Genomic DNA, 72,089 nt, shown 5'->3' on the forward strand with positions numbered 1-72,089 from the left:
AGTGTTGATTACATTCTTTGATAGAAAAAGATTGGGTCACCATGAGTATGTTCCTTCACAGCAAACAGTGAACCACTCTTTACATCGAAGTCTTGAAACGTTTGCGAGAAGCGATTCGATGTCGCCCCCCTGATTTGTGGCATTCTCAGGACTGGTTCTCACTGCATGACAATGAAAGACCCCATACTGCTTTATCTGTTAATGAGTATCTGGCTAGACATTCTGTTATTGCTATCCCACATCCGCCATATTCACTCGACCTCTCATCTTGTGACTTTTTATTGTTTCGGAGAGTGAGAAGGAGACTGAAAGGAAAGCTTTGTCAAGATATCGCAGACATCCAACGGGCTGTGACGAATGAACTTACAAGCATTGCAGTTAAAGATTTCCCTGCTTGCTTCTAAGACCTCCGGAAACGTTGACAATTGTGTACAGATAGCCAAGAGAGTACTTTCATAGGAGCTAAAATCATTACTTTGTAAGTGCAGTTTTCTATTTTTTACGACCTTTGTCCTGCAACTTTTCTGACAAAGGTTGTACACGGTGTACTTCCATGTTATACTATAACAACGAAGTATTACGGTTAAAATGCCTAACGTAATTCCAGATATGGCCAGGTTTGAGTGAAGACCTACCATTTGCGTATTGAAGTCTGTATGTCTGCATGTATGTACGTTCAAATAATATTTTATCAACGATAAATCACGTAAAAAATATACACATACACACGGGGTCCTGCACAACTTTCAATTTGGTTCAATATTCGTGAAATGCCTGACAATTAACATTTTTGCAAACGGTACAAGCTATGGTAAAACTCACTACACCAATGAATTTCCGAGAAAATTGCACATGAATTTGTGTATCACTTGCACCTATTCCCATCTGAAAAAACAAAAGTTGAATCCAATATGGCGGATCGAAGATAGCGGCCGGGGTGGATAATATGTGTCAGAGAAGCAGTAAGTTATCCAATTTGTTTTTCATATGCCCACATTCATGTGCAGTTACATCCAAAGAAATTAAAAGCAATTTTGTGTCCGTGCGTTATAGTGGTGTATGATTGAATTCTGCATATGAAGGTCCATAAATATGTACAGTCATGTCCAAAATGATTGTCGCATATCTATAAATATGTTGTTGTAGGAATATACCTTGATAACTAATTCGCCCGGTATTTCTTACAATGTCAGTATGTATATAATCGGCAAACATATATGTGTGGTAAATTTCATGACAAAAGAGCAGTAAATAAGAACAATATAATGAAAATAACTTTCGTGTTCATTGAGCAACATTTTCTTTTACTCATTAGTGTTTATAATTCTTTTCCTATGAAACTTACCACAAATTAACATTTCCCGATTATACACATAGTAACAGTATTAAAAGCACCCTACAAAATCATTATCTAATTATATTTCCACAAGACAGTTATAGATATGCGGCAATCATTTTGAACATGAGTGTATACTTTACCGGTGTGGACGCTAAAATTAGTACAATATACATTGGGCCGCGAAGAACTTCGCATTTGAATCAATTTTATACGAATCGTGAAGGAACACTTCGCAAATATACCTTGTAAGCATAATATTGTTCAGTGATTAGATATTTGTCAATCGATGGATCACAAAGAGCTAAAGAAAATGAGGTACTTCAGCGTAAGTTTCCATACCATCAAAAACTTAAAAAGGGAAAATAGGCAGTTTTCATACAAGTACATTTATCACTTCATGTGACAAGAACAAGAATAGAGATCTGAAATAATGCTAAGTTCTGTTGAAATGCAAGATATGAAATTTGCAAGATATGAGATTTTAGTGCCGACAACAACTTGATAGGCAAATGTTTCTTCAGGCGATGCTATATAGAACTTAATTTCAGTACTAAAGTTACAAATTTCATTTTTCAATTTTCAAATTTCAATAAAATTTTACATTGTTTGAGATTTCCAGAATTAAACACTTCTGCGTAAGTATTGTATTTTGACCTGATCGAATAATATATGAACAAGACTTTGGCTCTATTTTTCACATTTATGTTTATAATCTTGGTGGAATATCAGTTCCTTTTGAAACGCATTTACAATGATCTATGCAGTATCGAAAGCGGCAGATAGATTATTAGTTTTCTCGTGTATTAAGTAGTGATAGTGATGAATATTCAATCCTTAGTTTTTCCTGTCAAATGCCACTCTTCTTCGTCTATAGAAAGTACCTAATAAGTTTTTATTGGTTTTCAGTGACAGCTACTCAGCGACCCAATATGCAATTTTAATGTACGTGCACACTTATTATTCTCTATCAACTGGTAAAACTGATATTTTTGAAGTAATGGGCCTTATGCAGAATCGTTCTGATGCATGATTAGTGCCATACTAAAGAGTTCAACTAACATATGTTTCCTGCAGTAGTCAGGCCTTTAATATGATGCTAACCATACGTCAAAACGACTCTATATAAGGCGGATTATGTTTATTTATACCAAATACCTACATTCAGACTGTTGGTTTACAGGAATTACCCTACTATACTAGTGACCCGCCAAACTTAATAATGTTTCCACAGATCATAAATCATTATGAGTTATAATTAAGAGATGAACCGGAAGCTGCCCACCATGTGACTGAGATACCCAACAAGCAAATAAATAGAAAATTTTCTTATCTTTTGTATTTAGTGCAAAGTGATGTTTGAATACAACTTTTCATAGCCTTTAAACAATATATGATCTTAAGTCATGTACTTTCGAGCTTGTATCCATAATGACAGCGTTAACGGATTTAATTATTCAGCAAATAAACTGAATTTTGTCTATCTTCTTCCGTAATCTGATATTTACTGCATTCCTCTTAATCTTATATCAATCAACAACTTCAAATTTTTGGTTGACAGGGCACTAGAATAGTTGGAAAATATCTCAAAGAAATTAAATTAATTTAATCGATAATAATCAGTTGTAAGAAATTATTTTCAAAGTTGTTTCTACCTCGAATTTATTTCTGATACTTCCTCCACTCTTGTAAACATTTCGATAGGCTATTATTTCCTAGCTATAAAATAAAGCCACTTCTTTTTCTTTCTATCGCTACTATTATAGATTCGTTATTATCAAGGTCGCATTTAACTTTTTCGCCGCCCAAAAAGTATTGCTACCTTCGGCTAACTAGAATTGCGCACGAGTCGAGATTTAAGCCTGTCTCGACTCGTCTCGAGAAAATGTTGTCTTGACTCGAGTCTCGACTCGAAAATATGTTTCTGTCTCGACTTGACTCGAATTCGAGACAAGACGTCTCGAAATTCGAGTCGAGACAAAATATACGAGTTAAATTATATACGCACATCAGCCAGAACACTATTACCTACCTAATTGTCAGTATGTCCACCTTTTGCACGGATAACAAAGGCGACACGTCTTGGCATGGACGCAATGATCCTTGATAGGTCGCTGGAGAGAGTTGGCACTACATGTATACACACAGGCCACCTAATTCCTGTAAATTCCGGAGGTGGGGCGATGCATTCTGACGTCACGTACAATCACATCAAATATGTGTTCGATTGGGTTCAGATCCGGCGAGTTGGGAGGCCCGCACATCATTTGGAATTCGCCCCTGTGTTCTTCGAACTACTCCATGACACTCCTGGTCTTGTGACATGGTACATTATCTTGCCGAAAAATGCCACTACCGTTGGAAAACATGGTCGTCATGAAGGGGTGTACATAGTCTGCAAGCAGTGTGTGATACGCCTCGGCCGTCATGGTGCCTTGCTCGAGCTCCACTGGACACATGGATGCTCACGTGAATGTTCCCTGAGCGTGATTAAACCTCCACCAGCTTGTCTGCGTCCCGCACTACAGGTGTCAAGGAGCTGTTTCCTTGCAACACGATAAAGTTGCACCCTCCCATTTCATTCAAAGAATTTATGAAATTCACTCTATCACAATAGTTTTATACAAACTAGATATAGGCTACGGATAATAGTTTTATACAAACTAGATAATCAATTATTATTATTGTCATTATATTTGAAGTACAATCAAATATCACGACGTTAATTATTAGTTTTAATTAACTGAATTGAGCTGAAAATTAAATCTTGTTCTCGAAAGATTAACTATTAAGTTTATGCATTCTGTACATTTCTAAAGTAATAAATTTTGGGATTGGTTTCAAAGCTGTTTCTGAGTGAATACTTTCTTCAAAATAATATTAAAAATTATAGAAAGATTTTCGAGACATCCGAGTCGAGTCGAGATTTTTACGAGAAGTCTCGACTCGACTCGAGATTTTTACGAGCAGTCTCGACTCGACTTGTGTCTCGACTCGAATTTTCGAGTCGAGAAATACGTTTGTCTCGACTCGTCTCTAAAATTACAAAGTGTGTCTCGACTCGTGCGTATCCCTACGCCGAACTAAATGTTGCGCATCCTGCCTCGAATGTCTTTATATTCAGTTAGGTGTAGTCAAAAATGACATAAAAGTTGATCAAAGACAGTACACTATAATTTTAAGTTGTCAGCCAATAAGAAATAGGCTAAACTCCTTCTAGCATCAGTAGTGTCGTAAAGAAAAAAACTTGATCACCCTGTAGTATACATATTGGCTTCAGTATAGATCTTCCTTAAATTTCTCCCTCGTGTACAACCCGTTTCTTCTGCATACAATACCTCTATCTCGATTTTTCAAATCCGTCCCTGGAGTATAAATAAGTCCTGCTATTAATAATAGTTACATTGTATAATACATGTTGAGCACTAAAATGTTTTAAATGCGCTTATATAATCAACACCTTCCTGTGCTTAAATGATTTAATTAGAAACGCTGTAACTTCCTTCAGCTGCAGTAGTGGTGAAGGTGATAAACACGAGCGTCTGGGAGTTATTGTTGTTGGTAGAAGAAAATCCAAAAATACGAGTAAAAATCGCCTGAATGTGTACTTGTTATAATTTTAAAAGTTTATATGAGGCGTTCAGAAGCCAAACAGGCTAATTCCATTTTTTTTGTTGTTGTTTTTTAGTTCTACACGTTTTTGCCTTGGAAAAGATACATTCTTTCCAGAGGCAAAACCGATTAACTCCATAGTTTAACAATATGCTACTAGAACGCGTAAACGTTCTGAGTTCTGACCACTTTCATTTAAATATATTGTATCTGTTACTAAAATGCTCTCTACTGAAAATCTCGTTAGATGGAGTTAATCGGTTTGGCTTCTTAACGGGTTATATAATACGTGGAACACGCTATATATTTTGAGATGCCACGAAACTAGAGGAATGAAAGCTGGAAACACTACATTTTTAAAAACTACCATTCTTCAGGAGTAAATGCCTGGTGTCAGTTGAGTTGCTGCTGTCACAGAGTGCACGTGGTACAGACGAGTTTTTAGCGAAACATCAGTTGTCCAGAGAACATTTGCGCGCGAACATGTCTACGATTTCAAAGTTGGTTTAAGTGAACAAGAAAGTCTTGAACGGTTGCAAAGCGCATTTGGTGATAAAAGTGCATCACGGGCAACTGTGTTTCGGTGATATAGTGAATTTAAAAGAGGACGGATATCGCTTGGTGACAAGGCACGTGCTGGTAGGTAACTGTTCGTCAGTAACTGTTGACAACATTGAGCAGAGCGACGTATGATCGAAGAAGATCCAAGATGCATCTATCAAATACTGAAGCAACCCTTGGTGTTTGATCCACAACAGTCAATTCAATTTTATATTATCATCTCCATATATATATATATATATATATATATATATATATATATATATATATATATATATATATATATATAGGGGCGGATCCAGGATATGATCAAGGGAGGGGCTGAACCATATTTTGCCGTTTTATCCAGTGTAAAGCAGGATTGAAGCCCATTTTATCCAATGTATATCTGAGCGTCAAGGGGGGGCTATAGCCCCCTTGGATCCGCCACTATATATATATATATGTTAGTCGTTGGATGCTCCATACGTTGAACGATTTCCAAAAGACAGAGCGAGTAAGAATCGCGTTAGACCCGTTAGAAATGTTAAATAATGGTGGTCATCGTATTCTGTCTAAAATTGTAACAATCTTTGAAACATATATTCCATTTTTCGATGTTTCTACCCGCCAGAAGAGCCGTGTGTCGAGTCACGAAGATTATCCAATCCCAACAATGGCGAAAAAGCAAACGTCTGCAAAGAAAGTTATGTACTCTGCTTTCTTTCGGAGTATAGGCTTAGTAAAGCCAATTAAGCTTGAAGAGCAACGTACAGTTACAGCCACCTGGTACACCACAAAATGTTTACCTGCAGTGCTTGAGTCAGTCAGGATTCGCCTTACTCGCCAGATTTGACCATATGTGATTTCTGGTTGTTCTTTAATCTAATATATATATATATATATATATATTACGTGGTCGACGTTTCACGACGGAGGAAGAGATCGATGAGGCAATTCATACCTTTTTTTTTTTTTTTTTTTTTTTAGAGCATTCGCGAAGGTGACTGGTTTCAAGCCTTTCATTTGTGAAACCTTCGGTTACAAAAGTTCATTGATGTATGTGGGGATTACTTTGAACATAAATAAACCCATTTCCATCACACGCCTTTTAGTTCTCTTGTATCTCAAAATATATAGTGTGACCCTCGTATTTAAGGTTTTATGGTATGAATGGTCAAGTAAAATTATTTGTAATTTATTTTCTGCAAATTGTTTCTTTTTACTATTCATGTGAGAACCAAATTCAGATACGGAGCGCCGAAGAGAGAAATCTAATTTGTTAAACTGGGGGGGTTCCCAGAGTCAAACAATTATAATAATAGTATCGGTTCTAAAAGGGACATGAAACTTAAAACCAATAAAGATTTCAACTGACTTTAACTTTTATTTATGAAGTTTATTACAAATATTTGAAATTGTAGTAGCTAGATACAGTATGATGTGTCCAGACTTATTTCTTACAAGCAAAGGGATTCACTCTCCATTGCTTCAAAAATTAAAAAAACCTAGGAGGTTTTGGCTTTAATTGTTTCAATTTATTAACGTTACATAGTATAAATTATTTCTTATTGTTATTGTTGGAATACACTATATAGTGGAACTATGTTACAAAATTATAAAGATTTTATATTGACAACAAATTAAAAAAAAATAACTAATGTGTTAGGTGCACAAATTTGGTCCTCTATGGAGAATGAAACCGAGTTCATATACAACAAAGGACTACCAGACGTTTCTAGTACGTACATGGCTTGTTTACAAATTTTTTCGAAAAACTGTGAAGACCATTCTCATTCTTAACGGTTCGAATACTCATGTGATCTTAAATGTGGAAAAGAATGTTAGAAGGGAAGTGAGATAATTGTTTTGTTATTTATTGTATTCTATTTATATTTTAAAATTACTTTTCCATAGTCATTTAATAGAAATAATTTTATTGAGTTTTCGATGTGCTATTATACAAAACAATAAGAAAACACAACAGACAGTAAGTACAGTGTTATTCTTTAATTTTTTATTGTAAATGAAATGATCTATCTATTGATTGGTTCTAAAGGTAACGGCTCCATTAGCAGGCACTTGCTGGAATGTGTAAGATGCTCCTCCAACTCTAACTTGTACATCCTGTGCTGAATTATCATTGTTATTGAACACAACGATACCAGTGGTACCATCAGGATTTTCAAAAGCAACAGAAGTCAAAGACCCATTGTCTCCAAAGCTTGTTGGACTTCCAATACGAACAGCCCCAGAGGACGCAGCTTTGTTCATATGGCCTATAACATGATACTCAATATTTGTTTCAAAGTGACTGTCATCTGAATATAAAGTGATGACTCCACGACACCCTTTGCAACCTCCTCCGTCATAGGTTGGTCCCCAATTCTCGTTCAACACTATGTTCCACAGAATTCCATTCAAAGCTCCATGTTGAACTTGACGAATGAAATAAGTACCAAGCATATACTTGAATACACCTGGCCAATTGGTATCCCACATTGTACCACTGAACTCAGTGACGTAATAGTTGGCACTGAAAGGAAGATAATACAAATGTAAGAGAAACAAATATCCATTATGAGTAATTATTGTTTTGATTCATATGTACCTAACGGATGGAAGGATGCAGAGGAAACTATTAGATATAATAAGATTCTGTAATTAGGTTGAATTAAGAACTTGTAACTTAAATAAAGTGCTTGATCAATTTATGGAAATTGTTATACGACTTACTTTTCTATTTTCTTTGCCTGAGTTACAGCATGGTACTTTGATTGTCTCGTCGCCAAAAATATATCAAAATTAATATATTTTAAATAACAACATTTAGGTTGTACCAGGATAAAATGAAATAAAAAGAGGCACATTAAACCAACCATGAACTAAATTAAAAGCCAAACCTCAACTATTTTTAGATGAAATTTATTTATATAGAAACCCCTTGACTTATATAAGTAATATGTTTTGTAAATCTGTATAGAACTTGAATTTCACGTAAATCGAATTTGTAATGTAATTTCGTAAGAAACGGTGTTATTATTATTATTATTATTATTATTATTATTATTATTATTAGTAGTAGTAGTAGTAGTAGTAGTAGTAGTAGTAGTAGTAGTAGTAATAGTAGTAGTAGTAGTAGTAATAGTAGTAGTGGTAGTAGTAGTAGTAGTATTTGCATACATAAATATTTATGTATACTATACTGAGAAAATGGCGGAAAACGAATTTCTTTGTAAAATTAAAAACTGATGCTTTACAGGAACCATGCCATTTATTGAGCTGAAACTGACGTTGAGATATATGCTCATTATTCTCTTCATTATGACACCAGCAAGACTACAATACATAGTTCGCTTAATAAGATATACCATAAAATGATCACCAAACCTTAAATTTTAATTTCTGTTTAAAATATTGTCTAAATATAAGACATCAGTCGGTCGATATATAACATTGAACGGAACAAGATAACATACGTCATGTATACTTTTCGAAAAAATCGAAAAAAAAACTAACTTTTGTGGCGTTAAACTATGTCGTTAGTTACCAATAATAATTGAGTTGTTAGTTCGTTAGAATCTTATTTATGTACTGTATACGTAACAAAATACGCTGTTAATGTAACAGATTGTATCAATTGTTGGTTATCTTTTCCTAACTGTGACATACACACACATACTCCTTTACGCACAATATACATAAATACATTTTTAAAAAGATTGTCTCATCTCTAAATGTAAATATTAATAGCCGCTGTAAAAATAAATCAATAAATTCCTTTTCAAACAATACTCTTAAATTAATGCCGTTGGATGATTGCATAAAAATTCTAACTTCATTATACTTCTTTAGCTATTTTTACTTTAAAACCCAAAATATTATTAATAATAGTAATAACTTACTCAGGGTGAGCTTGAAGAACAGTCAGAGCAGCATCTGGATAATTCGGCTCATAGCCATGATAAGCAAACCCATCAATATATTGCCTGGCTTCGTTATCATTCAGCACGTTTATTGGGTAGTCAGTGTGATCCCAGTTAAAATCCCAAACAACTATTTTAGTATCAAGTCCAGCCTCCCGTAACTTAGGTCCTAAAATTCTAATAAGGGTGATTTCCTGATCCTCGTAAAGTAACATACTGGGGTAATCTACTTCCAACAAAGGTTCATTCTGTAATGTTATGGCATCAATATTAATTCCCTGATCCCGATATGCTTGTAGAAACTTCACAAAGTATGTAGGATATAAATCATTATATTTTGGATCAAACTGACCACGTTCAATGTAGTTGTTATACTTCATCCATGCTGGCGAAGACCATGGGCTTGCTATGATTTTTAAGTCTGGGTTGATTTCTTTGGCACGGTGTATTGTTGGAATCACAAATTCAAGATCAGCATCAATACTAAACTGATTTAGAGTTACGTCGTATGCATCACAGTACGTGTAGGAATATCCTCTAGCCATGAAATCAGAAGTTCCCATTGGAAGACGAATATAACTAATACCGATGCCTGATGTTGTATTAAAGAGTCTTTGTAATAGTTCTTCTCTGTGTTCACTGTAGTGAATCAAAAACGCCGCAGAGTTCGTCAAAGCAGCACCAAACCCGTACATTGTCTGGTGTCGCTCTGAAGGATTAACTTCTAAGACAGCCGCTCGAACATCTTTCCGATACTCTGGACTAAGGCATCCTTGTCTTTGTCCGGCATTAGGATCGCTATATTGGTCATTAGGATTTGTTACCCAGTACTCCAATTGCCTGTAGAGAAAGATCAAAGGTTCTCATTAGGTACAAATACATTACTAATATTTTCCGGATTTGATGATTTTGTAAATTTTCTATAGTGCCAGTAATCTAAAAATAAGATTATGCTGTAAAATAAATAAATAAATAAAATCATATGCGGAGTTTAATGGGTGCTAGTAGTAACTGTTTCTTATCCTGTCCTGAATTAAATGTGTCAAGAAGTGTGGTATACATAACTCCTTACAACTCCTTGAACATAACAAGAATGATACCACCTTTCTACAAATTGCTGAAAAAGAATCATATCTAATGTTCTGATACACTGGAAGATTTGTACACAACGTACAAAACGGTTAAAAGTGCAAAATGAAAATGGTTTATTTCTACGAAGAATGCATGGATTTAGTTAGTTCGTTAACATCTGCACATGTATATGGAAAGTATTATACTTCAATAGAAAATCTTTTGAAACATTATCCAAGGGAAAACAAAAAATCTCATAAAGATCCTAATATATATATATATATATATATATATATATATATATATATATATATATATATATATATATATATATAATGCATTTATTGAAATTTTGTATGTCGAAGGAAACATCCGTGAGAGATAAATAACATGGATGAGCTATATACTAAGCACATTAAGATTTAGACTTTGAACGTTTAATGGCCGTACTGTTGAACTTTATCATACTAGATAATACTACTGGTCAATAACAGATACTTGAAGGCATGTTGATAGTTAATTTTAGCACATTTAATATAGTAACGTTTCCCAGTAATAATCTAATTTCAGAAAATGTGTGGAATAAACTCCGTTTGTAAAATACTATATGAGATTTAGATTTTTATCATTCAAGTAATTATCTAAGATTCACATATCACACTCATTTGTAAACACTTTTGACAAATGAATGTCACCACAAGAACCTCACGATTATTCCTAGGAATGAAGGAATTACTTGCCGATACACTAGTCCTTCAGGGTTTTAAATCAATAATAGTAAAATAGTGTGTAGACTAAACTCAGAACTTAAAACATGATATCACTTCACATACAGTAAATTGATTAGATCTTCAATGTTTTCAATTTTTAATTCAAAATGGGTGGGATATATTTTGGAAATAGGTTTAGAATTTAGGATTTAGATTTCTGGGTTTCGGCATTTATAGCCATGTTAGCCCGTCACGTTTTGAGGGATGACATCCATCGACGAGCACAGTGTCCGGACAAAGGGAAGGAAGAAAGGAAGGAAGCGGCCTGTACCTGTTTGTTAGATACCATCCCAGCATTTGCCTGGTGTGAATGAGGAAAACCCAGAAAACATCATTCAGGATGGCTGGCCTGAAAAGACTTTTTGCAGTTTTACGACCTAGTGATCTCACCGGGAATCGAACCCGGGGACCGCTCACAGCGAAGGCGAGAGCGTCAGCGACTACGCTACGCGGGGCCACTTTGGAAATAGGTGTGTGGTACTTAAAGACAAAAGTAACTTATACCTTCGTACCCTTCAGTGTGTAAGAGACACTGAGCATTCATTAGAGAGTCTACGTTAGTAGTAGGGACCCCCGTATGCCCGATTTGACCTTGAACTCATTTTTGTGACGTCATAGGTCAAAGGTCAATGACCTTGGCCCGGGGTCAATGACCTAGGGGTACCTAGGACCACCCCCTCTAAATTTTGGCAGGGGTACCTTGGCCCACCCCCTAAATTTTGGCAGGGGTACATAGGACCACCCCCTTAAATTTCGGAAATTGCCAAATCTAAAAATTTGGTATGGTAGCCTAGGACCATAGTATGTACCTCTATTAGTATTGGGTGTCTATGTCGTTCCCTTTCATGGGTAAAAAATTGCCAAAAATTCAAATTTCGGAGGTTTTTGACCTAATTTATCCCCTTGGATGAGGTGTTATTACCCTATATGGTTATATGGGCGTATACAGGGGTCCATTACCTTTCATAAGACATGGGAATATTAATGCACCCCTTGAAAAATTTGGGAGGGGTACCTTGGCCCACCCCTTAAATTTTGGAAATTGCCCAATTTAAACATTGGGTATTATAGTATAGGACGCTAATATGGATCACTATAAATTTGGGTGGTCCACCTCGTTCCCTTTTAGGGGTACAAAATTGCCAAAATATAAACGTAAGCAATACGTTGTACCACGTGTTTTGTTTCGACCTAAGTTATCCCTTTGATGAGGTGTTATTACCCTATATGGTTATATGGTCATGTATAGGGGTCCATTACCTTTCATAAGACATGGGTATATTAATGCACCCCTTTAAAAATTTGGGAGGGGTACCTTGACCCACCCCTTCATTTTTAGAAATTGCCCAATTTAAACATTTGGTATTATAGTATAGGACGCTAATATGGATCACTATAAATTTGGGTGGTCCACCTCGTTCCCTTTTAGGGGTACAAAATTGCCAAATTTTAGTACAACCACGTGTTTGGTTTTTAACCTAATTTATCTCCTTGGATGAGGTCCTATTACCTTATATGGTTATATGGTCATGTATAGGTGTTCATTCCCTATCATAAGACATAGGTACATTGGTGCACCCCTTTAAATTTTTAGGAGGGGTACCCTGGCCCACCCCTTCAATTTCAGAAATTCTCCAATTTAACCATTTGGTATTATAGTACAGGACCTCATTATGTATCATGATAAATTTGGATGGTCCATCTCGTTCCCTTTCATGGATACGAAATTGCCAAATTTAGGTACAACCACGTGTTTGTTTTTTGATTTAATTTATTCCCTTGGATGAGGTCCTATTACCTTATATGGTTATATGGTCATGTATAGGGGTCCATTTCCTATTATAAGACATAGGTACATTTTTGCACGCCTTTAAATTTTTGGGAGAGGTACCTTCGCCCACCCCTTTAATTTTGGAAATTGTTCAATTTAAACATTTGGTATTACAGTATAGGACCCTAATATGGATCACTATAAATTTGGGTGGTCCACATCGTTCCCTTTTTAGGGGTACAAAATTGCCAAATTTTAGTACAACCACGTGTTTGGTCTTTTGGCCCAATGTATCCTCTTGGATGAGGTCCTATTACCTTATATGGTTATATTGTAATGTATAGGTGTTCATTTCCTATCATAAGACATAGGTACATTGGTGCATCCCTTTCAATTTTAGGAGAGGTACGTACCTTGGCCCGCCCCTTAAATTTTTAAGCATTCGGTATTATAGTACAGGACCTTAATATGTATCATGATAAATTTGGATGGTCCACATCGTTCCCTTTTAGGGGTACGAAATTGCCAAAATATAAACGTAAGCAATACGTTGTACCACGTGTTTGACATTTCGACCCAATTTATCTCTTGGATGAGGTCCTATTACCTTATATGTTTATATGGTTATGTATAGGAGTCTATTCCCTATCATAAGACATAGGTACATTTGTGCACTCCTTTAAAAATTTGGGAGGGGTACTTTGGCCCACCCCTTAAATTTTGGAAATTGCCCAATTTAAACATTTGGTATTATAGTACCGGACCTTAACATGTATTATTATGATAAATTTGGGTGTTCCACCTCGTTCCCTTTTAGGGGTACGAAATTGCCAAATTTTAGTACAACCACGTGTTTGGTCTTTTGGCCCAATTTATCCTCTTGGATGAGGTTCTATTACCTTATATGGTTATATGGTTATGTATAGGGGTCTATTCCCTATCATAAGACATAGGTACATTTGTGCACTCCTTTAAAATTTTTGGGAGGGGTACTTTGGCCCACCCCTTAAATTTTGGAAATTGCTCATTTTATATATTTGGTATTATAGTACCGGACCTTAACATGTATTATTATGATAAATTTGGGTGTTCCACCTCGTTCCCTTTTAGGGGTACGAAATTGCCAAATTTTAGTACAACCACGTGTTTGGTCTTTTGGCCCAATTTGTCCTCTTGGATGAGGTCCTATTACCTTATATGGTTATATGGTCATGTATAGGGGTCCATTACCTATCATAAGACATAGGTACATTTGTGCACTCTTTAAATTTTTTTGATAGGGGTACTTTGGCCCACCCCTTAAATTTTGGAAATTGCTCATTTTATATATTTGGTATTATAGTACCGGACCCTAACATGTATTATGATAAATTTGGGTAGTTCACCTTGTTCCCTTTCATGCGTAAAAAAATTGCCAAATTTTACTACAACCACGTGTTTGGTATTTTGGTTCACCCCTTGGATGAGGTCCTATTACCTTATATGATTATATGATTATGTATATTGGTCCATTCCCTATTATAAGACATGGGTATATTGATGCACCCTTTAAAAAATTTGGGAGGGGTATCTTGACTATCCACTCAGTTTTAGAAATTGATTAATATAAGCATTTGGTATCTTCGTACAGGTCTTCAATATGTACCACTATAAATTTGGATGGTCCACATCGTTCCCTTTCATGGGTAAAGAACTACCAAAAATCAAATTTCGGATGTTATTGACCCCTATTTAATACGTTATATGGTTTATTACCTCTATATGTTTATGTTCTCTTTTAAATTTGGGAATTATCAAATAACAAAATTCGGTAAACGTTTTCTAGGACCCATTGGTATTCCTCTTATGGCCAAATATTCAAAATTTAAAGGTTATTGACCGGCTTTATTATTGAATAAGTACAGGATTTATTACTTTTTCATAAGACACAGGTGTATTTGTGTACCAATCTTAAATTTTGGGAGGGGTACATTTCTTATTGTCATATCAATAATTGGTAATTGTTCTTTGGGTAAATCATTGTGATCACGTGATCAGTTATTGACCTATGATGGGATTAGGAGTCCAGGACATTGGTACATTGAAACTTTGTAGGATAATTTGAGAATGCGTCATTGGTATTGATTATTACAGCCAAATATAAACGTAAGCAAGACGTTGTACCACGTGATTGACCTTGATGAGGTAGTGTACAGGGATACATAGCTAACCTTATTGAAACTTATGACTCATAGTCTTAAGGGAATACATGCTACAACACTGGCAAAGTTATTGTTGATGCAATTTGATTGGCTGATCACTATCTTTCGTGCAATCTGATTGGTTGATCACTATCTTTCGTGCAATCTGATTGGTTGATCACTATCTTTCGTGCAATCTGATTGGTTGATGAGTTTTAAATCTTTGCTGTATTCAGTTTTAAGTTTTGTTTTACATTTAAAAATCTTGTTTTCGTTCAACATTTTGCACTCAATGATAAATATGATCAAAACCGTTTATTTGTTAATCGAATAGTTAAAAACCGGATAAAGTTTGACGGTTAACCGTGAAACGTAAAAATTTTTTTAGTTTGAAAATTTTTTGTTTGAAATTTTTTGTTTGAATTTTTTGTTTGAGAATTTTGTTTGAAATTTTTTTTGACAACTTTTGTTTCAAAATTTTTTGTTTAAAATTTTTTTGTTTGAAATTTTTTTCGTTTCAAAATTTTGTTTGAGATTTTTTCGTTTGAAATTTTTGTTTGAATTTTTTTTCGTTTGAAATTTTTTGTTTGCAAATTTTTGTTCGAAAATTTTGTTTAAAATTTTTTGTTTGAAATTTTTCGTTTCCAAATTTTTTGTTTGAAATTTTTTGTTTCAAAATTTTGTTTGAAATTTTTTTCGCTTCAAAATTTTGTTTGAATTTTTTTTTGGTTTGAAATTTTTTGTTTGAATTTTTTTTTTCGTTTCAAAATTTTGTTTCAAAGATTTTTGTTTGAAATTTTTCTTTCAAAGTTTGAGTTGACATTTTTAAAAGTTTGTGCACTTATTAGTAAAGAACTGGAACTGTTTAGAACAAAGACCTTTGACAACATTATGGTGCAATAGTACACGTCAGAACTTGATAATGCAACGTCATCAGTTTTGCATCATCGTTCGAGTTAGTATTCATGATAACGTCATCATGGCTACTTGTCTGAAGTTTCTAAACACACGTCATGTGATAAAATCATTTACCAAGATTACTGATTTACAACAGAATGTACCTTATAGAATCTTAGCTAGCCAAATGATCCCTACAAAGTTTGGATTAAGAATCGTAGTGAAGCTTGAAAATGATAAGAATATAATTTTACCAGCAAGATATTTACCCATGGAAGCATCAAAACAAGAAGAACTGCTGCGTTTCTTAAATACTGGATCTGTATCTTTATGTTACAAAGGATTCTTGGGTCGAAGTCATCAACTTGAATTTAGTACACAGCCAGATTCGTCAGCCATTGTGATGAAATCATGAATCAGCACATTTCTTTCCAATGACGTCAGCTGTAGTTGTATGAATTTGGTTGGTCGGCATGACGTCAGCAACTGTGATGAAACCATGAATTCAAATGTCAGCACATTCCTTTCCAATGACGTCAGCAATAACTATAAATCAACCAATACACTGTCATCCCACGAAATCATTTGAGCAGGAGGAAAGATGTGTACTTCTAACGATAAAGAGTTCGTCTTCGCAAGCTATTATCCAATAAATATATTTCAAACAAAACATGTGATGATTGGTATCAGTGCTAGAACATTTGAACCTGTGATTCGATTGGGCAAAGCAGAACAATTTGGTGTACAACTGACCTGTGAAGAATGGCACGAATCGACCAAATGAACGATGAGCTAAATGTGACCATAGTCAAATCATTAGGCTCAAATCATGAAGTGGTGCTGCGTACAGTCCTCGAAGAGAAGATGGTGTTGTTACGTAAAAAGAGTACATTCCATGTCCCTCGCAACATGGTGTATCTAACACAAACGGAATGGAATAAATTCATCAGCGTATTTCAGTGTGTGAAACATGCAGTGGAAGTGTGCAACAAAACAAGTATATTCCTGAAAAAGTACTATTTTGAAAAATGTGTTATGCATATTGTACAACATGTATCTAGATATTGTGATGGTTGTCAATATCGTTCGTGGGTGCATACCTGTATTGATAAACAGTTTATTTGTGATCAAATGGACATTGAGTTTCCACCAATTGATATTGCATTAGACCTTAAAAGACTTCAATTGGAATTAAAATTATATGCTAAAGACAAACTAGTGCAAGAAGTTCAAAATACATTGTATCGACAATATCCAGAACCACTATCTGGTATGGATGTATGTGGAGTGTAATAAAATGATCCATTTCAATGAATTGTGTTTTTTCATTTCAAGTACAACCCTATGTTCTGACGTGCACCATAATGTTGTCAAAGGTTTTTGTTCTAAACAGTTCCAGTTCTTTACTAATAAGTGCACAAACTTTTAAAAATGTCAACTCAAACTTTGAAAGAAAAATTTCAAACAAAAATCTTTGAAACAAAATTTTTGAAACGAAAAAAATTCAAACAAAAAATTTCAAACGAAAAAATTTTGAAACAAAAAATTTCAAACAAAATTTTGAAACAAAAAATTTCAAACAAAAAATTTGGAAACGAAAAATTTCAAACAAAAAATTTTAAACAAAATTTTCGAACAAAAATTTGCAAACAAAAAATTTCAAACGAAAAAAAATTCAAACAAAAATTTCAAACGAAAAAATCTCAAACAAAATTTTGAAACGAAAAAAATTTCAAACAAAAAAATTTTAAACAAAAAATTTTGAAACAAAAGTTGTCAAAAAAAATTTCAAACAAAATTCTCAAACAAAAAATTCAAACAAAAAATTTCAAACAAAAAATTTTCAAACTAAAAAAATTTTTACGTTTCACGGTTAACCGTCAAACTTTATCCGGTTTTTAACTATTCGATTAACAAATAAACGGTTTTGATCATATTTATCATTGAGTGCAAAATGTTGAACGAAAACAAGATTTTTAAATGTAAAACAAAACTTAAAACTGAATACAGCAAAGATTTAAAACTCATCAACCAATCAGATTGCACGAAAGATAGTGATCAACCAATCAGATTGCACGAAAGATAGTGATCAACCAATCAGATTGCACGAAAGATAGTGATCAGCCAATCAAATTGCATCAACAATAACTTTGCCAGTGTTGTAGCATGTATTCCCTTAAGACTATGAGTCATAAGTTTCAATAAGGTTAGCTATGTATCCCTGTACACTACCTCATCAAGGTCAATCACGTGGTACAACGTCTTGCTTACGTTTATATTTGGCTGTAATAATCAATACCAATGACGCATTCTCAAATTATCCTACAAAGTTTCAATGTACCAATGTCCTGGACTCCTAATCCCATCATAGGTCAATAACTGATCACGTGATCACAATGATTTACCCAAAGAACAATTACCAATTATTGATATGACAATAAGAAATGTACCCCTCCCAAAATTTAAGATTGGTACACAAATACACCTGTGTCTTATGAAAAAGTAATAAATCCTGTACTTATTCAATAATAAAGCCGGTCAATAACCTTTAAATTTTGAATATTTGGCCATAAGAGGAATACCAATGGGTCCTAGAAAACGTTTACCGAATTTTGTTATTTGATAATTCCCAAATTTAAAAGAGAACATAAACATATAGAGGTAATAAACCATATAACGTATTAAATAGGGGTCAATAACATCCGAAATTTGATTTTTGGTAGTTCTTTACCCATGAAAGGGAACGATGTGGACCATCCAAATTTATAGTGGTACATATTGAAGACCTGTACGAAGATACCAAATGCTTATATTAATCAATTTCTAAAACTGAGTGGATAGTCAAGATACCCCTCCCAAATTTTTTAAAGGGTGCATCAATATACCCATGTCTTATAATAGGGAATGGACCAATATACATAACCATATAATCATATAAGGTAATAGGACCTCATCCAAGGGGTGAACCAAAATACCAAACACGTGGTTGTAGTAAAATTTGGCAATTTTTTTACGCATGAAAGGGAACAAGGTGAACTACCCAAATTTATCATAATACATGTTAGGGTCCGGTACTATAATACCAAATATATAAAATGAGCAATTTCCAAAATTTAAGGGGTGGGCCAAAGTACCCCTATCAAAAAAATTTAAAGAGTGCACAAATGTACCTATGTCTTATGATAGGTAATGGACCCCTATACATGACCATATAACCATATAAGGTAATAGGACCTCATCCAAGAGGACAAATTGGGCCAAAAGACCAAACACGTGGTTGTACTAAAATTTGGCAATTTCGTACCCCTAAAAGGGAACGAGGTGGAACACCCAAATTTATCATAATAATACATGTTAAGGTCCGGTACTATAATACCAAATATATAAAATGAGCAATTTCCAAAATTTAAGGGGTGGGCCAAAGTACCCCTCCCAAAAATTTTAAAGGAGTGCACAAATGTACCTATGTCTTATGATAGGGAATAGACCCCTATACATAACCATATAACCATATAAGGTAATAGAACCTCATCCAAGAGGATAAATTGGGCCAAAAGACCAAACACGTGGTTGTACTAAAATTTGGCAATTTCGTACCCCTAAAAGGGAACGAGGTGGAACACCCAAATTTATCATAATAATACATGTTAAGGTCCGGTACTATAATACCAAATGTTTAAATTGGGCAATTTCCAAAATTTAAGGGGTGGGCCAAAGTACCCCTCCCAAATTTTTAAAGGAGTGCACAAATGTACCTATGTCTTATGATAGGGAATAGACTCCTATACATAACCATATAAACATATAAGGTAATAGGACCTCATCCAAGAGATAAATTGGGTCGAAATGTCAAACACGTGGTACAACGTATTGCTTACGTTTATATTTTGGCAATTTCGTACCCCTAAAAGGGAACGATGTGGACCATCCAAATTTATCATGATACATATTAAGGTCCTGTACTATAATACCGAATGCTTAAAAATTTAAGGGGCGGGCCAAGGTACGTACCTCTCCTAAAATTGAAAGGGATGCACCAATGTACCTATGTCTTATGATAGGAAATGAACACCTATACATTACAATATAACCATATAAGGTAATAGGACCTCATCCAAGAGGATACATTGGGCCAAAAGACCAAACACGTGGTTGTACTAAAATTTGGCAATTTTGTACCCCTAAAAAGGGAACGATGTGGACCACCCAAATTTATAGTGATCCATATTAGGGTCCTATACTGTAATACCAAATGTTTAAATTGAACAATTTCCAAAATTAAAGGGGTGGGCGAAGGTACCTCTCCCAAAAATTTAAAGGCGTGCAAAAATGTACCTATGTCTTATAATAGGAAATGGACCCCTATACATGACCATATAACCATATAAGGTAATAGGACCTCATCCAAGGGAATAAATTAAATCAAAAAACAAACACGTGGTTGTACCTAAATTTGGCAATTTCGTATCCATGAAAGGGAACGAGATGGACCATCCAAATTTATCATGATACATAATGAGGTCCTGTACTATAATACCAAATGGTTAAATTGGAGAATTTCTGAAATTGAAGGGGTGGGCCAGGGTACCCCTCCTAAAAATTTAAAGGGGTGCACCAATGTACCTATGTCTTATGATAGGGAATGAACACCTATACATGACCATATAACCATATAAGGTAATAGGACCTCATCCAAGGAGATAAATTAGGTTAAAAACCAAACACGTGGTTGTACTAAAATTTGGCAATTTTGTACCCCTAAAAGGGAACGAGGTGGACCACCCAAATTTATAGTGATCCATATTAGGGTCCTATACTGTAATACCAAATGTTTAAATTGAACAATTTCCAAAATTAAAGGGGTGGGCGAAGGTACCTCTCCCAAAAATTTAAAGGCGTGCAAAAATGTACCTATGTCTTATAATAGGAAATGGACCCCTATACATGACCATATAACCATATAAGGTAATAGGACCTCATCCAAGGGAATAAATTAAATCAAAAAACAAACACGTGGTTGTACCTAAATTTGGCAATTTCGTATCCATGAAAGGGAACGAGATGGACCATCCAAATTTATCATGATACATAATGAGGTCCTGTACTATAATACCAAATGGTTAAATTGGAGAATTTCTGAAATTGAAGGGGTGGGCCAGGGTACCCCTCCTAAAAATTTAAAGGGGTGCACCAATGTACCTATGTCTTATGATAGGGAATGAACACCTATACATGACCATATAACCATATAAGGTAATAGGACCTCATCCAAGGAGATAAATTAGGTTAAAAACCAAACACGTGGTTGTACTAAAATTTGGCAATTTTGTACCCCTAAAAGGGAACGAGGTGGACCACCCAAATTTATAGTGATCCATATTAGCGTCCTATACTATAATACCAAATGTTTAAATTGGGCAATTTCTAAAAATGAAGGGGTGGGTCAAGGTACCCCTCCCAAATTTTTAAAGGGGTGCATTAATATACCCATGTCTTATGAAAGGTAATGGACCCCTATACATGACCATATAACCATATAGGGTAATAACACCTCATCAAAGGGATAACTTAGGTCGAAACAAAACACGTGGTACAACGTATTGCTTACGTTTATATTTTGGCAATTTTGTACCCCTAAAAGGGAACGAGGTGGACCACCCAAATTTATAGTGATCCATATTAGCGTCCTATACTATAATACCCAATGTTTAAATTGGGCAATTTCCAAAATTTAAGGGGTGGGCCAAGGTACCCCTCCCAAATTTTTCAAGGGGTGCATTAATATTCCCATGTCTTATGAAAGGTAATGGACCCCTGTATACGCCCATATAACCATATAGGGTAATAACACCTCATCCAAGGGGATAAATTAGGTCAAAAACCTCCGAAATTTGAATTTTTGGCAATTTTTTACCCATGAAAGGGAACGACATAGACACCCAATACTAATAGAGGTACATACTATGGTCCTAGGCTACCATACCAAATTTTTAGATTTGGCAATTTCCGAAATTTAAGGGGGTGGTCCTATGTACCCCTGCCAAAATTTAGGGGGTGGGCCAAGGTACCCCTGCCAAAATTTAGAGGGGGTGGTCCTAGGTACCCCTAGGTCATTGACCTTTGACCTATGACGTCACAAAAATGAGTTCAAGGTCAAATCGGGCATACGGGGGTCCCTACTACTACGTTTCTAATGCTAATAAGCGCGGTTAATCTTATATAACATCAACAATTTTCTATCCCCATAAAAATAAATAAATAATGAGTTGTCAATAAAGCCATATAGATAGATACATATGTGTTTGATTTAATTCCAAATGTTGACAAGACTTTTCGAAGAGAGTTTACGTTGGCATTTTAAAAACAAGACTCCTACATGTATAAATTGTAGAATTTGAGAGGTAGGAGGGGAGTTTTATACTTAACTCCAATTGTGGTATCACATAAAGAGTTGCAACTTAATGTTAATACGAAAAGAGCTCATATAATATTACATAAACTGTAAACTGTGTGTATTCCCATAAGAACGATTTCTGATACTTTGTAGTAATTTTTCAGAAAGAAAGAACTGTTGTCTTCTTACTGATGAATTATTGGCAGCATCGAACTGAATTAAGAATTCTCAATTCATTTCTTTCTTCATTTCGGGAAAATTATGCCATACTTTCTCTGTGTCATTATGGATGTCAAACGGTTCAGCACGTAGTAGAATGTGCTCTTATGTTTTGTTCTAATAAGTTATATCTTCTAGAGTGAGTTCTTTAGTCAGTTCGTAAAATGGATGTTTATAAATATCTGTGAGTATTTTATTGACAATAGAATTATCTTAATCTTTTGTTCACGAATATTTCAGTGGATCTTGTTGCGGAATTTGTTGAGTGGCAAATCATACTAATCTTGCCATTTACTCGGTTTACAGTCATATTTTGAACATAAATCTTTTGAAATTCCCTATTTGTCCTTTAGTAAATAGAGTGTCAGTATAAAAAGCAAGCACTGAAACATAATTTGATCCGAAAGGATAATCATTCTGTAAAAGGAAAGAAAACTGAATGAAATTGAAATATACGGTCCAATAATTGTCGAGCCAGAGTTCATTAGAAGGATAGTAAGCAGAGAATAGTAATTTGCGTAGTGTTTAAAATAAAAGTACGTAATCATTTTGTTGTAAGACTAAGGTCCAGAGGGAGAGAGTAGGAAATATGTGAGTCATTTATTTGTTTGTTTAACTATATAAGATTTTGTACGTTGGCATCATTAGTTTGAAATATGAATTATCCAAGGCTAATACGTGTGATATTCTTGTTGTTCTAAAGATATTCCTATTCATACCAATCGAGTTTCGTGCTTTATAATTTTATATCAGGACGTTGAATGTGTTACGCTTAGTAACAGTGGACTCATTGTACTCTCGTATATGTATTTATTTGTTGCGTATTGAACTTTGGTACTTTTGCTTTACGCAGTTTGGACATAGCCAACTACGTTCCTACTAAGTAATATTTTAAGACGTTCTTCTCTTTTTGCCCAGTGTCTTAAATCAGGCATGTGCAAGTAGGAACAGGGAGTGGGCCAACCACAGAGGACTTACTGGCGTCGAGGGCAATACGAGACAATGTACAAAATTTTCACAAGAAGGGCCATATTCAATTTATAAAATCGTTCGTAGTACACTAATATCACAGGAGCATAAAAACTGTTATAACGGTAACCAAAATATTTACTTACCTAAGGAAAGCAAAAAATCTATTTATTTACCATTTTTTAGTGGCACACTTGACCAGTCTCCAATATTTGGTGGCACACTCCGCATCAAAAAAATTGCGACACCTAACGCCGTGCAGCTAGACCACCCAATACACACCTTCTTATCCCATAATCGTGTCTGGTAAAGAGACCCCCTCTCTCTCCTCCTTTCTTCTCTCCATAACTAAAATTAGCTAACAACATGAACGCAATTCTAATTTCAAACTACACATGCATTAGTATCGATGAAATGAAATAACAAAATCGAGACGAAACAAGATTCATAAGTTGATTTAGGGAGAAACTAAAACACACACAATGAAAAATTGAAACAAATAAATGTATATTACACAGAGGTTCAGAAATGAGCCACTAAGAGAGAGAGAAGGTGAGAGAAAAAGAAAAGGAAGAATAGATGAAAATATGGAATTTTAAACTTAGTAAGAAAACAACCTAACATTATAAAGTTCCGTTACCAGAAATCCAACTGTAATATAGTAATAACGTTACTCTTATATTTTTTCAGAATTATTCGAATATACAGAGGATGCTTGAAACATTCATTAAGACACTTTCAAAAAGGAGAGCATACTCAATTTCCAGTAGAACTGTAGATATCACAGACACATCTAAGATAATGTCAACAGTTTAACACATGCTTTGTTTCCGCGTGGTTCCGTTGTAAATTCGGTAGGGTTCATTCGACGTACCGATGTGAACTACATTCCAATAAACCCAGTAGGTAGCGTAGGTCATTTCTTCCATTCCAGACTACTAATGCAAAGTGAACAAAAAAAGAAAAAACGAAAAGAAAAAGAAAGAAAGAAAGAAAGAAAGATAAAATTGAATGAGTGCTATTTTACTCGTAAATTTTTATCAAAAATATCCTATATTAAAAGTCCAAACCGTATCATTATGAAAAGTTAGAAATGTTCAAATGGAAAATTGGATGTTCCTTATAGATGTAACAAACCTTGAATGTTTCAAATTTCAAAATGAATAAAACACATTAAATTATAGGATGGAAACAAATTTGTGTCGAAATAGTATAAATAAAATTTTGTTTTCAAATAACCAAAGAGGTTGCCATTCTCTAGTCTTTTCCGAAGATTTATCTGTTCCGAACATCCAGCATCACTTTCATCTCTTGCGGATATAACATTGTAATTTGCACAGATAGAATGAACACGCTAGATCTCAAACGGATCACAGTGTCAGTCGGATGATGTTGGTTACCTTATGGATCACCACTTAAGTCAGGATTCAAAGCCGTAGTGACCCGGTAATTCGACTGAGACTCGGTAACCCATATGATAAAAAAGATATTTTGCTTTAAACAGTATTTCTTTCAGAGATGACCAGGACTGGAGATGTTTACCCCAGAGCACAAAAACTCGACGCTGAAGTTGGCAGTTAATTACATTTTCCAGACCAGGTATATCGGTCTCTTGCTCCGTTTTAACTTTGGACAGGCACACGCACATGAAGTGCGTGTGTACGTGCGAAAGAGGAGAGAGAAGTGAAAGATACAAAAACAGGATAGGGAAACGTCAAGAAAGAGAGAGAGAGACGAGTATAAATATGAAACATACTTATCATTACAGTGTATGATGAAGAACACACACACTGTTTATTCGAATTCTCGCCAGTGATGCTTTGTAAGTTCCCCAACAGAAGATAAATCTCTGTTTGCAGCCATTATTTTATGCGAAAAATTTATATTATCTGACGGGGAATCGAACCTAAATTTTCTGCTTGGAAGTCTGGTACTTTACCACTACACCACCGATTGCTATACCCAAACTTTCTCCAACAAATGCTGTAATATTTCTTTCTGAAACCGATAACACGAAAAGAGTTTACTGCAGATCAACGAAATGTTTCGAATGTCCTGGTAAATCCCTTGCCCTTTCCCAACCAAAATTCGTAAATCGTCTCTATCATGATAAAGGTGTTTGCTTCCACATTCTTAAGCATTGTACGTCTAATATGAGAAATTTATTCTTCACTATCACTTTGTAAATAATGCAAGGAGGTTGTGAACAGGATTCGAACCTACGCTGGACAGCCGTAGTAGCCGTAACTCCCTTACGTTACCGCTACACTACCATGCCACCTTAAGTTGACATCGAAATTTTACTTATTTTAGCGTTGATCTTTGGGTCGATCAAGCTTCTTCCTGTAAGGTTATTTGCACCTAAGTGCACAACGAAATTCATTTATTCGATGACCTAGAGAGAAATTACTGCCCACTGGTAAAGCAAACAACATACAATCCAGGAAAAATTACAGAAATAAAAAGATATTATGCAGTAATTTCACTGTGCAGATTCAAAAGGACGCGAATAATAATAATAATAATAATAATAATAATAATAATAATAATAATAATAATAATAATAATTATTATTATTATTATTATTATTATTATTATTAGTAGTAGTAGTAGTAGTAGTAGTAGTAGTAGTATTACTAGCATCAATTGGCCGCTTAGCTGGACTAAATTGAGAAAAAATAATAATATGCTCCGTTATTCAGTCACTTTTTCTATCACTAAAGCGCACTTTGATATCGGTCATTTTCGATAAATTTTATATTTACCACGTTGCGGAGCACGGCATCTTTAGTGTCATTGTTCATCTCAGCCACCCGGAAAACTATGAATTCGACAATGATGTTGGTTATTTTGATCATTTTTATATGTCTTCCCCTCCTCAATGTTGCGGGGGGAATTTGGATTTAAACAGCATGAGATGTGTCACTGTTCATCTCAGCGAATCCAAAAATTATAGATTCGATACTAATATCGGTCATTTTTCATTCTCTTTTAAATGTTCCTCTTCTTCCCCGTTCCTATAGCTACACCATAAAAAGCATATGAGGAAATCCATCTCGGGTTCGAACTTCATCTAGGTTGAAAATTTTATCGAGATTGGTACGGTGGATCAATTCTCTCTCTCTTTCTCTCTTTCTCTCGCTATATATATATATATATATATATATATATATATATATATATATATATATATATATATATATATATATATATATATATATATATATATATATATATATATATATATCCTTCCCATTCTCTAGTTCTAGCGTCAAAGTGAAATAATAAAAACCATACCAGGCCCGAACCTTATCTATGTTAAAAATTTGATACGCGTGGCTCTTCCCCCTCTCCTCCTCTTCCCTAAGTTTTACCGTCAAAGTGATAAAATCTACTCCAGGCTCGAACTTCACCCATGTTGAAAATTTCATGCAGATCTGTCCGGTGGCTCAAGACTTCTTAACAAATTAACATAGTCACTTTTATTTTTATTTGCATTGATTTTTATATATCTCCCCGTTCTCCCCCTTCCCTACATTCCTTCATCAAGGTGAGATGGTTAAAACCATTCCATTCACAAACGTAATCTATGTTGCAAATTTCACCCAGATTGGTCGTTTGATTCAAAACTTATTCAGTTTTCTTTATTTTTTATATTTTTTCATTCTCGCCCTCCCCTAAGTAACACCATCCAAACGAATAGATAAAAATACTCCCAGGTCCGAACATTATAAATGTTGAATATTTGATTGAGATCGGGCGGGTGGTTCAAGAGACTATAAGTCACAGTCACTTTAATTTTATAATATAGATTATTATTATTATTATTATTATTATTATTATTATTATTATTATTATTATTATTATTATTATTATTCGCGTCCTTTTGAATCTGCACAGTGAAATTACTGCATAATATCTTTTTATTTCTGTAATTTTTCCTGGATTGTATGTTGTTTGCTTTACTAGTGGGCACTAATTTCTTTCTAGGTCATCGAATAAACGAATTTCGTTGTGCACTTAGGTGCAAATAACCTTACAGGAAGAAGCTTGATCTATCCAAAGATCAACGCTAAAGTAAGTAATATTTCGATGTCAACTTAAGGTGGCATGGTAGTGTAGCTGTAACGTAAGGGAGTTACGACTAGTACGGCTGTCCAGCGTAGGTTCGAGTCCTGTTCACAACCTCCTTGCATTTTTTTACAAAGTGATAGTGAAGAATAAATTTCTCATATTAGCCGTGCAATGCTTAAGAATGTAGAAGCAAACACCTTTATCATGATAGAGACGATTTACGAATGTTGGTTGGGAAAGGGCAAGGGATTTACCAGGACATTCGAAACACTTCATTGATCTGCAGTAAACACTTTTCGTGTTATCGGTCTCAGAAAGAAAATATTACAGCATTTGTTGGAGAAAGTTTGGGTAAAGCAATCGGTGGTGTAGTGGTAAAGTACCAGACTTCCATGCGGAAGATCAAGATTCGATTCCCCGTTAGGTAATACATTTTTTTCGCATAAAATAATGGCTGCAAACAGAGATTTATCTTCTGTTGGAGAACTTACAAAGCATCACTGGCGAGAATTCGAATAAACAGTGTGTGTGTTCTTCATTATACACTGTATCATATTTATTCGTCTCTCTCTCTCTTTCTTGACGTTTCCCTATTCTGTTTTTGTATCTTTCACTTCTCTCTCCTCTTTCGCACGTACACACGCACTTCATGTGCGTGTGCCTGTCCAAAGTTAAAACGGAGCAAGAGACCGATATACCTGGTCTGGAAAATGTAATTAACTGCCAACTTCAGCGTCGAGTTTTTGTGCTCTGGGGTAAACATCTCCAGTCCTGGTCATCTCTGAAAGAAATACTGTTTAAAGCAAAATATCTTTTTTATCATATGGGTTACCGAGTCTCAGTCGAATTACCGGGTCACTACGGCTTTGAATCCTGACTTAAGTGGTGATCCATAAGGTAACCAACATCATCCGACTGACACTATGATCCGTTTGAGATCTAGCGTGTTCATTCTATCTGTGCAAATTACAATGTTATTCCGCAAGAGATGAAAGTGATGCTGGATGTCCGGAACAGATAAATCTTCGGAAAAGACTAGAGAATGGCAACCTCTTTGGTTATTTGAAAGCAAAATTTTAATTATACTAGTTCGATACAAATTTGTTTCCATCCTATAATTCAATGTGATTTATTCACGTTGAAATTTGAAACATTCAAGGTTTGTTACATCTATAAGGAACATCCAATTTTCCATTTGAACATTTCTAACTTTTCATAATGATACGGTTTGGACTTTTAATATAGGATATTTTTGATAAAAATTTACGAGTAAAATAGCACTTATTCAATTTTATCTTTCTTTCTTTCTTTCTTCCTTTTTCTTTTCGTTTTTTTCTTTTTTTGTTCACTTTGCATTAGTAGTCTGGAATGGAAGAAATGACCTACGCTACCTACTGGGTTTATTAGAATGTAGTGTGCGTCGGTACGTCGAATGAACCCTACCGAATTTACAACGGAACCACGCGGAAACAAAGCATGTGTTAAACTGTTGACATTATCTTAGATGTGTCTGTGAGATCTACAGTTCTACTGGAAATTGAGTATGCTCTTCTTTTTGAATGTGACTTAATGGATGTTTCCAGCATCCTCTATATATTCGAATAGTTCTGAAAAAATATAAGAGAAACGTTACTTCTATATTACTGTTGGATTTCTGGTAACGGAACTTTATAATGTTAGGTTGTTTTCTTACTAAGTTTAAAATTCCACATTTTTATCTGTTCTCCCTTTTTTTCTTCTTCTCTCACCTTCTCTCTCTCTTTCTCTCTCTCTCTCTCTCTTTATGTCTCTCTCTCTCTCTTTCTGCCTCATTTCTGAACCTCTGTGTAATATACATTTATTTGTTTCAATTTTTCATTGTGTGTGTTTTAGTTTCTCCCTAAATCAACTTATGAATCTTGTTTCGTCTCGGTTTTGTTATTTCATTTCATCGATTCTAATGGATGTGTAGTTTGAAATGAGAATTGTGTTCATGTTGTTAGCTAATTTTAGTTATGGAGAGAAGAAAGAAGGAGAGAGAGGGGGTCTCTTTACCAGACACGATTATGGGATAAGAAGGTGTGTATTGGGTGGCCTAGCTGCACGGCGTTAGGTGTCGCAATTTTTTTGATGCGGAGTGTACATTCTATATGGTAGTCCGGAAGTGGGCGTACCCCCCTTTAGTTTCAACAGTATAGTGTTAGTTATGGTAGAATGTCTATGCACAGTTATCTTGAAGTCTTAAGAGCATTAAGAGTCATAAACATCGGTATGATCACCATCCATGTCGTAACACAGCTGAATTGTGGGCCATGTTCTCGCAGATGTTTTGCGAAGATATTCCGGAGTCACGAGCAGAAAACAACAGAAAACAAATAAACATGGATAGGAATGTTGCCAAACAATGTTACCAAACAACTCCAAGCAATGTTACCAAAGAAATATGGGTAAATCCTAAAATCGTCAGAAAACATCAATTAGGGGTACACCCACTTCCGGACCACGCTGTACATTGGATGTTCCAACGCGAAGGATATTTTCAAGTCGGACATCATTTATCTAAGAAAAAAATTTCAGCACAGTTTAAGAGATTACGTATGAACTTTATTTTCAATAACGAGTTTGGCGGGCCGGGTTAAAGGGCTCAGCGGGTCGAAATCGGTTCGAAGACCGGATGTTGCACATGACTATCTTAAATAGTGTTCAAATTGAGTGATTAAGTCACTCATTTTGTTGTTGGGCAAATCATTTTGATTATGCTTCAGGTGTGAGAAGGTTTCGTGAGTATTCAGGAGTAATAATATGTTCGTTTAATTGGTATGCTGTAAAAAGCTTATAGACTAGTGTAATAATAATAATAATAATAATAATAATAATAATAATAATAATAATAATAATAATAATAATAATAAAGAGGCAGCTTACCCACTGGGACAAGCACATAAAGCAGAGTGTACCAACGTCAGAAGCCAAAGAACCCTCATTGTTTGCTGATCCAACAGTTTAACAACAATTATACCTTTTTATAATAAGACTATTAAAGATAAAATATCGAATTAAGTGGTATTGCCGGAAATGATATTATGAACACCACTTAAGTATAGTGAGGAAAGTATGACATTCGGTTAAGGTAAATCTTTTTATCAGGCGATATATATAGATTGTGTTTTTTACATTTGTTTCTAACAAGGGATTTATGTTTTGATCGTAAGAGTTTTTACAAGTGACTGACTCAACAACTTATTGTGTACAATCGACAGTGAAACGTGATATTTGGAACGTATTGGATCTATCTGGATAAAACTAACAACAAAAATAACAATTTATTCTTTTGTGCCTTTTTGCCTTTGTCTTTTAAATGGGTACAAAAACATCATGATGGTTTAGAGCGTATGCTATCGGCTCAAAATTAATCACATAGTTTATCCTAGTTACAATTGTGAAAAGTTTAGGTAAGATTACTAAATTACCTGTTTTTTCTGGGTACTGCCAGTTTTCGAGCCGTTTTTTGCCCCCCTGAATTATCCCTTAAAAAAACTAAATATTCTAATACCCATTTTACTGATGTAGTAAACTGCTTGTTTTTCTTCAGGTCCAAGAAGCAAGAACAATACATAATTGTTACACTTTGTTGTGTATAGTTCGTGTTTCTATTCCTCCTTATAAATAGCCACTTCTTCGGTTACAGAAATTGATATCAATATAAGACTACTAGACGGCTTTTCTGTCCTTGTCCTGACTTTTTGATATTTGGCCTAGAAGGGAAAAAATGTTGCTGGTAGGAAAAGTGGTGGGATTACAATTATTGTAATAAGTTCATATCTGGAATCCCTTAAGGTTAGAGACATGAAATGTGTTGTTTGAATCCTCATTTAAAATAATTAAATATGTGCTTAATCATTTTTTGATATTTGTCTTACAAGATAGGAAAAGAGGTCAGAAGGAAGACGAGATGGACTTGCAATTGGTATAATAATATGGCTGTATCTCGTAATCCCTTACGGTTTCAAACATGAAATTCAGTGTTTGGACTTCTCATCTAAAATAGAGTTTGACCTTGAATGGAAGAAAAAAAGATGGAGTGCTTCCCTAAGATGTTCGTACGAGACGTTCTTATTTTATGTGATACTTTGAGTTCAGACCAACTCTATATGAAAGGTGTAGAAGGAAAAACCTAAAATATTGTCCATACTAACACATGAGGGCATTTGCTAATTGTAGTTAAAATCATATATCGTTATAGACATGATGTGATGTGATTATAGTAACAAATGTCTATAAATAACATAATACACCTTTCTTCTCCGAACAATTGGTGTGGTATGGCGCAATTCTAATATCTATGCAACCACTCTTCTTATGGCTCCATCCCAATATTTAACATTCTTCATGGTGTCCTCCCAAAGATCTGTACCTTAATAGAGACCAATGAATTCTCATATTCTCTTGTGCTTTCACGTGGCTACCTCTAATCGACATCAATTTCATTACATCATAACAATGAACAACTGATAATAATTGTAAAACATAAATCATTATTATCATAAGGTTACCAAACATTTTTTCACTGAATCCGAGGTAACTATATCCAAGGGTGTAGCCACTTTTGGTGAACCGCGTGAATACGTTAAAATAGTTAAAACAATTCAAATTAATAATCTAATTTGTACTCTCATTTGCCTAACTGGATGCACATAGTTGTGAATTTATCATAATACTACTGCATTAAAGTATCTGAATTTGATCTTAAGTTTTTTCTGTTTTAAATTTATACGGAAACTAAAAATAAAAAAGGACTTCCATAAACAATGTTTGTATACTTTATATAACCTATGATTCTACCTTCATGCAATGTCAAAACCTTGCTTCAAAAACATGACATACTGGAAATATAATAGTAGTAATATGTACATATTTATGTGTGTAATAGGTATGTATGTATGTCTGTTGTGTATGTATAGAGAGTTCTTAATGTTTTTATAGTCTGAAATAAGGCTATAGTCATGGGCTTCCCCTAGAATAACGTGCTGGCTACACTCCTGGCTACATAAAACTAAATGAATAAGGTACATAATAGTACATTAATGATTTGTAAATTCGAGGACTGTCCATGGGAAACAGGAACGTCTGAAGACCTACGTAGTGTTTTAAACACCAAAAATGTGACGAAGAATTAATCGATAGCGGTCTATGAAACATTCAAGAATGTTCTTAAGCAAGTATATGAAGAAATATCTGCAAATTAATAAAATATAAGAGCATATAAAAGAAATAATAAATAGGAGTTACCTAACCCTTGTCTAACATCATCTTTAACAAGAGTATTTTAGAAGGGCAACTCCACACATTTCTTTCATTCACCCTTCTTTATATTTTACGCTATTGAGCATATTGAAATGTTTTATAGATAGAGTCAAAATAACGGTCCGGCTGAGTTTTTTCCTCTTCACCAACTTTATTATAAAATTCTGAAGTTCAATGTCTTCGATATACAAAGAGTAAATAGTAGTGTCTTTTCTTCTTATTGACCAGATGAAGGAGATTGGGGTTTTGCACGGTGCTCCTTCTCTCAAAGCAGTCTTCAAGGCACCTGCAACGTTTCGGTGAATCTTGAAGGAAAACCCCCTCAGCCCAAGGCAGCTTCGTGAGGTTTAGTTGTGGTGAGGATCCCTAGTCTAATGCGACCTCGGGTTAAGGTAAAGATGTACTGCTAGTCCAATGCGACCTCGGAGCAGGTGTAGGTAGTTGATCAGTAGGATCAGTAGTCAGACTGATGCTAGGTCCTTCCGTGATCTCTCTTTTATTTGACCTCTTCGGGTGGCTTGTCCTCGTTAGAGTCATTTCGTGTGGTCCGTCTCCTTTCGGTTTCCTTCATGTGTTCCTCCTTAGTGTATCATCTGCTTTTGTAAATAACAGCACGTGTCGTTATACATGTGCTTTTGTTGTGATGTGGGGATCCTTACAATATACAGGGTAGTATTACATATTCTTTAAATTGTTCATTGTGACGAAAGTTTGTTTGAAGTCCAGCATTTATAGTCCTTGTAAAGTAGAGGCTGGCTACCACCTTCAATTAAACCCGAACTACTTGTTGTCAAAGCTACTCATACTGTAGAGCATAGGTAAATTTATTAACCGGTAGACTTAGTATTGTCCAATAGGTTAGACTAGGTTGGTCGCTTTGTTTGTGGATAGTTTCAAGTTTGTATTCTGTTCCTCATTCTGGAATGTGGCTAATTCGAGTACTAACGGATTCGATTCTCGCTGGAACCACTATACTTCGAGTAAAAATGAATAGTAGTTTTAAGCCCACTTTGAACTAGATCTTAAGCCCACTTAGATCTTGCCTCATATAGCTTAGGTGCTAAAAACAATTGAACTTTAATGAATTAATCGAGTCTGTCTCCCGAGCAGGGTGTAATTTGCATTTTTACTCGAAGTCTATATTGAGCACCATCGGAAATATGGCCCAGGGTAATTATTTATTTCCGAGAAATTTCTCCTCCTCGGACCAATATTGAAATCATCACTTTAACGAGATGAGTGATATTTTGAAATAGGGCTTTTTCAGCTACGATCATACTAAGTTCAGTCTAATTATATTCTATTACAACAAGAAAGATGATCAGATTTAAAATTAATGACTAACAAAACCTTTTAATATTATGATGAAACTATTATTTTAGCACACCGTTTTAAAGATTACACGTCATTAATGGTTGACTGGTTAATTTGAATGTTAGCGCCCCGTTCAGCATCAAGGCTATGTGAGACGTGAACCTACAGCTTAACGTGGGATCTCAACAACATGAAGTTCAATCGGGAATCGATCCCGGATCTCCAGAGCCGAAGGTTCTACGTTAACCAAACACCCACGAGTAAGTTCAATTTGTGTTACATAATAAAGTGAAGTAATATGCTTCATAAGAGAGAGACCCAGATAACTTCTACGTTTATACGAAAATACGATTATCACAATAATAAATAAATAATATTACATAATCCACCAAACCCTTTTATGCAAAGCAGTTTTAACCTCATGAGGCAGAGATTACAATGGAAATCACGTCATTGAAATTTTAGGTGAACAACGAAAAATTTGTTGAAAGTTTTAAAACTAGTTATCAAATACAACTTTGTAAATAACTGTATAGTTTTATCTGACTATGAGATAATATCCAAGCTTCAATTTGAGTGAGTACTTTTGTCTGAGACAGTATTCGGTTTAGATTTGATTTGATTTGATTTCAGGTTAGCGTTCCTTTCAGCAGCGAGGCTACATGAGACAAAGATTTACAGCTTAATGTGGGATCCGAACCACATGAATTCCCGCCGGGAATCGAACCGAGGTATTCTCACCAAAGGTATCGAGCCACGAGAAAGCTCGAGACTATATTCAGGGAGGAGTATAGGGGTAAGTACGAAAAATGGTCCTGCAATGTTGGAAGAAGTAATGTGTCACTAGATGTATTTGACGGCATCGCAGACTAACATAAGAGGGATTGGATATCGCTAGTCCAAGCATTATGATCATTATAACTGAATGTTTACTACAATTCCAGACAATTATTAGAACAACAGGTTCCACATTCATACCAACAACTTTCTTTACTCTTATAGCACTAACCAAACGTCTAGTATTCTAACAGAATTTGTAGGCTTCTACTCATTGGTAAAGGGCTCATTTGTAATGCTAAGATGTTTCTAGCTACACAAGAAATTATTCTTCGAGTTATCTCGCAACTTTGCTGTTTTTTCCTACACTTTCAGGAGAACTGGGTAATGTGGCTCAACTGTAGAGCACTTACTTTAAGTGCATGTAGTCCCTGGTTCGATCTCCGGCCAAGTAAGCTTGTAGTGGACAACATCGTGTCTGTGGGTTTTCGTGAGGTACTTCCTTTCGTCCCATATTCTTACTCCACTGATTCTTCCATTATCATTCACTTGCCTTAGTCATCCAGCTCCTTTAGCCTAAAGGACATAAACGTGGGACGTTATTTCATTCCATTTTCCTACATTTTCAGTTTAGTAAATATCTTATAACCACTGATTGTTTCCTCCAAATCTTCGGCTAACTGCATGCTGTAGATTATAAAACATTATGCGTAATTAAAAGTTCTATTGACTTAAACTATTTTTTTTCGCGTACGCGCCTTTGGCGTGGGAGACCCGGGTTCGATTCCCGGCGGGAGCTCCTGTGGTTCGGATTCCACGTTAATCAGTAGGTCCACGTCTCATATAGCCTCGCTGCTGAAAGGGACGCTAAACTAAAATCAACTCAACTCATTAAACTAATTTTTTTAATGCTGAAATCCAAATATGGTTAGAGCTCTTGTTCTATTTTGGAGAATAGATTGAAACAATGCAGTCCTTACGTTGCAATTCAAACGTCACAATAGTTTTAAATCTGTAATTTTTCTGCATGTTGGCATCAAGTAATTAGCGTCAAGTAGCCAGTATGGTAGCGACACCTAACAGGTCGATTGTGAACTATTAGGAGCGCGACTTACAGACTGAGTATATTTGTATTGTTTTTCGTCTCCTTTAATACAAGGACGTAAGAAACTTAATATTTCATTTTCAATTCATTTCGATAACAGGGGGGCATGCTGGTTAAATGGTAGAACACTTACCTCTGATGCGTGACGTCCCTGGTTGGATTCCGACTAAGTAAGTTTGTTGTGAACAATATCGTGTCCGTGGGTTTTCTCGGGTATTCTCGTTTCCTCCCACTTTCTCATTCTACCAATTCCTCTATTATCATTCATTTGCTTTAATCGTCATCTCCGTTAGCCTAAAGGGTATAACGCGGGACGTTAAATTGAAATGTTTCAAATCATTTCGATAACAGAACTATTATTAAAGCATAGGAACAATGACTTCATCATAGAGCATTTACTTCTAGTGCAAAGATCCCCAGCTGATCTGAGTTTAGAAGAAGAGGCAGCATGCTGTATATGTCTGGCTTTTTCTATTTCTTCGTAGTAGCTTCATTTCACCAGTTCTTTCAGTATCATGATTCATCATCAGGGGTGTCATTTGGGGAGGGAAGGGACAAATGACCTCTCTGAGTTTGAGAAACACATGATTTTTACTAAGATGTGTACTAATAAACTAATAAGAAAACGTAAAATTCTCATGTCCGTAAACCATCGTACTCCCCGCTCGTCTCCTGAAAAAAAAAAAGTGACAGACTTATCATCCACCTTCTGTAATCTGATCATTTAAGCTAAAAGTTCCTTCTGATTGCTAATGGATCAATTTACTAGGAACGAATGTGAGGAAGATAACACTGGTCAACATGATTTTTTTTTCCCAAAAGAAGTGATTGCTGATTCTGAAGCAGTTTATTCTCCTGAATTCAAAAATGCAATCAAAATGTTTCCATTAGGCACCATTTTGTTGTGATATTCACTTGTTTCTTCACCCTTATATACGAAATGAAACGTACTTTCATGAAACATCCATATGTTTGAATCGGCATAGCGCAGTGATTTATTAATGTAGAAGGATAATTTAAGTGGCACATTACTGGGAAGGTATAAAACTTTCATGTAGTGCAAGATTGTGTCATCAATATCATGGGAGTTGGGATGGGAGGTAATCGAATTTAGGTAAATATTGTGGAAATTGTAGTTTTTTTTTTTTTTTTCAATTGCGCAATTCCTCCCTTACCTCTTGCCGCACCTTAATGACGGCCGATAAAGTTATAAACTTACATAGCTTTATAAGACCCACTTGGTATATAGCTATTCGAGTTTCCGAAAGTTTCTTTGTTGTGCAATAAGAAAGTGCAAAATAATGGAGCAAAAGTGTTTGTTTTTGTGGGCTTGACAACATTGTAAATGTGGATCAAGATTGGACCTGCTTTAGCAGAAAGACATTCGTGATCGTGTAGTGAGTTTCGCAGGTTTCTTTCTGTGTAAGTGGAGTGCTCTTTGTTTCATTTCTTGTGTTGTTAAAAAGAACTTGCATAATGTCAAGAAAGTGTTTGAATTATCCGGACAATTGCTGCTATATTTGTGGCGAACTAACGTTTAAATCTCAGAGGCGAAATTTTACGCCACTTGTAAAAAAGTGTTACGAGCTTTACTTTGGCTGCAAAGCGGATGATTTTGATAAACCATGGGCTCCGAATATACATGTGTGCGAATATACATGGGGATTGCAAAAGGCATATGTTGTGTGACATGTGTGCGGCTTTTCATAGGATGGAAAAAGGACACATCATATGCCTTTTGCAATCCTCATGATCTGGAGGGAACAAAAAGACCATTCCAGTGACTGGTACCTTTGTTTAACAAACATAAAAGGAATTTCAAAAATTAAACATACCGTTACATATCCAAATTTGCCATCTGTCATGAGGCCTGTATTATATAATGACGAGTATCCTGTACCGAAGTGTCCAGATTTTGTGACCGTAAGTGAAGGCTCTGATTCCGAGGCAGTGCATACTGAGGAAGAAACTCATAGAAGTGATCCTACATTCGAGGCTTCTACATCAGAACCCCACTTACTAACTCAAGCAGATCTCAATGATCTCATTCGGGATTTACAGTTGTCAAAGCAACAAGCCGAACTTCTAGCTTCGAGGCTCAAAGGTTGGAATCTATTACACAAAGAAACAAGGATATGCGTGTATCGTAGTCGCGATAGTGATTTCAAAGAATATTTTTCGACAGAGAATGGTATCGTGTTCTGTAATAATGTTAGTGCAGTTATGGAGGCTCTTGGACATGAACACCAGCCACATGAATGGCGATTGTTCAATAGACTCCTCGAAAATTAGTTTGAAGGCAGTGCTTCTGCATAACGGAAATGAATTACCATCAATACCTGTGGCCCATGTAGTTGACATAAAACAGACATATTAGAATATGAAATTGTTGTTAGATAAACTTCAGTACACAAAATATAACTGGAATATCTGTAGTGTTTTAAAGGTCATAGCTTTACTTCTTGGTTTGCAACTGGGATACACAAAATTTTGCTGTTTCTTATCTGAATGGGCCAGCAGAGATAGGAAGTCGCACTACATTAAGAAGTAATGGCCTAAACGTGACACTCTTACTCCTGGGAACAAAATTGTGACCCACATCCCATTGGTGAATCCCGAACGAGTGTGCTTACCACCGCTGCATATCAAATTGGGCCATATGAAGAATTTTGTAAAAGCACTTGACAAAAATTCTCCTGCATTCATGTATTTGCAATGTAAATTTCCCAAAGTCATCGACGCAGAACTGAAAGAAGGAATACTTGTTGGGCCGCAAATAACATCATTACTGGATGAGGACAAGTTTACAGAGCTGTTGAATCCCCTAGAAGACAAAGCGTGGAAAGCCTTCTTAGGTATCTGTCGTGGTGTCCTTGGAAAACATAAAGCAGAAAACTATCGTGAAATAGTGAATGATCTTGTGAATTCGTACCAAGCTATGGGATTCAATATGTCTTTAAAGATTCACTTCTTAGAATCTCATTTAGATTTTTCCCGCAAAATCTTAGTTCAGTAAGTGATGAACATGGGGAACGATTCCACCAGCAAATTTCTACAATGGAGAATAGGTATCATGGCAAATGGAGTCCCATATTGCTAGCCGATTACTGCTGGACATTGAAGAGAGACATCCCGGAAACTAAATACAGCCGAAAATCATTATTCAGGCCTACAACTTGTTAGGTAAGCAGAAGCAATATTTATACTGTAGTCGTATTTGTGTTTTCTTTAATGTACAAGGACGAAAACAGCAAAATAAAATGTTCCCTTTACTTTGCCAATCTATTGTTAAAATGAACAATGGAAATGTACAATTTCCACATTTTACACAATTTAATGACACTCTCCCCTCTTCGTATGGAATCGATGACAACAAACTCCATATATGATATGACCTTTGTTCTTCCACTGACATCAACATTATAAGCTTATGTTAATAAACAGCTGAGCTATGCCGCTACAAACACAAGGATGTTTTAAGAAAATATGGTCCATTTCGCGTGCAAACGTGAAAAAACAAATGACTGTCACAAGAAAACCATGCCTGATGGGAAAATTCTGATTTCATTTTTAAATTTAACAGGACAAGTACATTTAGACTTAGTAACACTAGTTCTTGTGAAAAAAATCTAGACCAGTATAATTTTAGTAATAATCACCACAGAACCAGTAGCAGTAATAAATTTATTACTTCATATTTTATGCAACTATTCATTTATTAGATTCCTCCTATCTAACAGCGAGTCTATAATTGAATTTGAAAGTACAAGTCTAATAAGAATATTATGGAATATTACAATTGTACACTCATGATTGCAGAGATTGATTTCGCCATTTTTAAAGAATACTTCTGAGTACTTTCGAGAAAAATATTTCATAGCGTTGAAGGGAAGGAAAACATAAATAGATTTTGATCCATTATCTTTGAATTTCTTGTCGGAACAAAGAAACATGATATAATAGTCCTGCTCCCTACAGGGAGTCTATGGAGAAGTGAGGCATGTTTATCTAAATCAATATTGTTTCATCTAAAGAAATAAGTATGATCACCTTTATTACTACTTTTATTACGTACTGGCAAAATGAAAATTTCTCAACGAACATCGAAAATAATTTATTTCCAGATTGAGTTAGCGACATTTTTGCTAAGAAATCCTTGCTGTTATCATAAGCATTATGGAATTGATATAAATGTTGCATAAGATTTTATCTTTCCTTCACGATCGCGTGTGGGACTCTAACAGGTACAAAGAAAGTTTGATGTATATTTCTAATATCAAATCTTAAGTCATTTGACAAGACCGATAATAACAGCATTTGAACGCTGAAAGAGAGGTAAAAATAAAAATTGGTACTTTCAGTTTAGTATACTCTCATTTTTATCTAAATATTTTAGAGCGTGGTTATTTTAGGCCAGTTTAACAACAAATATACGAAAACTACGGTCGTAAATTTTGTTAAAACTTTGTACAACGATTCCCGTAATCTACTAAATCATAAAATAATTGTGGTTTCAAATGGTTCCAATTTAACAGTTCTCAAACGTTCAGTCTGTTATTATTTACAATACTTCCAAATTATTAGATGAAAACTGTCCTTCCTAACAAACATATATGTAGTTGAGAACTGGTTCCATGTTTTAGAAAGTTTAGGCAATATAAGGTATCTGAGGAATATATACACCCAAAGCTATGCCTAAGGGAGGTACTAAGGTCAGAAATCCTGAAATTCCTATGTGTACATTGGATAAAATAATATTACGTATTAGTTGTAAGACACTTTAATAAAGGGTTCTTGGTTTATTTTAGACAATAATATCAGATATTTTCTGGTACTATCTTGTGTACATATAGTACTTAACCTCTAAACGTAACTGCACCAAACGATGGAATATTCACAGCCTCATATGTCTGACCGTTCAGTCTTACTTGCACATCTACTCCCACGCTTTGCTTAGTGTTAAACACAACAATACCAATTGTGTCATCAGGGTTTTCGAATGCTACAGACAGAAGATTATTGTTATCACCAAGCTTCTCAGGGCTTCCGATTCGAACAGCTCCTGATGAAGCAGCTTTGTTCATGTGTCCAATAACGAAGTATTCGACATTCTTCACTATCTGGCTATCGTCTGAATACAGAGTGACTACACCTCTGCAACCTTTACAGCCGCCCCCTTCGTAGGTTGGACCATAATTTTCATCCAGCACAAGATTCCATAAAGTGCCTCCTCTTGCACCAATTTGTGTTTGTCTCAGGAAATAATATCCAAGCATGTAACTGAAGACTTCAGCCGTATTGCTGTTGCCGGCACCGCCACTATATTCAGTGACGTAGTAATCAAGCCTAGAATGAAAACAGAAGATTTACAAGAATAACGTTTCTAAAAAAAAGTTTTGTTAATTCACCTTTTTTCATTTTTCCAGTTTTAAAAAAATCAATATTTGAATATCGATAATTTATTTGCTTTTTAATTTACTGATCCTACAATATAAGTTAAGAAATAGTATAACGATAGTTCTCGCTCAGTTTTTGTCAACCAGAAATATACTGTTTACAAATTTAAGCTTTCATCACTTTCATCATGGATATTGCACAATATGTGTTTAATAATGAAAACTAAACTTTCTGAAAAGAATAATCCATTTTTAATACTGGTAACTATACTTTTTGAAAAGTACAACTCATTTTTAATAATGAGAACTAAACTTTCTGAAAAGTACAACCCATTTTTAAAAATGAGAACTTAACTTCCTGAAAAGTACAACCCATTTTTAATAACGGGAACTAAACTTTCTGAAAAGTATAACCCAATTTTAATAATGGGAACTAATTTCTTAAAAAAATACAACCCATTTTTAATAATGAAAGCAACTTTCTGAAAAGTATAACCCATTGTTAATAATGAGAACTATAATTTCTTAAAAGTATAACCCATTTTTAAAAATGAGAACTAAAATTTGTGAAATATATACCCATTTTTAATAATAGGAACTAAACTTTCTAAAAAATATAACTCATTTTTAATAATGAGAACTAAACTTTTTGAAAAGTATAACCCAATACTATAATTCAAATGATAAGAACCAAATGAATTCTAAATTACAAATACAATTATTTGACAACTAAACACAATTGAAAGATGAAAGAAGGACATGTTGAATAATTAGCTAGGGTTCAAGAACTAAAGAATAAAACTAAGTTTGGTTTTAGGAAGGAGAAACCAGCAGAAAATGTAATAAATTGACTTGATTTGACAGACGCACAATCAATTTGGTTTAAAATAGGTATTGTTCATCGACTACAATGTGCTAATTGTCTCATTGAGCACACACTTCTAATTCTTACACCAACCACAAGCTCACACTAAAAGACTATATCAGAAGAGCAATATTCTATATTAACATGTTAGATCTTGTTAGATTTTGTTCTCTAATATGATCTATGTAAACTGAGAAATTATTCCTTTACAGATTATTTCTAGAAGTTTTTAAAGAATTTCTTTCTTAAACGATGAGGTCGGTTTTATGTCTTTCATATCTCCTAAGTATTTTGTTATAAATTTGGAGTTAAGCATGCTCCACAATATTTTATATGTGAATCAAATAAATTTCATATTTTTGTTTGGCATATATATGTGAGCATTTTCATGTTGGTTATCATTAAGTTATTCTATTGTATGTTATGTCAACCCGTTAATGACAAAGTTAATAATAATACAATTGAGGAATTGGGGATAATAACATTGTGTGAAGTCAACATCGGGCCATATTCTTTACTTTCGAACAATGACAGATGAGATTTTAAACTTTTTTATATATAAGATTTCCTAGAGAAGGTTCTTGAATTTTCTTGTTATCCCTTTCTCGGTAGAATTAGTTTAGCGAAGGATGGAAATAAACAACTGCGTTTTTTTTTAAAAAAATATCAATTTTGTTTCTAATTCTTACATCAATATTTAAATTAACAACCCTATACTGTGAAATAAATCGTTTCTCAGAAAAATCCAGAAGTTCTTTCTGGGTAGTTTATTCTGGAGTAAATTCTTTCCGGATGACTATCTCAAACACGAATCAGTTGATTTTCTTTTTATTTCATAAACCATTTCATTAATAACTATTTAATACAGAATAGGTCATTTTTCATCAAATATCCACAAAGGACAGTTTACTATTTTGGGTGAGTTTTCTGGACGTTTTTGTCAAGAATGACTGAAACGAGTCTCTTTGTTTCACATATAAATATTTTATTACTAACACTGTAATGTTGACTAAATTACTTATCATTAAACTATCAATATGGGTTAGTTTACTTTTAGGAGTGAGTTGTGTTTCGGACGAAGTTTTCCAAACTTCCGTAAAACTTAAACATTTCATTTCATTTCATTTTCCCACATCAATATTTCATTGACAAGTTTACATCTTGATATAAGTACATTTCACAAGGAAAATCCAAGAAGAGGTAGTTTATTCAACGGAACCAAGTTCTTTCTGGGTAATTATCATAAGCATAAGTCAGTCGATTTTCCTTATACTTCATAAACAGATGTTTCATTAGTAACCATACAATACAGCATATCCATTTTCTAACAGAAACATCCACAAGTGACAGTTTACTCTTGAGTGTAAGTTCTTTTTAAATAGTTTTTCTCCAAAAGGGTTCAAGTAGCTTTGTTCATATTTCCTAAATAAATGTTTCATTAATAGCCCAACAATATGAAATAAGTCAATTATCATAACAACATCCACAATGCGTAGTTCACTCTTTGGGCTGAATTTCTTTTCTGTTCAATACTCTCAAAAACGACAGATTATTATGTTCATATTTTATTAACAAATTTTTATTAACAACCTTATACTGTTACTTAAATCATTTGTCAAAATATCCAGACGGATATTTTACTCTTGGGGAAAAGTTTTCTATTGTTATATTATTATTATTATTACTATTATTATTATTATTATTATTATTATTATTATTATTATTATTATTATTATTATTATTATTATTATTATTATTATTATTATTTTGTTATTTTATTAAATGCGACTCGTGAGATTTCGTTGTAATTTCATAAACTAATATTTCATTAATAGCTCAGATATAAGGCATAACTCATTTCTCTTGAATAAATTCACAAGAGGTAGTTTACTGTTATGGGTGAGTTTTCTTTGGACGAAGTTTTCTGCAAAAGTCTTATAATCTTATTCGTATTTCACAAATAAACATTTCTGTAATAATTTAAGTATAACATGATTTGGTTTAAGAAATTAAGATAAGAAAGCTTAGTGTGATGGCATCCACATTTTGTTTATTGGCAGCAACCAAAGTGATATGTGGCAGCAACCAAATTACACGTAAGAAAATTGTATGGAGTTCACCTTTCCTTGAGAAGAGTTCGCCAAACTATTTCTTCTTGTTTTTACGTTGAAAAATGTACTTATATACCAAGATATAAATGAAATGAAATCTTTGAGTTTTACGTCCCACGGTTATGCCGGTTAGGCTAAAGGAGACGGTGATTATGAGAAATGAATGAAATGGTGGAATGAAGAAAGTGGGAGGAAACGGGAGAACCCCGAGAAAACCCACGCACACGGTGTTTGTCCACCACAAAGTTCACTTGGCGGGAGCAGGGTTTGAACCCGGGACCCCATGCACCAGAGGTGAACGCTCTAGCACTGAGCCACCGCGGCCCCCTACCAAGATATAAAGTTGTTAATGAAACATTGATGTAGGAAAATGAAATGAAATGAAATCTTTAATTTTTACGTCTCACGGTTATGTCGGGTAAGCTAAAGGAGACAGTGATGATGAGAAATGAATGAAATGGTGGAATGAAGAAAGTGGGAGGAAGCGGCAGAATCCTGAGAAAACCCACGTACACGGCGTTTGTTCATCTATTGATGTAGGAAATATATACAAAATCGTTAGAGTCGTTTCATGAGATTATCGCAGTCGTTTAATTTCACTCGTAAGTATAATTCCCTTATTTTCGAAGGTAAGAAGAAAATTCGGAAACCTCCTCTAAGGAATCTTATAAAAACCTTAAGTTTAAAATCTTATTTCCTATCATTGTTCGAAAGTAAAGAAAATTCGTTGATGCTGAGAACATCCTTTCTACTTGAAACGCATAATTTTAATGGAGACTCTAAATAAATGGTAAGATACAAATAAGATACATACAAGTGTCAAAATATATATTATTAGCTACAAAACTAAACACAAATCCAACAACAAGAATAAGTGTATCCAGAGCATGAAATACTTTAATTACGGGTAAGAGTATGGTTTAGAGTAAAGGTAAAAATTGGAACATTATTTTACAAGGTATAGGAAAAACACGGGGAAAATAAAACAATTGCACACAAAATATTTCAATTGTCCTCTAAGGCAGAACTAATATACTGCAATTCTATTAATAACATTTAGGCCATGACTTGAACATTAGGACTCATCTAAAACTACAAACGAAGAAGAATATACAGAGATTAAGTAGGGTTCAGACATTCCAATAAGAATATGAGGAGCAACTTACACAACTCGAATAGAGCTCAAAAATTTAAATTTCCAAAACCCTTCACATCTTCAAATATTAGGCCTAAAACACTTAAGAATTATTATTAATATTAGCAATACATAAAGGCATCTAGAAAAATATTTAATGAGAAAGTGACACACAGACCGGAGCGCAAGTGTAACGGAAGAATTTACAATATATTACATATAGAGGAAAGAATAAGCACAAAAATTTGAAACCACATGACGCAACTAATAAATTATTATTGTCCCTTCGACACTAAATGCCTGAGAAATTATAGAAATCACGAATTAGTTACTTGAAGGACATGACATTGAACACATTGTATAACATTTCTATTTCGAGCTGTCATTCTCTGTTTACGGCGAATTCTGGCATTTTGTAAACACAAAGTAAGAATTAGTATTGATACTTACTCTGGATATGCATCGACAACAACCTGTGAGTCATCTGGATCATAAATAGCGTAGCCATGCCATGCAACTGCACTAATGTATTGTCTGGCAACACTATCATTCAGTACCGTCAGTGGATAATTGGGGTAGTCCCAGTTCCAATCCCAAATAGCGATCTGAGTATCTAATCCTGCTTCCTCAAGTTTAGGACCAAGAGATCTCACCAAGTTAATGGCTGCTTGTTCATCTAGAATCATGGAGGGATAGGGAACTTCTAGTAGTGGTTCATTTTGTAATGTAATTACATCAATGTGAACACCTTCCTCCAAGAAGCCTTGGATATATTTCACAAAATAATTAGCATAAACATCTGTCATATTAGGAAGAAATCTTCCTCTCTCAATGTTGTTATTGTCCTTCATCCAGGCGGGTGCTGACCATGGTGATGCCAAGATCTTCAAGTCTGGATTGATTTCCTTGGCTCCCAATATGGTTGGAATAACAAATTCAAGTTCTGGCTCAATTGTAAAGTTCTTGAGTTCTGGATCGTATGTGTCATCATATGTATAAGCTGGTCCCCTGGCCATGAAATCTGAAGCAGCCATTGGGAGTCGAATGAAGCTAATACCAATTCCTGACGTCGTATTGAAAAGCATCTGGAGAAGCTCTTCTCTACGTTCGCTGTAATGAATGAGATAAGCAGCAGAGTTTGTTAAGGCCGCACCATATCCTACTATAGTCTGGTGCCTTTCAGTTGGATCTACTTCTACAAGTCCTGGTGCGGGTGCTCTGATCTCTTCCACGGGGTTTAAACATCCTTCATTTAGGCCAGGATTTTCAACGTACCAATTTGTTATCCAATATTCCAATTGTCTGTAAGAAAATTTTTAAAAGTTCATTATAAGAATTTCAGTTAATTAGTTTAACATTTAGTTACAACAAAAATTATTCTACAGTGAATGATTGAGCATAGTATAGTAATGTTCATACAAATGAAGATAAAATTATATTTAAATTTTCCAACTTGGTAATATATTTTAGTTTTACACAATTTTAAAAGAGAGGCCTTCCCATTTATATACCTTTTGTTAATTCAAACATATTTAAGGGTAAGAATGTATGTGACAGATGAATCTTTATTTTCTTAATATGACTACATACATTATTGGATGTGTTGCTTTTTCTTGCTATAGGGTAAATGGCTATATTTTTCGATATGTACATTTAAGTTTTCGGATTGTGTTGAAACATTAGCAATTCAAAATAAATATATGACGTCATATGTAGTGACTGTAAGAGGGGGTTACCATCTGAATATTCTGGCGGATCGAGTGACATGTTAACATCTTACCCAGAAAGATGTGATCATAAAGTGCTATGCAATAGAATGGAAAGTAGTTGCTGCATTCTGTTGCTCCCATACTTATTCCATGGGATAGTTCTTTGAAAGAATTAGTGTTAGTCATGTCCCAAAATTTTAAAAATGAGATGCTCTTATACGATCATTAACAAAATAACATAGCAAGTTATGCAGCATTTATTTTACTATTGTCTTGGTTATAGTGATTTTTTGTACAACCTAGTCAAAACGAGCTCTAATCTTGAATTCTTTGGTTGAAATACAAGGACTGGTGGGTCATTAAAATCTTACAAGCATTGAGGGAAACATTTCCAAGATGTAGTATCGTGTAAAATTTATTTTTTACCCCAATTCTCTTACACCTGATATTGAGAAAGCATTGCTGTCCTTTGTAAACACTATCAAACCGTGCTGTCAATAATTACCCTTTATAATTATTGTCTTTGAAAGCAGTATTGATTAATAGTATTATTTATCTACTGAAAGTTTTTTTTTAACTTCAGTCGTGTTTTAAAATTCACTTTCTGGAAATAAGGATCTCATTTGTTATAAAGTTAATTTCCATAAATCTCTCACTTAAGAGTCGGAAGAAGTTGTGAATCACACCAAGTCTGTTGAAATTCTAGTTTGTTTTCTTTTCAGTGTAAGAGCACCTGTTTACCTAGGTATAAGAGAGTCAGACGAGATATGGAATATTATTCTTATCATATCAAGTTCAACCGTTATCATATTAGTATTCTAAAACTTTTCTCGTTCACATTGTATTTGCTCTTGGATTGAACACAGTAAGTGCCCATTGAATTCCTAACCCTGTAATTGGTAGCAACTCCTACGTTATTTCACAACCCCGAGTACTAAAGAAACGGCAACTCCTCATTTAAATTTACTATTATACTAAAAAATGCGTTACTAACCTCACTAATACAGATTAATAAAATAAAGTATTTTTAAATATGTACGTAGAGCTCTTATAACAGCTATTATTAATCCTTTAGATATATTTGCATACATTCTATACTTTCACAGGTGAGAGTGGTGAAAAGAGAAACACCAAAATTCATGTTTATCAGTCCACGTGCTTGATCGTGTTGTGAAGAACACTTGTTTTGATCTTCTATCAGCTTATCTGTAATGAACCTTAAGAGGAATTCAATTTTCCTGAACTCTGCATATGACAGTATTCTCGATTTGTTTGGGCCGTATATGTAGGGAACTTCAATAATAAGCTACGGATGGCTATTTCTCTCTTGTTAGTATTCAGTTTAATGTTCCTTTCTCAAGAAGAACTTGACTACATATATTCCTACTGAGAATCCAAGCTGAATTTCCCGCGTAAAGCGTGAGAACAACAGTCACTTAGACACGAAAATGTCTGCATAAGTTACTCTTAAATAGTCGTTTTATGCAACTGTCACAGAGCCGTAGCAAACTCTGACTTCGGCCCAGCTGAGAGTTTGTGACGTTGGTTTGCTTTAACAATATGAACTCTTAAATATTTTTGTGTGTCAACTAACAAAATAATCCAAAAGACAGAAATGTGTATGAACTATAAAAATGAGTTTATAATGGTTGTATGAATTATAAACAGTGACTACATTCGAGGGAGGCATTGTGGGTTTGCTCCTCTGGAGGCTGACTGCGCTCACAACTCACAGTGAACGAAATGCACAATCTATCTGTGCAAAAGTGCAAAATCAAGTTGCTTGAAATTGCACCCATTGTACCCGTAATGAGTCGCAAAGAAATCATGGATGACAGGAACAACATTTAAAAAAGTATGACGTTCTACAGGGTTTGCATGTATAAAAGACGGATTGTGATACAGCAACAGGTATTACTAATAGTGGTCAGATTTAGAGGATCAAAGTTAACCCATCGTGCTCAACGTTTGCTCGACTGTTAGGAATCGAGAACTGCTGCATTTGCTGCTGCAGGGATGTACTATGATTGAAGTACAAATTGACTGAAAAATGAAATGCTTTTACCACAAGTAGCACGCGTACAACATCGGAAGTTGCTGTTCGTACAAAAAGGTATGTAATATTCCATTTTAAGGGAAAACAATAAAGATATCCACCTATATCCACCTCGAGATTTGTTTATGTGCAATAAATGAATGTTCTCGTATGCGATAATATTGACATTAGCTGCAGCAAACTGCAACCTGATGATGTGTTTAATAATTTCAGATACGATATCTATATCCCAGAGAGAGCTGTGTGATATTTGGCGTGAGAAAAGAACTCTAACCGCTAAAAATGCTCGCAACATATGTCTCGAGCAGACTGAGACTGGAGAAGACAAACACAGATGAAAACGAGTACATTCAGCAGCAAGTAAAGAATTTTAATAGCAAAGTGTATCAAAAATGGCAGAAATCGAATCGTGTACTGAGGGAATTTTTATCACGAGATGGTAAGTGGTTGGATAATAATGTCAGCATTGTGCCTCAACAGCAACAAGATGATCTAGAACCAGGGGCATCATCCTGCATCACACTCGGATGGCCACATAAAGAATTTGAATAACTGTCTGTATCAACAAAGAAGAGAAAGGTTTCCTCGTTAGTGAAAACACACCAAACAGAAGAACTAGCATTTGCTACCCAAAGTAGTTTACGTTTGTCTGAGAGAAGAGACGCAGCAAGCTTGTGGGGCGTAGTTTCACAGACCTCACGCACCAAGCTTTTTGCCACTTGCCATTACAATTTTGGACATTGTTCTCCAGCCATTTACCATCTTGTAATAAAAATTCCCTCAGTACACGATTCGATTTCTGCCATTTTTGATACACTTTGCTATTAAATTAGACGAATGAACTGAATGCTGTGATACAATACTGCCGCGTGGTAAAGGGGTGTGGGCTAGCAGACGCGACCGAATGGTGAATCGTTTCTTTTGTGCATAATCTTACGTAATGCGTGCAAAGACGTAGCAACACCGCAGCCTTCTCATTTGTTAATAGCGTTTAAAGGGAAGTTGGAGCGCCGCCTTCAAACACCATAAACCCTGTCGCTTACCTCAGTTAATTTTTTATTATTATTGTTTCTTAGTTTCTAAAAGATCTAGTAACTCAAACTGGTAATGAATTAGTTTTCCTTTCGAAAAGACGGCTCAATTTTTATGAAAAAATCACACACACACACACACACACACACACACACACACACACACACACACACACATATATATATATATATATATATATATATATATATATATATATATATATATATATATATATATATATATATATAATTAATCATTCCTAACCCTTCACTCATTTTCTAAAAGGTCAATATTACTTTTTGTAGATCTACTGGTTATCGGTTCTTCTTTACTATAATCAATGTTAATAATTGCTTCCAATCACATTTCAGTTAAGCCTTCATCTTGCCTTTCAACAACTATTGAATGTCATTCGATTCCAATTGTTCGAAATCTCTTTATCGTTATTTGGAATTTGAACAATGTATTAGTCACTGTTTCTAATATTTGTATTCGAGATCATTATTGTTGTTCACAATCAAAGTGAATTACATATTTTTCCAGCGTCTCGTCAATGTGGTTTGATTCACTCCTGCAATAACTTTCTTATAAGCAATACACTTTGTTATGTCAATATGTTTTCAGCATCTCTTAATATTTAGGTTGGGGTCGTTTTCAATAATATCAAGTATGAGTTTACGCAGTGGAGTTTAAAGGCTTGAGTTATTCCTGGTCTATGTGTTGGAGTAAAGACGTAGTGTTTGGTAACAAAAATACCACCTCTATAAGGTATGCGCTAGTCCAAGCTCACGGGGGTTACCTGGTACATTATCCAAAACTAGAATCGGATTAAAATCTAAGTTTCAACTACGAGAACAAAACAATTCTGAAACCAATCCTTGCAAATGGTAGTGACTCAGGATTTCTTATTTGGGCGACAAAACACTGGTAATTCGTTCTTGTTTTAATTTTTGAAACCAAGAGAATTTAGTGATCTATGGAGCATAAGTAATTAAACAACCTCGTGATGCATTAAAACAAAACAGCAAGGTACTTCTGTCTCTTGCTGCCTTAAACCTAGGTTCAGATCTTTCACTGTTTTCATGCCGTTACCATATAGGATCTTATAGATTCTTCCCAGTTTTTTGTCTGTGCGCGCACGCAGGTGTGTGTGTGTGTGTGTGTTTATAGTATTTCATTTCTCGGTTAACTACTGGCCGCATCTAAACCAAATTCGGTGAGCAAGTAACTCATCTCTGAAATAAAGATCATCATCGCAATATTTGCTGGCCAAGGTTGGTCAGGGACACACTTAGCTTGGCAACAGAGGCTTATTCCTTAAAAAATACGAAAACTCGATTTAAGGACCGTTCAAAAATTCTGTGGCCTTTGAACCACAAAATTTAATATTTTCCATACAATCAAACATTTTCTTGTACGCCCCATATTTTGAGAACTACATATAATGTAGCCAAACCAAACTAACAATTTACTCAGAATGATGTGCTTATTCCGTAAAAAATATGAAAACTCGATTTAGGGACTGTTCAAAAATGTTGTGGTCCATGAACCACAAAATTTAATATTTTCCATACAATCCAACATTTTCTTGTACGCCCCATATTTTGAGAACTACATATAGTATAGCCAAACCAAAAGTAACAATTTCCTCACTATGATGTGCTAATTCCGTAAAAAGTATGAAAATTCGGTTTAGGGACCGTTCAAAAATTTTGTGACCCCTCATCTACTAAATTTAATGTATTTCATACAATCAAACATTTTCTTGTACGCCTCATAGTTTGAGAACCACGTATACTGTAGGCAAACCAAAAGTAACAATTTACTCAGTATGATGTGCTAATTCCGAAAAAAAAAATATAAAAACTTGATTTAGGGACCGTTCAATAATTTTGTGGCCCCTGTCCACAAAATTCAATATATTTAATACAATCGAACATTTTCTTGTACGCCCCATATTTTGAGAACCATGTATATAGTATAGCAAAACCAAAACTAACAATTTAATCACCAATTTATCAGTATGGTGAGCTTATTCCGTAAAAAATATGAAAACTCGATTTAGGGACCGTTCAAAAATTTTGTGGCCTCTGAAACACAAAATTCTATATACGAAGAGGTTCAAGAATTATTGTCCCTGGCATATTTTGAGTACTTAAGCTGGGATGACTAATGGGGCATATTGTAGCCTAATGTCTTAGCTGCCTATGTGCTAAATTTCAGAAACATAGCTGCTATATTAATATTCTTTTTAGTCGTTTCAGTTGTGAGAGGTGGCATCTAGCTTGAAAAATGGAGAAAACCGAACAACGAGCTGTCACCAAGTACCTCCAGAAAAAGGAGTTAAGCCCAAAGGAGATTCATGAGGTCATGATCAGTGTATTGGGTGATGGAGTTCAAGGGCGCCCATCAGGGGGGACAAAATGGGACGCTTCCCCCCCCCTTTAGAGGAAATTGTGCTTCGGAAGATCGAAAACCCAATAGTTATTTTAGAATAGTTACCGCAAAATTTGAGACTACATTTGAAATGTCGCTTATACTTGCCCCCCCTTGGAAACCACAACATGGGTGCCCTTGATGGAGCTCTTTCCTACCAGGTGGTAAAGAACTGGTGCTACAGTATTTTGGGATGCATAGGATGTGCTCCTTATTGACTACCTGGAGGTTGGACACACTATCACGGGGCCCTATTATGCAGCCCTAACCCCTAAGTTACGCGAAGCAATGAAGAAGAAACGACGCGAGATGTTGCTGCGAACATTGCTGTTCCACCAAGATAATGATCCGGTCCACAAAAGCCATCTTACTGGTGCCGCAATCCATGCTGCTGGTTTCGAGTGTTGGAAAATCCTTCCTACTCACCTGACCTCGCCCCTAGTGATTTTCACTTGTTCCCAAAGTTGAAGGAGCACCTCAAGGGGAAGAAGTTTCACTCAAATGCAGCTGTTATTGAAGCTGTGGAGGAATGGCTTACGGCTCAGCCAGATACTTTCTTTGAAGCTGGCATAGTGGCTTTACAGCAAAGGTGGAAGAAGAGGATTACTATGAAAGGAGACTTTTTGGAAAAATGACACTCCTTATAGGTCAGGGACAATAACTATTGAACTACCCTCGTATTTCATACAAACAAACATTTTCTTGTATGCCCCATATTTTGAGAACCTCGTATAGTGTAGCCAAATCAAAACTAACAATTTATTAAGTATGATGTGCGTATATTTCGTATCTGTAAAATATACGAAAACTCGATTTATGGACCGTTCAAAACATTTGTGGCCCCTGATCCAAAAAAAAAATCCAATATATTTCATTCAATGAAACATTTTCTTGTACGCCTTATATCTGGAGTACTGCATATAGTGTACCCAAACCCAAAGTATCACTTAACTCAGTATGATGAGCTTATTCCGTAAAAGATACAAAAGCTCGATTTAGGAGCTGTTCCAAACTTTTGTGGTCCCTGATCCAAAATCTAATTATTGGCCATGATCACAATCTTTTGATGCATTTTTGAATCATTCCTAAAATTCATGACCAAAATCGGAATCTTTTGATCCATTTTTGGATCATTCCTAAAATTCTTGTTAACCTAAAGCTGCAAAACATTTCTTTTTCCTGGTGCGAACTATCTTCCCTTCACTCTTACTCGACATTATAATGTTCACGATTTAAAAATCTTGGAAAGGGAAAAAGAAGAGCTGAGAAAATACATGTTAATTCCTTAAATGTATTGTGACAACTGAATCATTTTCAAAAACACAAACACAGGGACCTTATGCAGAGTCGTTCTGACGCGTGATTAGTGCCATACTAAATAGTTCGACTAACATATGATTCCTGCAGTAGTCAGGCCTTTAGTATGACGGTAATCATACGTCAAAACGACTCTTTATAAGACCTAGGATCTTTCATAAAGGAACAAAGCGTGTTAACTCAAAGGACAATTGCGTTTTAGAGACATAGTACATCATAAGTAGATCGAAAGAAACTTTATATTCTAAAAAAATGAAATATGTTCCTATGAATCAATAGTAATGAATGAATTTGGTATAGTTTTGATTCGCGAGTGAAATCTTCGTAACAATTATTTTTCCCGCGAGGTTTGAAAAAGCGAATAACGAGACAGTGAATAAAGAGCTTTGGCTGTACTTGTGCTAGCACTTATTTCAAACCCTGAAGAGTTAAATTTATCGGGCCTTACGCAAAGTCGTTCTGACGGGTGATTAGTGCCATACTAAAGAGTTCAACTTACACATGTTTCCTGCAGTAGTCAGGCCTTTAGTATGACGCTAATCATACGTCAAAACAACTCTGCATAAGATGGAATCTATTTCAGTCGGTTTTATATCATGAACGTTTTAAAATGTCTTGTTTACGATAAATAGAAATACACGTTAAATATGATTTATGAATACATTAAAAATAGTATTTGAAGAACGTAGGCTACTTACCCCTCTGGACAGGCACATGTTACAATGTGCACAAATGTTAAAAGTAGGAGAATTCTCATTGTTTGATTAAAGAATAACCTATGTTATATGTTCCGATTACTGCTTCCTGTAATGAAAACTAATGAATCCAAAATAAAAATAAGAAAATAATCCATTAATTAAATTAGCCTTGTTTTAAAGGAGCAAAAATATTAGGGATTGGCATTTGTTCCAAAGCTGATTGGCTGGTAGAATTTGGCCAATAGAATTTCTGGATTTCATATAGTACACGAATTAATCCAGGTCATGCTGTAGTTCATAAAAAATATCTTAGAAACATCATCTTATATCAGTGTTTATTTTTAATCTTGACCTATATTCGCATTAGTCACTTCTTTGTGATAAAGGAAACTTTGAATCTGTTGTTCTCTTAACAATAAGAAGACGATCTGTCAAGTAGATAATCTTTTTTATTTCTATTGATTATAATTATCATGATGTACACATGATTGAAACAAACACGACTCACCTTTTACAAGTGTATATTGTATTACTGTGTACATTCTTTTTTTAATGCTGAGGTATCAATAATGCTGGGAGGTTTTGAAAATGTATAACCTTGAATAAGGTTAAATGTGTATATATGTTATATATCATGATAACATATTGTATGTCTGTTAGATAAGGAACATGTTTCCACACCTGGATATGTCTATAGAGTTTCTTTTGTTGTTGATATCTAACATGATATAAAGAGATATTTCTTTCATATTCATTATTTTTGTTTGGAAACTTTCCTTAAAACACAAACGCATTTATAGGTCAATTTGTCTAATATGCAAAAATGAGCAAAAGTAATTGAAATAAGTTGCAAAGAGCAGAGGAGCTGTAATAATAATCCATTCTCTATAAATGGTGGTGCGATAATACACCGCCAAACTGAAGGAGGTGATACTAGATACAAAATTAAGCAAAAAATGAACATGGGTTGAAAGCGTCATCGTTTTACCCTGAGAAGCGTTTAAAAGCCGACGAAGGTACCGAATAGCTTGTAATCGTGGAATGATATGGATTATAAGAAAACTTCACTCGTAGAAAACTCATCCCCAAAAGTAAACCAGCCCTTGTAGGGTTTTACATGAAATAAGTGAATTTCCTTTTACAGTGTGAAAATATAGTAGACTTCCAAACTATGGGAATTCAACACTCAAATTTGAAGTAATACATCTATTAATACTGGTTGCTAAAGATTAATAACATCAAAGATAGAAACTGTTCCTGGACGCTGAATTCATATAAAAACCATTATTCGCTATACCTTATTATTTTTGTTCTATTTGTACTATTTTTGTACTATTTTTGTACTATTTTTGTACTATTTTTGTTCTATTGATTTTATTCTATTTTTGTTAAAACCGGAAATCATTAATTTGACCCACTTTCAGATTGAATACATGTTTAAGGAAGGAAGTAGAACCTACTGATGGGAAGTTGAATCAATGGCAAAACATCCCATCTCTATATTTCTTACCTTTTTTGCTATACGGAAATCAGTATTGAAATCGGAAGTAGTAATGAAATTCAACCAGTTTCAGGCTTTGTAAAATGTTACGGGATGTCATGGTATGTTCTATTGAGACCTCGAGTCGTTTGCAGAAAACAGTTTGCCATTATCTGTTATCGTTTTCATTCTATTGGGATTAAATTTGAAATAGGAAATGACTAATTTGAACCATTTTCAGTTTGAATAGAGAGCTCACAGAGAGGGGATGGAAGCTATTCTTGGGATGTTGAATCGATTGAAAAAAACTCATCTCGATATCTCTTGCCAGTTTTGCTCTGATTTATTTATGAAATATGAACAAAATTGCCTAAGTGTTACTTGCTGAAACACCCTGGAAATAAATTCACCCCTATGAGCTGTAAATTTTTCCACAAAAAGTAACGTCCGTAACATTATAGATTTATTAATAAAATATTTACTCCTTTTAGATTTTTTCAAGTCAAATGAACTATTGTGAGATTGTTAATTAAATATTTATTTATGAAATACAAATAAAATCGTCTGAGATGTGTCTGAGAAAATAGTTCCAGGAAGACCATCCCAAGAATAAACTATCCATTGTAGATACATTTTTTTTTTGAGAAAAAATGACTTAAGCCATACTGTCAGGTTATTAATGGAATATTTATTTATGAAATATAATCAAAATCACTTGAGTTGTTTCTGAGAAAAATCGTCCGAAAAAAACACCTCCTGAATAAACCACCCCTCATAGATTTTTTTAAGGGACTAATCATTTACGTCATATTGTTAGGATATTAATGAAATATTTATTTATGAAATGTGAACAAAATCGCCTGACCAGTTTTTGAGAATGTCATATGAAAAAAATTACCACCCCAAGAGTAAACTACCCCTTCTAGATTTTTTTTCGAGAAATTACTTACCCTACATTATAATCTGGACCTGTTAATGAAATATTAATTTATGAAATATAAACAAAAAACATTAGAGCCGTTTTTAAGAAAATAGCTTTTTTCTTATTTTCACAATTCAATAAACTACCTTTATAGCCAGGAAGAAAATTCGAACCTCCCTCCCCTGGAGGATCATATGAAAACTTTAAAATTTGATTCAGCTATGTCAAATGGTATGGATCCTAGGCTAGTGTACATCAGGTAGAATATACGAACGGACAAAAAGACGGACAGATATCCAAAAACTACATTTTCGGTATTTATGGGTCATGAAAAGTGTAAAGTCGTTGAACTTGCGAATTCGATTTTTTTTTTCGCGATCATTACACTTTCTTCTCTCCTTTCGTAGTTAAAACAATGGAGAATCTTGAGGGAAGTCACATCTAGCAAAAATAAACTACTCTCGCTTTCAAGAATTAGCATATTAGTAAAGTCTTCTTCCATTTGGATGGTTGGATTTAGAGTTCAGTGTCTGTTCCAGCATTTTTCCATTTGGTTGGTCCGATTTGAGTTTAGTGTCGTTTTCAACACTCTTCCATTTAGTTAGTCGAATTTGAGCTTAGCGTTGCTTTCAGCATTCTTCCGTTTGGTTGGTGGGATTTGAGTTTAGCATCGTTTTCAGCATTCTTCCATTTGCTTGGTGGGATTTGAGTTAGGCGTCGTTTCCAGCATTCTTCCATGTGGTTGGTAGGATTTGAATTTAGTGTCGTTTTGAGTGTTGAAGCTATTTAAGGTGTAGACCTACAGCTTAATGTAGATTCCAAAACACATGAGCTCGACGGATTTTCTTCCTTTAGTTTGAAACTATAAAAATTTACTTTTTACTGATATGACTTCCTCAAGACCCAGAACTGATTAAAGAAAACTGACCAAGGAATTATTTATAATACTCTTATCTATAATTCAGAAGGCGCTAAAATGTAAGTTTTCAATGGAAGAGAAAGAAAGGAAAATTGTCAAACATTCAGCCGTACTTAAACTACATTTTATTATTGCCGTACATAGAGAAATCGAGGAAATAACTGATTTTTTTAAAAGATACAGTCATTCCCTGCCTTATATGAATTCCACAATCGTTGGCCTAAATTCACGAGTAACGAAGTTTCCGTCTTACTTTTATTAATTAGTCATTATTATTTCTTTTACCATCGACATTGTAAGAATATTAGGTTTTGTGGCCTTATTTCAATCAGTCTTCACAAAACTTGAAGACCGCAAGGGAACGGAAAATATACGTTAAGACATTTGGTGGTGAATCTGTGAAAAAATGGCGGAGCTTCCGGTAGCAAACGACGATTTGCGTAATAACAAGCAGTAAGCAAAATGATTCCAAACTTAAAATTTATGTTACTGACGTCATATCGCAAAAGCAGTACTGATATCAATTACTGCAAACTAAAGCGCATATCGAATATGGCAAGGTCAAACGCAAATTTTGCATTGGTTGACGCCAAATGGATTGAGGTTCCTATACCCCATTTATGAAGCATATTAGGTAATTGAACTTTTGCACTTCAGTAGAGATCTATTATTAAACAGTAGGTATGTTTTCTCATTTTTGTGACTAATCTTAGGTTATAAATATTCGACTCACGTAAATTTTGACTTGTGCAAAGAGTTCTGGAACGATCTATTTATTTCCGTCAGTCGCTGACTGTCTATAAATCTTTGTAGATAAATATAGAATGACATTCAACCTGTCATTAAGTTCCATTGGGCAGAGGATAGATACCGCTTTTAATGTTTACGTATGCTGGTGCTCTAGACACTGTGGTAAGTCATTGGACTTGGATCCGAAACCTAATCGCAAATTACAAGTTTCTTTACATGTATATTCCTTTACTGCGTTTCAATTAGAATGTTGAATTCATTTTGAACAAAAGTTGTATTTCAAAGTACTTTTCAGAGCTCCCTTTTGATTAACCGGTTAGCGTGCGCGCTTTTGATGTAGAAGACCCAGATTCGATTCCCGGCTGGAGCACGTGTAGTTCGAATCTCACATTAAGCTCACGTCTCATGGGCTTCGCTGCTGAAAGGGACTCTAAACTCAAAATAAAATCAATCAAACCAAAATGCTTTTCAAGCAGTCTAGTGCGTGATAGCGAGAAGACGTCTTTAGCGCAGCTGGAAAGTCTTTCAACTGTGGTACTTGACGGTAAAAGAGTGTTATACTTTATATTTCTTTCCTTGATACAGAAATTCCCTTGTCATCATTTGAGGCAAGATGGAACTAGGCCAGACTGAAATTCTCATATCGTTTAAAATGGTGGATATCCTTATCTTACAGTTAGAGAAATAAGTGAGATTAGGTAAGATGGAATTGAACCGATGTTTAAGTGTTTTTGTTGGAAGATGAAAACGTAATTTTGTAAATTTTGTATATATAGGGTGGACCATTTATATTGAAATGCCATTGTAACTTTGAAACCAATAGATAAAATGATAAAATTAAATGAAATTTTGTAACATACAAATACTGACAGAGAGACTTTGTTTGAGGTACATTACAATAAACACTGTTGCCTATTCAACATAAAGTTGTCTTTCCTAAAACACCACTGTGTTTCTTATTACATATTTCAAACTATACAGCTTCATTAAAATTTTAATGAAAAGTGATTCCTGATTGATAGAGATAACAAATGATGTAATGTTATTTCTAAAGATGCAAGGGCTCGGAAAAAAACGTTTTTTTAAAAAAAATCTCGGTTTTTTCTGCTTTGCTTTTTTGCTTCGGAAATTTTGGGCTTTTTTCAAAATACTGCTTTAAATTGATAAAACAGACTTTGTATCCCTTCTCTATAACACAAAAAATCATTTAATTAGTGGTTGATGCTGATAATAATATAAAACATCGAAAATAAACTATGAATTTCGAAAAACTATTTCAAACAATTTTTCTTCAACATATTTACATTATGAATTCCACAGGATTAACCAATGTATATAATAAGAATTTTTTAACCTCCTATATACAAAAGTAAGCAGAGTTGGCAAGAACCGTGGTTGTTTTTGAAAATGCCAAAAACCCGTTTTTTGGGGGATGTTTAAACCAGGCTTTCTTGGTTTATACCAGGCTTTTTTGACTTAGATTTTTTGCTTTATGTATTTATATTACATATTCACAGAAATAAGTTTGTTTCGCCTTGATGTTATTATGCAACAGCGGGGTTATGCCGGAAGAACTCCCATAAGCTTAAAGAAGTGCGGTCAGTAAATGTCTTAAGTTCAGAATCTCCCGCCCTAGCCATTGGGAAAATCCCGTCATTACTTGAAATATAAGACAATAACGGGAAAATCCTGTTATTGCTTTGCATGTAAAATTTAAAGGTCAACGTACCATAATCAGTGCGCTAAAACTGAGGTATTAAATTACAAATTTAGTACCGGTACGTAGATATCATTGAAAGTCCAATCCAAGCTAATGTTGGAAGCTACGTAGGCAATCGATAAATTTTGCCAATTTCTATCAATATATTTAAGCAATATTGGCTTCTTTATAAAACAACACGCATTTAGGCATGTAGAAATATACAATTTGGTTTGTTTCGTATATTTAGGCTTAACATCCTTACGAAATACCGAGGTTATCAAGGAGAAGACTTTCGCTTAAACTGACATCCGAACCGCTACTTGGGTTACGCATGAAAGAAGGATTGTGGTTCGACCGACAATTGAACATGGGACACCTTGATTAAAAGGTGAAAGGGAAATAAAACTATTGCAGGTGGTTTGATATCTGGAAACGTTACCATGAAGTTCACACGATTCGCATTTTTCATTCTCTTTATTTTTGTGGTTTAAACCAGTTATTAAAAAAAAAAAAAAAAAAAAGTTGGTGTAAACCAGCCAACCCTAAAAGTAAACACTTCTTTTTAAAGAATACACAAATAACTAGCAAAATAGTATGTAGTATTTTTACTTCAAAATATTCCATACCCTCTTTTTGAAACAAAATAAAATTAAAATAAAACATAAGAGAAATACTTAGATTTATATGATACACTTAAAGGCTGCACATCTAGAGCTTTTGGTTCTATATATTCTTGAAATTCTACAGTTAAGTTTTATAGAACCACCATCACAGTTTACCCAATCCTCAAGTTTTCTGAATTTTTAACAAGAGGGATTCAACATATCATTACGGAACTCCCCCCCCCCAAAAAAAAACACTACGGAATATATTTAAGCTAAGCTAAATACAACTGCACAACAAACATGACTGAGTGATTAGCTTTTGCGCTTCTATCGGGAAGTCCGGGATTCAACCAGCATTCGACCATTCTGACAAAGCTTTTCTTCATTCCATCAGTGAATGTAGAAATAGTGCGTGTACTGTGAGTTGGGCGACTTCCTTTTTTATTGTTTTTAAATCGTTATTATTACTAATTACCAGCAGTGACGGTTTTGCGAAGGTTAGGGGGGCGGTCTTTCGGACTGAAGCCCGTTCCCCAAAGTTACGGAATGTCTGCAACAAACTAAATATCTATTATTTATGCCTTTACTCATAAACTTTAAGCTCCCGTCAAATAAAAATTACGAATGTTTAAAAAAACTAAACATTAGTAAGAAACCCTTCCCAAAATACTTTTCTAAATCCGCCACTGATTCTCAGTATAAAATGATTTTTAAGTTGTATCCGGAAGATTATTGCTAAACATATAAACGAAACGAAATATTAGTTATGCCTGTACTCATAAACTTCAAGCACTTCCCAAATAAAATTAGGACTTTTTTAGGAAACGAAACAATCAGAAAAAACCCTCCTAAAGTACTTTTCTAAATCCGCTACTGATTATTTGTATAAATTGGTATTCAAGGTTGTGTCCGGAAAATTATTGCTAAATCACTTCATAGCTACAGTATAACAGAAATGTGGAAGTACGGTTTGTCGGATATATTGAAAAATGTACGCTTTGACGGATAAATAGAAAAACGGGAAAGTTTAACTTTTGCGCTAGAAGCTAGAGTACTAAAAGCTCTTAGAAATGAAACACGGATGACAAACTAGAGAAGAAAAAAGATGTTGATAACTCAAAAGTTAAAATAAAGTTAAATAGCCTCTAAAATTACCCTCAAATACTACATTCTTCATGTTAGCTTTAATTCGTAAAACATGTGCCCCATCCATCTTGATGGTGAATTTCAGAGCGAAATATCACATTCAGGTCATGGAATTCTTATCTAACTATAGAATGTACTATAAGAAAGCTATTTAGATAGAAAAATCATGAAGTTGAAAAAAGCCAAAATTTCCAAAATTCTCGTTTTTTTCCCAAAAAAGCCGGCTTTTTATGTGAAAAAAACCATCGATTCAAAAAAGCCGGCTTTTTTGCATTTCTAGTTATTTCTGATTTCAGTTGGAGTAGTAGTCTGAAGAAGGAAGTGATATACTTCCGAAACTGTAACATTTCTAGTTAATTTATAATAAAGATTATAGACAGCCTTGTAAGAAAGTTGTATTTAGTTTGTGTTTAAGATGGACACAAGGCCTTTTTATCATAATATTGATATGTTCATAGAAGATCTCCTATTAAACCATAGATACGGTATACTGGTAAGTCTTTTTGTTATTTTTATAATAATATGTTAATATTTATATAAAATATGTTAATATTTTTGCTTATATAATTGAAGATTATTGCAAAGAGTTCACTTTTGTATTAGGATGGAGTACTTTCAGTTCCATACAGTTAATATTCAATAGTGACTTTTGTACTTAGCTCTATTTTGCAGTCATAAAGAATCATCTTTTTTTTTTTCTTTATCACGTATTTAAATATAATTATACTTTATTCATTATTTTTGCATTGGTATATAACCTTCTATCGCAAATTGTCAAGTTTGAATCATGTAATAACTTTTTCGTACCTCCAAAGAAGCATCAAACTTCTTTCATTATTATTTATTTTGACTCAGATTCCCGTTTCAAGAAATTATCACTGTTTGTATATTATTATATATATTACTATTTTTCTACAATTAAAGGAACTAAAGCTAATAGTCAAATCTGTGTAACTACGTTTACGTAACGTATGTTTCATAGAAATGAAATGAAAGTTTTACGTCCCACGGTTATGCCGGTTAGGCTAAAGGAGACGGTGATGATGAGAGATGAGTGAAATGGTGGAATGAAGAAAGTGGGAGGAAACGGGAGAACCCCGAGAAAACCCACGAGCACGGTGTTTGTCCACCACAAAGCTCACTTGGCGGGGGCTGGGATCGAACCCGGGACCCCAAGCACCAGAGGTGAACGCTCTACCACTGAGCCCCCTCGCTCCCGTATGTTTCATAGAGCAACAAATTATGACGTCATACAGCATCCAGTTGTAAATGATTGCACTAAACAAATGTTTAATAACAGAATATGTAGAGTACAGTTACTTGATTGAGAAAGCGCTCATTTCTGTTTCCAAGGTGTTTCAGATATACAACAAAGTATTCTTTGCGTTTTCTCAAGATATTGATATTTACTGTTTGCTTTCACATTTTATTATATATATAAGTGACTATGTTTGTAACTTAATAGCGCTTCAACCACCCGACCGGTGTCGATCAAATTTTTCACATAGATGAAGTTCGGGCCTAGAATGGTTTTCATCATTTCACTTTGAAGGTGCAACTTGGAAACGGAGATATGTAAAAATGATCGAAAATTACGGATATTACCGTTAAATCCATAGTTTTCGGGGTCTCTGAGATAAACAGTGACACTTCTGATGCCGTTTAAATCCAAATTCAGTTCCGCAACTTGGGAGAGTTGAAGGGACACACAGACACACACACACACACACACAGAGAGAGACATATATATATATATATATATATATATAGATATAGATATAGATATAGATATATATATATAGATATAGATATAGATAGATAGATAGATAGATAGATAGATAGATAGATAGATAGATAGATAGATAGATAGATAGATAGTTACAGAAGTGGTCGAAAATAGCTGATGTTAGTATCGAATCCATAGTTTTCGAGATCGCTGAGATGAACAGTGAACACTTCCGATGCCGTTTAAAGCCAAATTCAGCCCGCAACTTGGGGGAGGGGAAGATATAATAAAAATGATCGAAAATGACCGATACTACTACAGTTTAAGGGGTCGCTGAAATGAACAGTGACACTTTCGATGCAGTCTAAATCCAAATACAGCCACCATTAGTACTTCTAAGGGGAGAGATGATGACATGTAAAAGTAATTGAAAATGACCGATATTAGTGTTGAATTCATAGGTTTTGGGCAGTGGCGGATCTAGAAGATAAAAACTGGGGGGCATCCAGAATCCAGACTATGATAGGTATATCAATATTCATGAGTGTACTATAAACCTTCAAAAATATATAAATAATACCTTAAATTATTTTTGTCACTCAAAAACTGGGGGCCTAGCCCCCCGCCCCTGGCGTAGATCCGCCACTGGTTTTGGGGCCCTAAGTTGATTGGTGACAGTTTTGGTGCCCTTTTATTCAAAATGAAACGTACAGTGAGAAAAAATATTGTAGATGGCGTACATTGAGAAAAAAATTGCAGGTGGCATAGTTAAAAAGATAGGTTACCAAGGGCACAGATTTCTCTGTAAATTTGGGAAGGGGGCATTCAGATGCAGAAAGCATATATGAGGATTTTAAGACAAATTTCAAATTATGCCAAATATTGTAAATTTACAAATACAATGAGGGGCCCCACATTAGCTTTTGGAGGGTCCGGGCCCCCTCGGCCCCCCAGGATCCGCACCCTTGTAGGTTACATGCATAATTCCTGTAGTTTTTGAACTTAACATACAGCAGACATATAACTGAAAACGCATGTTTTATAATACTATCCGTATAAGTGTTCCATCTATATGCACTTTCCATATGAAACAAAGTAGGCAACAGGATCTCACATACAAATGGACGCATATAACATATAGCTGACGAAGGTAACATAAGTATATGCATGTGATATATGGAAAACTGTTAGATGTCAGACATCCTGTAACGGCATGATATAACATCTAAGGACAGTGCGTGTGTAGCATTTGGATAACGTATGCTCCGTACTGATTTCTGTAGTAAGGAAAAGGATTCCTTATATTTATATATAGAATATACCACTGACCGCAGAACGGATTTTTCTCAGTGTATTATCCCTGTGTGAAGAACGGATATTTTTCTAGCATTTTATAATCATTCATTTACTTTCATTGTTCGCCTTTCGTTAGAACATAAACGTAAAATGTCAAAGATTTTATTTTCAATTAATTCTCGTAAAGTATGGGGCTACAATAGCTTAATCAGAGAGTTTTCACCATTGATGAAAAGATATCCAACCCACTTGAGTTTATGAAGACGAAGCAACATATCCGTGTTTTTTGTCGGGGTTTTGCTTTTTCCTTTATACACCATCCTTCTATCATCGTTATTTATCTTCTTTAAGCCACTCACAGCTGGTGCTAGGATAAATAGTTCGTTGCCAGGCCAAGTGAGTTTATCATACACAACTTCGTGATGGTGAGTTTTCTCGAGGTTCTTCTGTTTCCTCTCACATTTTCGTTTTATCAGTTACCGTATTGGCCCAAATATAAGTCGCCCGCGCATATCTGCTACATCCTAAAATTTGACGGAGGAAGAAAGAAAAATAGATAATCTGCGAATATAATCCGGAAACTAATAAAAATAGCGATAATCACTTACCGACAGATTCAGAGAAATATAATTAGGTAGGTATATACTTTATCCATAAATATAGTACATAAAAAATACAGTACACTATCATTATTGTGAAATTAAGGTTGCAATAATTTGCTATGTCTACTTTAAATGTAGCTTTCTGTTAACTACCGAAAGTTAGTTTCGATAATGTTATTGATAAATATTTTTTCTATATATCCAATGTGGTCAGTTTCTACAGTATAGTTCTGTGTTGCATTATGGTTATTCCAAAGTAAAGCATCAGCACATTTTTAACAACACCATATGAAAAAAAATGTCACTTTTTGTAAGGTTATGAATATAAGATGCATAATGATTTTACTCATTTGAAATTTGATTAAAATATGCTTCTTATATTCAAGCCAATACGGTAATTGATAATCATTCATTTTCACTAATCATTCGTTTTTTTTATAACCCTAAAGAGCACATCCGTGGAACATAAAACTACAGATTATTTTATCCATCTCTTTTTTTCGATGATAGGGTTAAAGGTTTCATTTCATTAATAAGCAATCAACAGATATGCCAAAAAGATAATATTTCTTATGTTAATTGTTAATGAATAGTTTTGTTTAAAGACATTTAATACATATACATCTTCAAATTCTTTACTGTTTGTGTCAATTGAGGATCGTTCACAAGTTATTCTTGTAAATGTAAATAATGGTCTATTCACACATTCAAATCAATCAGTGCAATACTTGGTTTCCGCCGTGAAAAGATTTCCTCTTAATAAGGTTAGAGAGAACTTTCATGTTACTTACCTATAGCGTTAACTTTAGAATGCAGGGTCAGAAAACCAAAGAAATAATATTGTGTGTCGTAGAAAAACATAGAATTAAGAAAAGCTACCTCGTCTGTTCCTATTCTACGTCAATTCATTTCAACTTAACGCATTCCAAATTTCAATCTATTATTATTATTTTCAAGTGATTGAAAAAAAGCGCTTTTGTTAATAAAAACATAAGACACCTAAGGTTTGTTTTCGAGAGTTTGGATCGTAATTAATAAGAGCGTAAGGATTAAAATATAGAAACGAAAGAAAACCAAAACCAAAAGACCAACTGAAATGTGTGTCTAAGCTCTGTCTGTCTAATATAATAGCACGTTTATGGCAATTAATTGAAGTAATTGAATTTACCATACCCAACAAAAATCCCATCATATTAAATCGTAATCCGAAGATATTTACAAAATCTAAGATTTTTCGGTTTTATAGTATGCGAGTAAAATCAATTTCAGTTCTGTGAGATTTCAAGTAGGAGTGACTAGTATAACATTTTTTTATGGGTGATCTGGGCACCCATTTAAATTGCACTTTTTAAATACTTTGTATATTTGCTGGTTGTGAATATGTTAATCATTCACTAAATACAAAAATCTTGAGAACTGAGTGAATGCTTAATGTTCCCTAACATTCGAATTAGGGGGAATAGAAGGGAAAGATTATTTTCCTTGTTAGATACCCCTGTGGAGAGAGTAGTTGTACAATCCCCAGCAAAAAACCTGCAACATGAGCATGTAAGTTTATTGTGAAACGGCGAAGTCTTGCTCAAAAATAAGTGTGCAGGGAGGACGCCGAGGTTTCTCCTGGCGTGACTCGTGACACTTAGACATTATGTTGATTCCCCTCGCTGTTAGGTCTAGTTTCACAATAAACTTACATGCTCATGTTGCAGGTTTTTTGCTGCGGACTGTACCAAGATTCATCAAAGTCTGTCTAACTATGACCGTCATGGATTTATTGAAGTGAAATGGTCCTTTGTCAATATAGACCCATTTTTCAGAACCCCCGCATCATAATGTTAAAACTGTAAGTGTGTCTATGTTGACGAATAAGTGTATTGAGCTTTTTAAAAAGTTTTGGCTTAAGGGAGGATATTGGGAGTTAGAAATCCCAAAATTCCCAAGTTTACAGGATAAAATAATATTACGTAATACTTTAAAACAATTTAATAAAAGGGGTTTATTATAGACAATAACAAAATATACTTTTCTCAGTACAATCTTGTGTACATATATTATTTAACCTCTAAATGTAACTGCACCAAAGGATGGAACATTCACAGCCTCATACGTCTGACCGTTTAGTCTTACTTGCACATCTACTCCCAAGCTTTGCTTAGTGTTAAACACAACAATACCAATTGTGTCATCAGGGTTTTCGAATGCTACAGACAGAAGATTATTGTTATCACCAAACTTCTCAGGGCTTCCGATTCGAACAGCTCCTGATGAAGCAGCTTTGTTCATGTGACCAATAACGAAGTATTCGACATTCTTCACTATCTGACTGTCGTCTGAATACAGAGTGACTACTCCTCTGCAAGTTTTGCAGCCGCCTCCTTCGTAGACTGGACCATTGTTTTCATCCAGCACGAGGTTCCATAAGCTGCCTCCCCTAGCACCAATCTGTGTCTGTCTTAGGAAATAATATCCAAGCATGTAGCTGAAGACTTCATTCGTGTTGGTGTTGGAAGTGGAACCGCTATATTCAGTGACATAGTAGTCAAGCCTAGAATAAAAACAAACGAATTATAATATTACTATTTTAAAAGAAGTCTCAGTTGGTTTTCATTTTTATAATGAAAACAAAATTAGCAAAGGACTGTAAACAATATTTGAATATCAATATTTTCTTACTGGTAACATAAATGTTCATTAGGAAATGTAATAACGCCATCTTGGATAATTTTTATGATCCCAAACTTTTGGGATTAGAAAATTTGCTATGCAACTGTTTAACAATGAGAACAAAACAACACTTTTAATAAATGTTTAACATTTTATCAAAATAACCTTCAAATGATTCTAAGTGATGTACACCAATATGACTACTATAAAGAAAATACGCTTAATAACGAAAACAGGGAAAGGAGAAAGAAAACCAGCAACTAATATAATGACACAAACAGCAACTATTAACAAGAGTAGAGATTAGTATTAATGAATGATAGTGACAAGGAGAGTATAAGTAATGTTATAAATCAATAAAGATGGAATCAATTAAATTCATGGACTCCAGCAGACCTAGGATACAGATCCATATGGGAAAATGTGCGTATATATTGATATATGTGAAAGTGAGTATTGTGGATAAACACGAAAGTAGTGAAGGTAGAAACAAAAATAAAATCAAATGAAAATTCAAGTATTGGCATATTACATAGAACAAAGGGAAGAAGATGTTTCCTGTATCCTTAACTGTCGGCAAGAATAGAACACATCATAATTAAATTAAAAGCCAATCAGGAAATGAGAACCCAAAAGAAGAAACGAAATTAATAATTAGATGTGGAGGACCGAAAACCCATTCAGAAAGGAGACATGAATTGTGTTTGTTATGTTTGTCCTATTTCTTTTGCTAATAGGAAGATGAAATAAAGATTGAGAAAAGGCAAATAAATAAAATTATTCAAATATGATAAAGTATAAAATGCTAGGTGACACACAAAAAGTGAACTATCTCAATTTCAAAATCAGAAACGATAATTGACAGAGATATTACGACATGAATGGAGAGATAAAATCACGTCAAGGGCGCGAAATGACTGCCAATAGCTGCCAAGAAAATTGTTAAGGCAGGAATTATGAAGACCTTGAAAAAAAATTCCTAAGACATGTAAGAATACTTAAAATTTTACAATACAGAAAATATCAATAAAAATCATATGAGCACTGTGGTTCAGTGTTACGTCACTCATCTATAGTGTGACTTCTGGTTCAATCTTGAACCATGCCAATGTGTGATGGAGAACTGGATTTCTGCGAACTTTTTGCCGTTTTCGCTTACTGCTTTTTTTCACTTTATTTTCATTATTTGATTCATAATCTGTTTTCAAAATTTTGTGTAATTTCAAAATCATTTTTCAATATTGCAAGTAAGATCATCCTTTTCGGTGTTCCCACAAAAACTAACACAAGTAATCTCAGTATCTTGCTACCCGAGATACTTCAGGAAAGATCGAAATACTGATCACAAAATTTGAATTCCTAATGGCACTTCAAGACTACATTCATTAATTTCAATTATTTTAGTAATATTGGTTGACTGGAGTTTTTGATCCCTTTTCAGAAGTTGGTATATATATTATAACGACTCACCAAGGGTAGTCGTCAACCTGGTCCGTCTAAGTAAGATATACAAATATTGAGTGGTAGTATTAATTTGCATGTAAAAATTATCTTTAATAATTATATAGCATTATTCTCACCTTTTATATTAGAATGATAACGTCGATGAACGTTGCTAAAATGATTTATTAGCTGATATACTTTATAATATATTTTCCTTCAAACTGTCAAGCACACAAACTTGCTGACTAGGTATCCATAAAACATTTACATAGCAACAACTATCCCATAATAATAATTTACATATCACAAAAACATTCTTCTTTTGTTATTATCAAATTAACATTCTATTAAGTATAGTGCACATGTATTAGCACTTTCTGCCCAAGGTACAGGTAATTATTAATCTATCCAAAGTATTTTGTTATATAAAATGTCGCCCGACAATTGGACTGAATATAAAAGTCATGAGTGAGCTTGGCTTTTATCTTCAAGAACCACTGGTCCGTTTACAATAGTGCTCTTACTTTATATGTGTTCTTCATATTTTGATCACACCTCGTATATATCTTTATTACATTTCATATATATATATAGATATTTATAACAAATCGTACACTTCAATAATACTTATCTTTTATTACATTAATTATATTTATTTCATTATTATCAAAAACATCGTCGCTTATTAATATAATTAACGAGGGTGAAACACAAATTACTATGATTAATAGTTTTGATCATTATTAAAACAGTGAAGTTATAAATAATGTTTAAACTTTCAGGGCGCTTTAAATAACAAATAGGTTAGATGTTGCATTCTAATGTATACATCGTGGCACTAGGAGGTCATAATAAAGAAGAATCTTTTTCGGATAATATATAGGATAGCTCATAAAAACAGTCGTCGAATAATTAATTTTATAGAATAGATCTTCTTCTTAACATAATCTTTGACAGTTAAATTTTCAACACAAAATCAATCTAATATAAATAACCTTCGCTTTTAATCATTTATGAATCGAATTATAATTCTTTACATTAACAAGAGAGAATTAAAATCATTGGAAAATTAACTTTCCAGTCTATCTAAAACTATATCTAAGCACTTCAAGTATTCATAAGAGTCGTTTTCATTATCAACATTAACTCATAAAATTGAAAATAAAAGTTCACAAGAATCTATAACTGATATATGTTTAACCTAATTTCATTAACGGTAATCAGGTTACGCTCGTACTTGCATATGAATTTAATAAAGTACATTGTACTGCACAATCATTATTATGTCCCGTATTATTGTTCTGTACAGAAATTACTTCAATACCTGGATCCGGATGCGAAGTACCATCTCTTGTCCTCCCATTACGTCTATTTTTAAACTTATTTTGATTATATGGTCTAACATATGGATTACTACGATTAATTGGGTTAGGCGGATTCCCTACATAACTTTGTCTATTTTGCTCATTTTGATTGCTAGAGTATGCTCGGCTTAGGTTATGTTCCGTATTATTCACACTTCGGATATTTAAATTCCGAACAGGCACCAAATGATCTGAATTATTCTTATTTTTACCCATTCCTGCTTGTTGATTCATGGCATGGTATTGAGTTTCATAGCATTGGACAAGCATTAACAAATGGTTGAAACTCATACACTGTGTGGAAAATAAGATCTGTTGCAATTTAAATGGAAGCAAATTTCGAATCGATGCGATTATTCTCGATTCCGATTGCAATGGATTAACGACCTTTAATTCGTTGTATGTATTTACAACAAACTCTACAATAGATTTATGCAATCGAGGATTGAAGTGTTGGTTTCTAATGGTAGCATCTCTATT

At 34.4% G+C, this 72,089-nt stretch overlaps 3 protein-coding genes across 3 annotated transcripts in view; all 3 read right to left on the bottom strand.

The window, feature by feature from the left end:
* Window positions 1-7,166: 7,166 nt before the first annotated feature.
* LOC145661979 (uncharacterized) lies at window positions 7,167-30,723 on the bottom strand. Its single transcript, XM_081727323.1, has 3 exons — window positions 30,664-30,723; window positions 9,394-10,254; window positions 7,167-8,024 (listed from the first exon to the last, which is right to left on the bottom strand). Exons 1-3 carry the CDS (start codon window positions 30,720-30,722, stop codon window positions 7,529-7,531), a joined length of 1,416 nt encoding a protein of 471 aa, XP_081583449.1. The 5' UTR covers window position 30,723; the 3' UTR covers window positions 7,167-7,528.
* A 10,270-nt stretch (window positions 30,724-40,993) lies between these two features.
* On the bottom strand, window positions 40,994-55,116 carry LOC145661980 (uncharacterized). Its single transcript, XM_081727324.1, has 3 exons — window positions 54,994-55,116; window positions 46,196-47,047; window positions 40,994-41,584 (listed from the first exon to the last, which is right to left on the bottom strand). The coding sequence occupies exons 1-3, from the start codon at window positions 55,050-55,052 to the stop codon at window positions 41,095-41,097; spliced, it is 1,401 nt and encodes a 466-aa protein (XP_081583450.1). The 5' UTR covers window positions 55,053-55,116; the 3' UTR covers window positions 40,994-41,094.
* Window positions 55,117-68,170: 13,054 nt separating this feature from the next.
* The window catches only part of LOC145661981 (uncharacterized), a 191,393-nt gene continuing 187,474 nt past the window's right edge, over window positions 68,171-72,089 (bottom strand). The window contains exon 3 of the mRNA XM_081727326.1: window positions 68,171-68,683. Coding sequence (XP_081583452.1) covers window positions 68,194-68,683 — 490 coding nt within the window. The 3' untranslated portion in view covers window positions 68,171-68,193. The remainder of the gene's footprint in view (window positions 68,684-72,089) is intronic.

This window comes from Thermobia domestica, chromosome 10 (assembly GCF_964235325.1).
Source record: "Thermobia domestica chromosome 10, izTheDome1.hap1.1, whole genome shotgun sequence".
Lineage (NCBI taxonomy): Eukaryota > Metazoa > Arthropoda > Insecta > Zygentoma > Lepismatidae > Thermobia > Thermobia domestica.

Excerpts from the sequence above, each read along its gene's own strand:
- LOC145661980 (XM_081727324.1), bottom strand. The coding sequence starts at position 55,052 with ATGAGAATTCTCCTACTTTTAACATTTGTGCACATTGTAACATGTGCC. Across the intron at positions 47,048-54,993 it reads ACATGTGCCTGTCCAGAGGG|ACAATTGGAATATTGGATAA; the intron begins GTAAGTAGCCTA and ends ATTTTCTTACAG. Across the intron at positions 41,585-46,195 it reads GTTGTCGATGCATATCCAGA|GCTTGATTACTACGTCACTG; the intron begins GTAAGTATCAAT and ends TTTTCATTCTAG.
- LOC145661979 (XM_081727323.1), bottom strand. The coding sequence starts at position 30,722 with ATGAGGGTTCTTTGGCTTCTGACGTTGGTACACTCTGCTTTATGTGCT. Across the intron at positions 10,255-30,663 it reads TTATGTGCTTGTCCCAGTGG|GCAATTGGAGTACTGGGTAA; the intron begins GTAAGCTGCCTC and ends CTTTCTCTACAG. Across the intron at positions 8,025-9,393 it reads GTTCTTCAAGCTCACCCTGA|TGCCAACTATTACGTCACTG; the intron begins GTAAGTTATTAC and ends TCTTCCTTTCAG.